Below are 72,089 nucleotides of genomic sequence, written 5' to 3' on the forward strand. Positions count from 1 at the left end.
TCCCCACTGAGCAGAGCTCAACACAGGGCTTGATCCCAGGACTGGGATCATGAGCTAAGTTGAAATCAAGAATCAGACACTTAATCAACTGAGCCACCCAGGCACGCTGGATTTTAAAAATCTTTTAAAAATAATTTACTGTTTTCTCTGCATCTAATGAATCTGCTAAAGATGATAAACACAATTCTAACTAATAAATATTGTATCTTTAACATATGCCAGACTCAGTTCTACCTGGCTCAGTTCTACAAATCATTTAACTTGGTCACACTACTGATTCCCACTTTGCCAATGAAGAAGGAGAATTTTGGCAAGGTTAAGTTTCTTGTCTAAGGTCATGCAACTTGTAACTATGGATTTTGCATAATAACTATACAGAGGACGTTGTTTGCTTGTTAGGCATATACCAAAAAGAAAATCAGAAAACTACCAAATAAAATGATGTGGGATTAGGAGATCTCTTTGCTTTTATTGATCATTGCAGTCACCTATAAAGTCCTCAGTTTAGAAATACAGTTTTTTTTAAGCCTCTCATAATATGACATTTCCACTTTTCTCCCATCTATCCTTTTTTCTTTTAGGTTTATTTTCATTAATTTATTCCATAAACGTATATTGAGTGTCCACTCTACTGCAAATCACATAGGACTGAGATAAATAAAAGATACTTATTCTCTATAGAAAAGTAGGTTCCTTTAACTTTATGGATGGTCACCTTTGGGAATTATAAGTTGTTCTTTATTAAATAAATGTATATAAATACATATTAATATATATTAAATAAATATTATTTATTTTTGTTATTCATATATCAAATATATATACATATATATATATAGAGAGAGACAGACAGACAGAGAGAAAGAGAACTCATGTGCATGTGTGCTTGCATGCTGGTGGGATGAGGGGCAGAGGGAGAGAGAGAATTTTAAGCAGGCTCCAGATCCAGCACAGAGACTGACACAGGGCTTGATCTCACAACCTGAGATCATGACCTGAGTCAAAATCAAGAGTCGGTCACTTAACAGACTGAGCCACCCAGGTGCCCCTCATTAAATATATTTTTAAAAAGTTTTTTGGATGATATCAACAGGGAAGGAAAGGAATAAAAGCAGGCAAAATTTCAACCAGCATTTCACTGGCAAAGTGTTCTGGGGATAGGAATATGTCTTTGGGGGGAGCTTTTTCTTCATCTGCCTTGTACTTTGTTCACTTTGCAGATACTCATAATTTGCTGTCAAAGAAACCTGCTAATGCACTAATAAAGAAAAAGCTGAGGCTGTTATCCAACCATTTCAGAATTATAAAACATTTTTTTCTTAGTGGTATTGCCTTAAAGCTTAAGCTGACTCTCAAAGAGATATTAAGGTGGCCTCTAAAATTTCCAATGCTATCATATACCCTTAGCAAAAATAATTTAGATGAATGTCTTTATTGTTGTTCACTTACCTGTTTTCAAATTTTCCTCTGTTAAAATAATGCCATAGAGAAATTATTCACTATAATAGATGCTGGCCAATACTTACTTCTTGGGATTGCGTACAACAGTATTCAGAAAGACAAAAATGCTCAAAAGTAGATCTAGTTGATAATATAAACTATCTTATTTCTATTACTACTGTGCATTCTTGTTTTTGACTGTTTACACCTCACTTCTGATGGAATTCCTAGTAAAACGAAACAAAATAAAACAAAACATCCCATATCCTTAATAAGATAGTAGAGGAAGCATTTCTCAATTCTTTATGAAGGCACATGGACCTGAAGGCATAAGATGCTTTCTAAGCAGGAAGCTGAGATATTTGGTCCAGGATGTGGTGAACTACAGTTTTTTTTTTTTTAAGATTTTATTTATTTATTCATGAGAGACACAGAGAAAGAGAGGCAGAGACACAGGCAGAGGGAGAAGCAGGGTCCCTGAAGGGAGCCCGACGTGGGACTCGATCCTGAGACCTCAGGGTCATGACCAGAGCTGAAGGCAGACTCTCAACCATTGAGCCACTCGGGTACCCCAGGGTTTGAGTTCTAAGGTGAAAAATGTGAGCCCTGGAAAACGAAGAATCCAATTCTCATGAGAGGATATTATAGTTTAAACTACTACAAGACAAAAGTTTGCTGGTTGTCAATTTCTCTTTTTTTTTTTTTTTTAAGTTATGGTTGTCAATTTCATTTATTACTAGTTTGGGGAAGCTATGTTAAATTTATCCATGTTTTGAAATTTGGAAAGAATAGTCAAACTAAACTACAAGATTGAGAAATCCCCTCTCCTCAAGATAACCCTTAAAATTATATAGTTGACTTTCTTTTTTTTTCCTGTGGGTAGAACATCAAAACCCAACACAGAGTAAACCCAGAATACATTCAATTTAGATTTCATGCTGCTATCTTCATCTTTGACTAGTGGTTAATGATTCTGAACATATTTTTTGGTTATTTAATAAGACTCATGAACTCGGGTATAGTTGTATGATCCCAACTTGAAATATGCAGTTTGGTGTAAACTGCTTGATTGCACTGACAGAGTTGGAATACGTTCCCCTGGCCAAGTTATTAAGAAGGAAACAAGGCATTGCTCCATATAATGTGTGAATATGCTACTTCTCAGGTTTAAGAAGAATGCTTATTGATTAAAAACTGAGGCCGTGTGGGATATGAACAATCAGCTTGTTCACATAAAGGTGCCAGAACTAGCGTGATTTTTGTTTTTTTTTTTTTCTTCTCCCACTATGCCTTCATAGAGTCAGTTCTGGTCAGTAATTTGGGCATCTTCATAATTCAGATTTAGAAATTTCCATTGAGGATCTAGCAGAGAAAACTTTTTTTTTAATCTAGATGTCATCAGATTTTAGCCCAACATATTTGTGCCTCAAATGAGCAGAGGCATTTGAAAGATTTCTTCAAGGTTTTGAGGACAAGAAGACAGAGTGCCTTTTAGCATTAAAGATATCTTTAAGTTTCTCATTTCCTGTCCCTGATGTGTTTACCTTCAATATTTCTTTCGTACCAACAGATTTCTGAACAGCTCTCCAATAGCATTCCATTTGAAATAGAATTGATTTTGTTTTGAGGCAGCTAACATTAGGAGCTAAGTGCATATTTCCTGTTTAATCATTTCAAGTTCATTTCCTAAAAAATGAACAACCTGAATATTTAACCTATTTGATAGTGGGGGAAAAAAGTATAGACCTTTGGCCCAAAGCCTAAAAAAAACCAATAAGAGCTCAAGAGGTAGCAGTCTGGGAAGCAGTTAAGTAAGTTATTAAAAAACAAATCTGGAATCTCCAGATTGCATTGGATGAACTCTCAGGGTTTCTGAAGGGTCAATGTCACAAGATACCTAATCCAATCACTTTGGGTTTGAATCTCATTATATCCATGCCAAGTGGTCACTCTGGTGTATAATGCCTTATCATGTGGGGACAGGTAACCCCAAAGCACATCTCCCTAACTCTGATCACAAGGAAGACTTTCATTACGTGGACTCAGAATCTGTGTCATGGTAATTTTTACTTATTGGTTCTGGAGAAATCAATGGGGGCCACACAGAACAAGTTCCAAATTCTATTCAGCAGATCATTAAACTTCTAAAGACACACTGACACCTCCAATTCTGTCAACAGTTCCTGCATTCCAGGTCTGCTGAACAGACTCCAATTTGTTTATGAGAGTTTGTGACCATGGCACTGAGTCTCAAATCCGTGTTCTAGTTGCAGCCTGAGCAGAACAGAGTCAGTCAGGACTTTCATCAGCCTCATTTCAGCAGAGGGATTCTAATTAAATAAAGCCCTAAATGACATGCACTCCTTTAGTAACTCTGTCCTACAACTGAACTCTATTGAAGTTATATCAACTACTAAACCTTTCTATTTATTAGGTAACGTTGCTACCAGTACGACCCCCCACCCAAGACACTCATAACAACTAATATTTTTTCTGGTACTCTGTGCCAGCAATATTCAGCTACTTTACATATATTAACCCACGTAAGCTACTACGAGTTAGCTGTTAATATTATTCCCTTTTACAGATGCAGGAAGTGAGGGAGTTAAGAAGAGTTGAAGTAGCTTGCTAAAGTTTATACCAGGTAATTGATGGCACAACTAGAGGATGAACTCATGTTCTTTAGTTACATATGTAAAACATTGCATAATTAGTTGGCTTTACTGGACCCAAGCTGGTCACGTATCTCCATTATATCAGTTTATATTGGTTTATCACTCTGATTGATCCAGATCTTTGTGGATCCTGAGCTGGCACCTGATGCATTCATTCTCACCTAGGTTTCAAGTCATCAGCATTAGCTTGTTTTCTAAATCTCATCCAAGACACTCATAAAAACGAATACTGGACAGGCCAAACTAAGACAGATCCCGGGTGCATCATGCAGAGCCACCTCTAGGTTGACATGTATCCATTAATCAACAACTTTGTATAGAAGTGCTCAATCAAAAAAAAAAAAAAAAAAAGTGCTCAATCACGTGTGTGGCTTTATAATTATACTATTTTTCTAGCTGAAGATTTCTCAACTCTAATGTCACAATATACTGGTGTGTTGTACTCAACTGTGAGGTGTTTCATAACTAATTTGTTTATTAAAAATATCAAGTAGATTAAATATTGCCACCAAGTTAAAGCCACTCTCATTCACTGCCATTTTGTCAAACTTTCTTGAGATGATAAATAAGGTAGGGGGTTATAGCTGGCATGAGAATAAGAGTGGATATGTCCTTGGGAGAGTGACAAATAGAAAACTCAACTCTCAAATGTGTAGTGGTGGAAAAAAAAAAGATGATAAATGTTGCTCTGGTCCACATTTTTCCATCTTGGTTACAAGGATTTAATAAGAAACTTTGTCAAATTCATTTTGAGTATTTCCTCTCTCCATTCCCAGGGCCGTGACCTTGTATTGGGTTCTTATCCCCTCTTCCATAGGGTATTAGAATGGATTTTCACCCTTTTATTCTGAAAAATTTCAAACACATAGAAAAATGGAAAGAATAGTTATAATGAACATCCATGTACCAACCCAGATTCAACACTTCATCTTATTAGCTTCATCTGTATTTATATGCATATACTTTGTTCTTTGAACTACTTACAAATAAGCTGCAAGCATCATGACAATTCCCTCCTGGGACCAGTCATTTGTCTGCTTTATCCATTCTTTGCTCTTCCTCTGAATTTTTCAGTATCTCAGAGAACCAGTGCCAGCACACTAGGTTTCCCATACTCTCTGGTGACTGGGTTCTGTTTAGGTTTTGGCCAATGGGAAGCACTGGCTGGAGATAAGATGGTAAGAAGAGAAGAGAAGACAGGATATTTCCACTGTCTTTGCTGTGTTTTGGAAAGTGTCTTTGGCAGTGTCTTTGTCTGTTTCTGTCAAACAGCCCTTCTCTCCATGAATCTAAGCCTCCACTGAGGAGCCCCTGTCAATACCCACTGGACAGCCCTGGCTCCTGGGCTCTGAGGACACCACTTCCTCCCATTGTTCCTCCAACTCAGGAGGTAGCAGTGGCTTTCTGCTTTTGTTAATACCTGGATTGCCCCCCCCCCCTTTTTTTTTTTTTAACTTTGGCCTTTCAACTCTTCCAACACTTTTTTTAGCCAGTCCCCTGTTATTGAATCCCCTCTTGTGAACTCTCTTGGGAATTCTGTTTTCTTCCTTTCTCCTTTTTTCTCTTTCTTTCTTTTCCTTTAAAAAAAAATTATTTATTTATTTATTTATTTATTTATTTATTTATTCATTCATTCATTCACGAGAGAGACACAGAGAGAGAGAGGAGGCAGAGACACAGGCAGAGGGAGAAGCAAGCTCCTCACAAGGAGCCCAATATGGGACTTGAACACCAGACTCTGGGATCACGCCTTGAGGTGAAGGCAGACGTTCAACTGCTGAGCCACTCGGGCATCCCTTTTTCTTTTTCTTTAAAGTGTGCACTTCATTGTACTGGATTCAAGTCAGTGTACAGGTAAGCCCTGGCTGCCTCCATGCCTCAACCCCACTGGTAGGTAGCCCAACATATCAAGTTGGGGGAACAAAACGAAGGCCATGATGGCAGACCATTCAAAATAAGAACAAATATTCAGGCGATGATTTAAAAATTTTTGGATTACATAATTTACAATGCCATCACTCTTTCCTGGGTGGACTTTGGGCAGGACTGGCCCTTTTCTTCAGGGAGAAATGGAGTTGATTTGGGGAAGGCAAGGGACTTCCCATAATAATGCATCTCATGATATTTGGGATGACTTTTTTTTTCTTTTGAAAAGCAATGTACAAAGTCCTCTGCCACATTGTAGAACTTTGGGGACACTTGCTCCAACCAACTGCTGTCACCTTCACCATTCCAATGTTTAAATCCTGAGTCAAGTGCCAAAAAATAAGACAAATAAACAAAACTGCCCCAAATCCAAAAACAAACAACAAATTAAAATAAACAAATAAAGCCACGCCAGTCTCATCTCATTTTCTGTGCAAGTCAGCTTTTGTCAAGAAAGGGTACAAGGCAACTAAGGTAACAGTCCACCTAGAAGCATTTGTGGTGGACGATGGAGGGGGCAGGACTCATACTCCTGCTTGCTTACTGATGCACCTCTGCTGGAAGCTGGAGGGCAAGGCTGGTTGGAGCCCCCCATCCACACAGAGGACTTGTGCTCAGGCAGTGTGGTGATCTTGATATTCATCGTGTTGGGCACCAGGGCAGTGATCTGGTGCATCGTGTCAGCAATGCCAGGGACACAGGATAGTGCCACCAGATGGCCCCGTGTTAAGCCGTGGTCCTCGGCTTGTCGACGTCACACTTCATGATGGAGGTGAAGGTAGTTTCGAGGATGCCACAGGGTTCCAGGTGAGGAAGGAAAGCTGGAAGAGTGCCTCCGGGTAGCAGAACCCCTCGCTGCAGGTGGTGATGGCCTGCCCATCTGCAGCTCACAGCTCTTCACTGGGGAGGAGCTGGAGGCTGCGTGGCCAGCTCCTGCTCCAAGTCCAGGTGATGGAGCGCAGCTTCTCCTCGATGTCACACACAATTTCCTGCTCAGCAGTGGTGGTGAAGCTGTGGCCATTCAGCAGCATGTGGTGCTCCTGGAGGCCACACACAGTTCGGCCTAGAAGGTGTGGTGCCAGTTGGTGACCACACTGTGCTCTATGGGGTCCTTCAGGGTCAGGATGCGCCTGCTGCTCCTGGCCTCACAGTCCATGTAGGAGTCTTTCTGGCTCATGCCCACCATGATGCTCTGGTGCCAGGGCCGCTGCCCCATGGTAGAGGGGAAGACAGCCTGGGCGCGGGTGGGGGGGGGCACATTGTGGCCTGTGAGGTCGGCCTTGCACTTGCCTGAGCTGTGGTCAACTGGGAGCGCAGTGATATCATCATCCACCATAGCCGGGCAGTGGTGTAGACCCGCCAAGCTGTGAGGGCTAAAAGCCTATGCTTACCAGGTGGATGGGGTCTCAGGGGTGCTGAGTTCCATTTTCTTGATTCTAAATAACATAGCCTTTAAATTCGTTGACATTCTTCTAAAAATAAGTATTCTATCAACATCAACTTATCACTTAGAAAAATCAATAACTCCCTAATATCTTATACTCCAGTTCATATTAATATTTCCTCACTTGTCCCCAGAATTCTTTTCATAGTGATTTCTTCAAAGTAATGCAATCAATGTTAAATCATTGCATTTGATTACTTTTTTTTTTTTTTTTCTTTTTTTAGCTTCTCTTAATCTGGAGCAATTTCAGGATTTTTCTTTCCTCTATGACACTGACTTTTTGAGGGTCAAAAGTTGGCTTCTAGATTTTTCCACATTCTAGATTTTTTTTTCTGATTTTTTTCCCTCTTGATGTTGCTGGACAGAAGTCCTAAACTTTATACATTATTTTATAATCTGGAAGTTAAGTATAAAGGCTTGATTAAGTTCAAGTTAAAATTTTTTGGCAAGAATGTGATGAAATATTTAATCACTTAGGTAACGTTATGACTACTAGATCTTATAAGCAGTTGATTATAAGGGTATTTGCCACTTTTGCATTTGTTTTTTGGCATTTTTGTAGCCCTGTCTGAAAATTAACTGAATATTAGTATATTTCTATCACATGTAAGCTTATGTTTTACATGTATAGGTTAGTGACCTATGTACTTTCTATAGAATGCTACCTTGCAGGTTCTACATGTTCTGTGAAATGAATGGCCAGCCATGAGTTTTATAGCAGTGTGAATGCTTGCTCTTACATCCTAGTTCCTCTTTTACTAATCTCTTTCTGTTTTGCTAATCCCCTCTACACTTAGCCTTTATATCCAGTAAAAAAAAAAAAAAAAAAAAAAAAAAAAAAAAAAAAAAAACTAACAAATAACCAATGAAATAGAAATGGGTTAAAACTAAAGTCAACTAGTGTTCGGCCCATTCACATTAGTTGACTCAACATGTCTGAAAATGAGCTCATCATCTTTCCTACCAAACTTGCTCTTCTCCCTTTGTTGCTTAACATGGTGATTAGCATCATTCAATGGCACCAACTGCCAACTGAGGATGCATCTTTGACCCCTGTCACTCACACCCCTTACCCAATTAGTCCCCATGGCATGTCCATTCTGCCTTCCTGGCTGTGTCTTTTTCAATGACTTGAATCTTACCACCATTATTCAAGTTCAATTTTTCACCAGCCCTTATATAGACTATTTCAAAACTGCCCTCCTTGGGGCACCCGGGTGGCTCAGTTGGTTGAGCGTCTGCATTTGGTTCAGGTCGTGATCCCGGGGTCCTGGGATCAAGTTCTGCATCAGGCTCCCCGTGGGGAGCCTGCTTCTCCCTCTGCCTGTGTCTCTGCCTCTCTCTGTGTGTCTCTCAAGAATAAATCAATAATATCTTAAACAAAACAAAACTGCCTTCCTTGCTTCCAGGCTCATACCCTCAAATCTTTCTTCCACCTTACTTTCAGGAAGTTCATTCTGATATACAGATTTCCTTATTTCATTTTCCTGCTTACAATGTTTATTTGTTTATTTTGCTTAAAATGTTTTATTTTTTATTTTTTTGCTTAAAATGTTTTAATTGCCCTCCAGCACCTACAGGACTCAAGGCCCTTCACATCAAGGTGCTGTCCAGCTGCTCTCCAGTCTCTCATCTTGATGCTCTGCTTCTTGTACTTTCATTCTCTACACTAGCCCTGACATGTTACAGTTCTACAACAGGCTATGCTTTCTTATCTACACACTTGTATGCAGGTTGCTCCTCCTCCCTGAGATCTGTCTCCACATTGCACTCATCTGGTCACCTTTGCTGATGCTTCAGTCTCAGCTAAAGAGCTGAAGAGCCGTCTTTACGTGAATCCTTCCCTGATACTCTCAGATGAAGTATGCTGGCACAGTGCTGGTCTAAGGAAGTGAGCAGTACTTTCCTCCAGCCCACTGAAGGGGTTACTCAGCCACACTTCTCCCTACAATCCTCAAAAGGCTTTCCTTGACCCCTCCTTCTAGCTAAATTAGCTTCCGTCCCCACTAATAACTCCCTCAGCAAAATTTTCCTTATTTGCCTAGACCCATGATGGCTAGATGTAAATATAAAGCTATTAAAAATATAAAAACCTATCCCCAAAATAGAGACTCAAGGCTTGAAGCAGAGATCCTCAGGCCAGCATCAAGTTTCTGGCCTAGGCTTATAGAGAAAGGCTGGGGAGGAAGTCTAATGAGGTCACAGAAAGCATCAAGCCAGGGTATGTCATCATCAGGAGTCAAGGGCTAAGATCCAAGTCAGAACATGGGAACCACTGCAGAGCTAAAGCCTGGGAGAAGTAGCCATAAGAATCCCACTGTGTCCTTTTCATCTCATCTTTGGGACTGTGAAGCCAATGATGAATCTAGAAGTTTGTAGCTTGTGAAATAACAAAATAAGGCTGATAATAGTTGTATAAGAAGGAAGACTGGGCATCGGTCTTAAATTGTGGTACATTAAAGAACCATTTCTTTTTCTTGAATGAATCACTCTGTTTTTCTGTATCATTTTCTGCATCATAGGCAAATGAAAAACAGTGACCTAACAAAGAATAAAAATAAGCCAATGATGAATTTTAACAAGGCCAATTCAGAAGAATGCAAATACTACTGCATGAATCTGGATAGGAGAAGAAAAAATGTCTTCAAAAGTGATTATACAAAGAATGATAAAAATAGCAGTATAATATATGGGAAAATGTTACACATGAAAAATAAAAAAACACTATCTCCTAACTTCCTTACTTGCTTAGTATCTGATAATCATGTCACTCTTCTTCCTAAAATCTTCCAACACCTTCCTAATGCATTTGGAACAGAATCCTTAGTATGACCTGCAAAGTCCTGGGGTCGGTCTCCTGGCTGCATCTAACACCTCTTTCGTCTGTCACTGGGTTCTAAGCACACGGGCCTTCTTTCTGGTTTTCAAAGACACAAGTTCCCTTACTTCTTTAGGGCCTTTTGCAGAATTTTCCCCTTTTTCCTGGCATGGTCCTTAATGCCCTGCCTCCTGATTCTCCTGGCTATACTTATCCATAGTCCTCAAAAGCCTTCCCCTGATCCCTCTTTCCATCTAAATTAGCCTCTATCCCCATTAATCTCTCTCAGCAAAATTTTCCTTTATTGCACTAATCAAAATTTGTAATCATAGGTTGATCTGGGTGGCTATTTGTTTGATATTTGAAAGCTTCAGAAGTGTGGAAACCATGCCCATTTTGCTTACTGCTATACAGTAGGAACTCAATAGTTAAGTATTTATTGAATGAAGACAGAAATGAAGAATGAAAAAATGGACTGGGGTGATCATCTTTGAGGTACAGGCTCCCATTTATCCCTCAATCTCTCTCAGTATCATCTTTTCTTCCCTAGTAATAGAACCTCAGTTTTGACTCAAACACATGCGTGACCAGAAAAAGTCTACATTTTTCCATACTCCCTTGCAGCATGGTATAGCTCTGTGACTAAGTTCTGGTTAACGGGATATAAGTGGAAGTAGCATCTTGCAACTAATGAGAAAGATTTGGAAGGGGGTTGTGTGCCTCATTCTTTGACCTCCCATCCTTTCTATTGGCTGGAGTAAAGACATGATAATTGGAATTCAAGCAGCCAAACTGACATAGGTGGCATGCAAAGAGTGACATAGTGCAAAGTAGAAGGACCCTGGATCCCCAAGGATTTTGTGGAACAGAGATTATCAGGTTGGGACTATGGAACTGTTATAGCTGTACCTAATCCTAATAGGTAAGTATATGTAAGGTGCTATGGCATAGGGAATGGAGCTTCAGGAAATCTAAGTGGAATTTTGAGAACACTGGGGTTAAAAAATGAAGGACATTCCATGGCAAATAGCCTCCATTTATATACACACTAAGTAATGAAGTAGCATAGCATATTTAGGTAATGATAATTAAAACTCTAGAATCATCAATATACAAGAGAAAAAGTAAAATTAGGTTACAAATAAAAGGCTTACAAAAACAGATTATAAACACATACAAGATTGAAATTGTGGCAGATACTATGTCTTCTCCCAACATCTATGCTCCCCTTCCTCCTTAAGTGTGGTGTTATTATTCATAATTATAAAACATTTCCATTTCTCCTCCTTTTGTTTTTGTTGTAGTGGTGGCTTTTTAAGAGGGGGGGTTGGGAAGGAGCAAAGGACAGGGAGAGAGAGAATCTTAAGCAGGCTCCATGCCTATTCCAGTGCAGAGCCGGACTCGGGGCTCGATTTTACAATCCTGAGGTCATGACCTGAGTTGAAATCAAGAGTTGGACGCTTAATCCACTGAGCCACCCAGGCGTCCCTCTCCTTTTGATAAATGGTAAAACTACACTTTTCTGTCTCTCTGTAGGTAGATTCACTATGTGATTTGCTTTGGCCAATAAAATGTAAACTTTAAGAACCAGAGTGAGATTCATTCTCTCTCTCTTTCTCCTGTGATCACTGACAATATTTCTTTTTTTTTTTTTATTTTTATTTATTTATTTTTTTTTACTGACAATATTTCTGATAGTGGTTTTGGGTTTCAGAGTGAAGACACCATGGATCAGAGCCCTAACAATCCAGGATGATTATGTAATGTAAGAGGAAAATAAGCCTTTGTTATTTTAAGGCTTTAAGATTTTGATTGTTTGTTACTGCAGTTTTATTTAGAGTGGCAACACACTCAGATGAGATAACTTTTCCCAGACTCTTTTTCAGCTAAGTATTGTCAGATAACTGTTTGCTGTAAGACACAGTACAAGCATTGTGCATGACTTCTGGGAAGTTCCATAACTGGCGAAGACCCATCCTCCTTTCTGTCATCTGGAATTCAGGCAATAATCTCTGACAAAGAACTATCTTGGACCATGAAGCAATGAAATTCTTATAGAACTAAACATTCAACTCCTGTACAACCTACTAATTGTACTCTTGGGCATTTATCCTAAAGAAATGAAAACTTATGTTCATGCAATCACCTGTCCATGAATGCTCATAGTTATTTTATTCATAATAGTAGAAAACTACAAATAACCTAGAATTTCAACTGAAATTGAAATTTGACTGGTGACTGGTTAAACAAATGGTACACACAGGTATGTACCATGGGATACTACTTAGCAATAGAAAGGAAGCAAGCTCTTGATACTGAGACATGCAACAACCTGGGTGAATCTCCAGAAAATTCTTGCGAGTAATTAACCCCAAATGTAATATACTGTATGATTCTGTTTATACAACATTCTCAAAGTGACAAAATTACATACACAGAGAACAGATTAGTGGTTGCAACTTGTGCTGATGAAAATGTTCTGTGTCTCGACTATTATCACTGTCAAAATCCTAGTGTGACATTGTTCTATAGATTTGCAAGATGTCACCGTTGGTGAGAACTAGGAAAAGAGCACATAAGATCTGTCTGTATTAGTTTTTACAATGGTGTGTGTCTCTAAAATAATTTCAAAACATTTCTAATAAAAAAGACCAAAAAGTTAAGAAAGAAAAAAAAACCCCACAGAAGTCAGATTTCTCCCATACCAATTGGAAAAAAAAAAAAAAAAAAAAAAAAGGCCCCTAGGGCTCGGACTTAGGACATAGATATTTTGTTCAAAGTGCCCCAAATGACTGTAATGTTCAGCTACACTTGAACTCTAAAGAGAGCTGGTAAAAAATGGTACCATATTCTGTCCCAGGGTTTCTTCTAAAGCCATGGGAACAGTCTTATCCTCAACCCCAAATCAGATACATATACAGAATACTGTGGGGGAGAGAGGAGAATGGGAACAGAAGTTATCAGGGTCTCAGTGTTCATCACCTGAGGTTATTTGCCGCCACCACCCAAAGAGAGCTATTTGTGCTTCCTACCCGACCCCTGCCCAGCCCAGAGCGGAAGTGGGCCTCTAATTCTGTGTAGTTCCACAATCTTGTTGGAAGAACCCAGTTGGATGTCCGCTTAGGCGGAGGACCTGTTGATTTACCTGCTGTCTGCCCACGCAGAGAAAAGGGGAGGGACAAGGGTGGCAGGGCGAAGGTAGAGGATGCAGGGAAGGAGCCCGAGCTGCCACATTTTGGCCTGAGTTCCCCACGCACCTGGACTATCACACAAGTATCGTTAGGCTGGAGTCATCGGGCTACTGCTCCATGCAAGAGAGGAAGGTCGGTTGAGGGAATTTTAACAGGAAGGGGGGTGAAATGTTGGTGATGAGAGCTGAGGAGGGGTGAGGAGGGTCAGCAGGAGTGGGTCCTCAGAGCAAGGCAGTGAGGAAGCATTTACAGTCTTTTGAGGAACTCCCAAGGATGCTCTAAAAGAAAGCCAGAGGATGTTGAGGTTAGTTCAACTAGAAAAGAGGTAAACAGCAGACAGAGGACCTCAAGAGCAACTAGTTGTGGGAGGTCCTCATCCCTTGTCGCTTCCCTCTGGGCTCCAGCACCACAGAAGAGCTGGTGTAAGGTTCTCACCTGGCTGCTCATTAGCATCACCTGCAAACTCTTAAATTCATTGCTACCCAGACCTCACCCTCAGACACCTCACCTTGAGTCTGACTGAATCTAAAATCTGTGCTACATTAGCGCCCAAAGACATGGCACAGGGCATCTCCCTTAGAGAGCCCCTCTCCCATTTGAGGTACCAGTCACCCATCAAAGGTGAGTTAGAACCCAAGGCCTGCCTTCCAGACCAAGCCACCATCCATGGGGTCCTGTGGCTTCTCCGTGCTGAGTGGAAACATATGACAGCACAGACAGAGGCAAGCAGGAGGGATTACAAAGTAAATTTAAGAGAGTGCAAGAAAAACATGACAAATGAAAGTTATACAGTGGGAGAATGGGAGCATCGCCTGGAGGCTTGTAGGGCTTATTTTGCATGTGCACAAGGAATGAGTTATCAGAGATAGCGACAATAGGGCTTTCTCAGAAATGGAAGATGCTTTTTACTAAAAGAGAAAGTAAACATTACTTAGAACAAATCTCATATCATACCTTAATGTTTACAAAGGAGACAGAGGGAGAGAGGGCAGGAAAGAACAGATTTCCCAGGGGAGGAAATTGCAATGAGAACAAGTAATCTGGATCAAGCCAGAGCATGTTTGAACAGAAAGAATACCCGAGGACAGAGGAAACTCTAAGGATAAGATAGGATTTTACATAGCAGGAACCCCTACTAGATTGATTTTAGACTGTTTTAAAGTGGCGACTATCGTCAAATGCCAGAGCAAGAAGTTCTATAAATGAACACTATTTCCTACAGATTTTGATGCTTGAAAGCTTTTCCCAAGTTCGGAATAAGTATCTTTAAAATTAAAGACAGGTTGAACTTCCAACAATAGAGGAGTGATTAAATAAATCACAGTGCACAGCATGAGATGGAATAGTATGCTATCTTTAAAAATGATGCAGAGGACACGAACTCAGCATAACCCAGACAGATAAGGTTAAAGAAAGCAAGACACTAACTGTGGTGCTTACAGCTATGTGAAAAACGTGTATTTTCTTTTATACGTCTTTGCTGTACATTTCTAAATTTCCATCGATGAGTATATATTATTTTAATAATCAGAATCAAAAGATAAATGTTATTTACAATCCTATAGTCCTCTTTAATGTTTTACCTTCTTTTTCCCCCCACCTATGTGCTCACAGAAGCTACTTTTGACACCACCACTGGGGTCCTAGCAATCGATGAGTCCCTTGGCTCCAGACACTGCTATATATTATTTAGGCTTCCTTCTCACAGTACTAACACTTGCCGAGCATTTTATTCCTCCAGTGGCTTTTTTTTTCTGAGGATACTATATCAACTTCAGGGAAGTCTCTTAGAATACCCCAACTGGTAGGCAGGCGTCCTCCAATATTTAGCACACACTCTTTTTCATACAGTTTGTATTGGTTTTCTATTGCTGAGTAACAAATTAGTGCCAACTTGGTGGTTGAGAACAATTCTTTTATCTCCTGGTTTCTGTGGTTCAGGAATCCAGGTGTGGATCAATTGAGTCTTGCTCATGGTTCTTTTCAAGATCAATTTTGTTGTTGTTTTCGTCATTTGTTTGCTTGATTGTTTTGCCGAAATTCAGTCTTTTTAGATTTCGGTACTTTTTTTTTTTTTTTTAAGATTGTATTTATTTATTCATGAGAGACACAGAGAGAGAGGGGCAGAGACATAGGCAGAGGAAGAAGCAGGCTCCATGCAGGGAGCCTGATGTGGGATTGATCCTGGGACTCCAGGATCACACCCTGGGCCGAAGGCAGGTGCTAAACCCTGAGCCACCCAGGCTTCCCTAGATTTTGGTACTGACCCACATTCTCCTGCTGTTTATTGGCTAGGGGTCACTCTTAGTTCCTAGAGGCCACCTCCATGTGGCCCTCTCACAGCTTACTTCTTCAAGGCCAATGGAGTGTAGTTCTCGCTACTGCTTTGTGTCTGTTTCAGGGGATCACATGATTAGGTAAGGCCCACCCAAGGTAACCATTAGATTAGCTCAAAGTTGACTGAATAAAGTCCTTGTTTACAGCTACAAAACCCCATCACTTTTGCCATATCATTTAACCTAATTATGAGAGTGCTGTTCTATCATAACTGCAGGTCCTTCCCACTCAAGGGGAGGAGGTTACATATAGTGGGCATACCAGAGGATGAAAGTCTTGGGGTCTTAGAATGTTAGAATTTTACCTGCCACAAGATTACAGAAGTAAATTAAGGGTACTGCAAACATTGGATTAAAATTATTTTAAAGTATCTTTTAGCTGAAATTCATAATAAAAATAACACCTTCATATACCGTTTTTGTGCGTATTTCAACACTGTCTTGAATTTGTGTTTGTTTAGGGAATTTTCCAAGAACGTAAAGTTAGCTCCTTAAAAAAAAAAGAACCATATTCAGTAGTTATCTCTGGTAATCTGGATCCTCTTGAGACTATAAAACCAATGAATGAATAAAAGAATCAACCAAATAACCAATCATGGTCTGGAAATAAATCAGAGGCTGAGGAGAATAAAGAATATTTATCATTTTTCAATGGGGGGGGGATGCATTTCAGATTTCCTTTGAAACAGAAAAGTCCTGCTGTTAGAAAATTGAAAAATTTTCAGAACTAAGTACTGAGGTAGGGCGGGGGTGTGTGATGTGTACTGAGGCAGGAAGCGGGGGGGGGGGGGGGGGGGGGGGGGGGGGGGCAGGGGAAAGATGTCGCTGGCCCTGTCTGGGGTTAAGAGACAGGCTGCCCTCTTACCTCATGGCCAAGCAGCACTCTCGTATTTCCAACCCGGCGGGGACGATAACAGTATGCCTTCCTTCCTTCCTTCCTTCCTTCCTTCCTTCCTTCCTTCCTTCCTTCCTTCCTTCCTTCCTTCCTTCCTTCCTTCCTTCCTTCCTTCCTTCCTTCCTTCCTTCCTTCCTTCCTTCCTTCCTTCCTTCCTTCCTTCCTTCCTTCCTTCCTTCCTTCCTTCCTTCCTTCCTTCCTTCCTTCCTTCCTTCCTTCCTTCCTTCCTTCCTTCCTTCCTTCCTTCCTTCCTTCCTTCCTTCCTTCCTTCCTTCCTTCCTTCCTTCCTTCCTTCCTTCCTTCCTTCCTTCCTTCCTTCCTTCCTTCCTTCCTTCCTTCCTTCCTTCCTTCCTTCCTTCCTTCCTTCCTTCCTTCCTTCCTTCCTTCCTTCCTTCCTTCCTTCCTTCCTTCCTTCCTTCCTTCCTTCCTTCCTTCCTTCCTTCCTTCCTTCCTTCCTTCCTTCCTTCCTTCCTTCCTTCCTTCCTTCCTTCCTTCCTTCCTTCCTTCCTTCCTTCCTTCCTTCCTTCATTTTTGGTTGCAAGTGGCTGAAATTCAAATCAACTGATCTTTTTTTTTTTTTTTAAGATTTTATTTATTTATTCATGAGAGACACAGAGAGAGAGGCAGAGATGCAGGCAGAGGGAGAAGCAGGCTCCATGCAGGGAGCCTGATGTGGGACTGGATCCTGGGACCCTAGGATCACAGCCTGGGCTGAAGGCAGACACTAAACCACTGAGCCACCCAGGGATCCCATGTCAACTGATCTTAAGCATAAAATGATATATGGCTTCTCATAGGTTGTAAGGGTACTGAAGGTGAAGGGTACTGAAGGTTGTAAGGGTACTGAAGGTGAAGGTACAGAGGTGAGCTCATGAAGATACAGTAGCTCATAGAACTTTAGGTACCAGAGTCTCAGAGACAAGAACTATGGACTCATTTCTTGACTCTTGCCTCTGCTTGGCCTCATTTCACCGCTTGGCCTTCCTTCCTTCCTTCCTTCCTTCCTTCCTTCCTTCCTTCCTTCCTTCCTTCCTTCCTTCCTTCCTTCCTTCCTTCCTTCCTTCCTTCCTTCCTTCCTTCCTTCCTTCCTTCCTTCCTTCCTTCCTTCCTTCCTTCCTTCCTTCCTTCCTTCCTTCCTTCCTTCCTTCCTTCCTTCCTTCCTTCCTTCCTTCCTTCCTTCCTTCCTTCCTTCCTTCCTTCCTTCCTTCCTTCCTTCCTTCCTTCCTTCCTTCCTTCCTTCCTTCCTTCCTTCCTTCCTTCCTTCCTTCCTTCCTTCCTTCCTTCCTTCCTTCCTTCCTTCCTTCCTTCCTTCCTTCCTTCCTTCCTTCCTTCCTTCCTTCCTTCCTTCCTTCCTTCCTTCCTTCCTTCCTTCCTTCCTTCCTTCCTTCCTTCCTTCCTTCCTTCCTTCCTTCCTTCCTTCCTTCCTTCCTTCCTTCCTTCCTTCCTTCCTTCCTTCCTTCCTTCCTTCCTTCCTTCCTTCCTTCCTTCCTTCCTTCCTTCCTTCCTTCCTTCCTTCCTTCCTTCCTTCCTTCCTTCCTTCCTTCCTTCCTTCCTTCCTTCCTTCCTTCCTTCCTTCCTTCCTTCCTTCCTTCCTTCCTTCCTTCCTTCCTTCCTTCCTTCCTTCCTTCCTTCCTTCCTTCCTTCCTTCCTTCCTTCCTTCCTTCCTTCCTTCCTTCCTTCCTTCCTTCCTTCCTTCCTTCCTTCCTTCCTTCCTTCCTTCCTTCCTTCCTTCCTTCCTTCCTTCCTTCCTTCCTTCCTTCCTTCCTTCCTTCCTTCCTTCCTTCCTTCCTTCCTTCCTTCCTTCCTTCCTTCCTTCCTTCCTTCCTTCCTTCCTTCCTTCCTTCCTTCCTTCCTTCCTTCCTTCCTTCCTTCCTTCCTTCCTTCCTTCCTTCCTTCCTTCCTTCCTTCCTTCCTTCCTTCCTTCCTTCCTTCCTTCCTTCCTTCCTTCCTTCCTTCCTTCCTTCCTTCCTTCCTTCCTTCCTTCCTTCCTTCCTTCCTTCCTTCCTTCCTTCCTTCCTTCCTTCCTTCCTTCCTTCCTTCCTTCCTTCCTTCCTTCCTTCCTTCCTTCCTTCCTTCCTTCCTTCCTTCCTTCCTTCCTTCCTTCCTTCCTTCCTTCCTTCCTTCCTTCCTTCCTTCCTTCCTTCCTTCCTTCCTTCCTTCCTTCCTTCCTTCCTTCCTTCCTTCCTTCCTTCCTTCCTTCCTTCCTTCCTTCCTTCCTTCCTTCCTTCCTTCCTTCCTTCCTTCCTTCCTTCCTTCCTTCCTTCCTTCCTTCCTTCCTTCCTTCCTTCCTTCCTTCCTTCCTTCCTTCCTTCCTTCCTTCCTTCCTTCCTTCCTTCCTTCCTTCCTTCCTTCCTTCCTTCCTTCCTTCCTTCCTTCCTTCCTTCCTTCCTTCCTTCCTTCCTTCCTTCCTTCCTTCCTTCCTTCCTTCCTTCCTTCCTTCCTTCCTTCCTTCCTTCCTTCCTTCCTTCCTTCCTTCCTTCCTTCCCTTCCTTCCTCCCTTCTTTTCTCCCTCCCTTCCTCCCTTCCTCCCTTCCTCCTGCCCTTCCTTCCTTCCTTCCTTCCTTCCTTCCTTCCTTCCTTCCTTCCTTCCTGGTAAACTCTAGCTGATGGTAATTCAGAACCACACTTTGTGTTATTTAGGGGTTTTTTTATGCAGAAATGCAATGCTTGGACATGTCAGGAACTTAGCAAAGAAAAAGAATGTGCCTTTTAAAAAATTTAGTACCCCAAATTTGGAACCCAGAAAATTGGAATCTATGAAGAATGCACATCTAAATCTTTAACTTGGCACCTCTAGGGGGTTGTGGGCGGGAGCAGGGTGGTGGTGGGGGGATGTAATTCAAATACCAGCCTGGAGGAATCATTTCGATTACGATGTAAGAAATGGAAGAAGTTATTGTAATGAGGTCAGTTCTGGTCCTTATGTTATTAGCCGACCAGTGAGGACGCAGACGGGGTGGAACAGAAATTAATTAGAGTATTATGGGGGCTTTACAATCTAAGGTATTCAGAAACTTAGCAAAACTAGGTCTGTGTTCTTCAAAAAAAGATTATAGAGAGACCTTATTAAAGCACAGAAGGCTCAGCTATTTAAGATGGTGACATACATAGAGGCAGGAATGTGCAAAGAGAAGCTGAAAGGCAGCCAGGCCCTGAAGGAATTTCAGTGGAATTTCTTCACCGGAGGAGTAGTTAATAAATAGAGCAGATTTCTAAGGGCAGAAACTAGAGCAGCTACTACAAATAGTTTTTTTTTTTTTTTTTTTCTGTTAAAGGAAGGGAGTGATAGGAAGTTGGAGAGGAAAATGTTGAAACAAAGAAAACAAGCCTTTTAGCTGGCAATCCCGGCCACCTCTCATGCAAAACTGTCTGCTCCCACCACTGAGAACGGTGTATCACTTAATAATCATAAAAGCCCCGGTGGAGCTGGCCTGGGTGGTAGTGCTAGAGCCACGCTACCTATCATCAAGAGACGCATGTAATATGATACTTTTCAAAAGTCTGAGAGGCCATTTGCTCCGTCTTGCTGCCAACGTGTCTGCTATTTTGCATGGCACAGAAGGACAGAAAGGAAGGCTAGAAAATCCTTTTGTGCTCGGGGATGGCCTCCTCCTGCTTTGATGCTAGGCTGTTCCCCCTGGTCTGAGGCACGAGGCCTTCTCTGGGGCAGTGTTGTATACTGAGCGCTGATGAATCCAGGCCTCGGATTTTTTTTTATTCCTACTCTCCTCAATCAGGTAGGTTGGGATGGCTACCAGCTCATTGTGCACAAGGGTTTTTATTCTTCAGATCGTCAAATGGTGGCGAAAAGAGAATGGAGGTAAGTGTGTGTATCTTTGGGCCAACATATCTGCAGCTTCATCAATATGCAGATTCCCTCCGCCTCACCAGTCAAAACCATTTTTTTTTTTTAAACCAAGACTCAACTTGGCAAAAGTGAACTCAAATTTGCCAATTGACTTGTGGGGTTGGAGCTGTTATCTGTTATTGCTGTTAGCAGTTCTCGATGTGGGTCCCTCTCACTATCCATGAAAACTCCAAGAAATATTTACCGAAAGCCTGGAGATTTCATGGCAGAAGGATTCATTCAGGGCACCAGCCCCTGGGGATGGCAAGGCTGCAAGGCGTGTGAGAGGACTGGCGGTGCCACACAGCAGCACTTCCCACATCGTGGGCCTCATGATCGCCTGGGCTGTTTGTAGAGCATCAGGCTCCCGGGCTCTGTGCTCAGACCTACTGAAATAGAATTCCTGAGTTTGGGACCTGTGGATCTGCATTTTTTGTTTCTCTAGTCACACAGATGATTCTGAGACACATGGGCCTGAAAGACTGGGCTGTGTAATTTGAAGGGGAAGCCATGGCAGGGGCTAGGAAGGAAAACCTAAAGATATTTGCTTTCATTTCAGCCAAAAGCGTGCCGGGAAGGGCATGGCAGGAGCCACAGTGGGTCCTGAGCAGCAGCAGGAGGACCAGGCAGGCAGGGCACATAGGAAACTGCAAGAGTCTGTGCAGAAGTAGACTGGGGCCAAGACAGGCGAGCATTGGGGGGGTTTAGTAGGGAATATAAAATAGGTGATGAACAGAACATTCTGATATCGTGTGTGTATTGCAGATCATCGTTTACAAATCTGGCGGACTCCTACTCAAAACAATCCACTTGCACACTGAAGGAAAGCCTAGAGAGTGAGCTAGACCCCGAGGAATTGAAGCTTTGGCTGGGAATCCCTCCTGCAGTTCCGTTGGCTGGCAGAGGGCACGGTGCCCTGGTCAACAATGCCCTAGTCTGTATCAGTGGAAGAGAGGGATTCCCGTCAAGGAGCCCAGGATGCACTTACTAAAAGTAAGGTTATAGAATGGCATAGATGGGAGGCAGCCAAAATAAACCCTGCCCTCAACCAAAAAGCATGCAAACTAAAGAGAGGCAGCCTCACTAAGTGAATAGCCAGCAATCAGAGGCCCTCCAGTAAGCAGGATGGGGGCCAGAGAAAAGTCCAGAACTTCATAGGAACGGGGCAGAAAGAGACAGAGTTAGCTGGAGGGCAGGTACTCTGCAGTGAAAGGGAGACCTGTCATGTTATGCTGCTTATGAAAGATCCGGGGGCTGGCCTCTGCTCCCCTGCTACTGGCCCCTTCCCAGTCTGTGATGTTCCATTCTGTGAGCCCCCTCCGGGCAGGGGTGCCCTCTGCTCTGCAACCTCCACTTCTGCTTTGCTGCCCGCTGAGACATACTGTTCGACCCCCTTCTTCCCTCCTCTGCCACTGGATTTCTCCCCCCGCCCCCGCCCCAAGTTTCCATGGGAACTGTTAAATTGTCAAGGGTTCCACTCTCTTGTCTATTCCCCTCTGGGTCAACCTCGCTAGACTTAGGGGCCCCCATGGCTTAGGACAGCTACGCCAGCAGCACGGTTGGTTAAATAGGCCTTTGTGGATTGGCCTGGGAACCATACCACTATGTATAATAATTTTTTTCTATGGGGAAATTCTTTGAGTTCCAAACACCCCATTGACTGGTGACCTTTTAGAACACAACAGTCCTATCTGGGCTCCACAGTGGGGTGAGATCACTCGGAGTTGTCAGAGCCAAGCTGGGAACAGCAAACCGAGTCCAGGCCAGGCTGGGGTTAGATAGTGAGTTCAGAGTGGAGGGATTTCAAAGACAAGTAGAGATTTGAACTTCGAAGTATAGGGATGACTCTCAGATCAATCTTGCTGGGTTAGGGGTCGGGCGGGGAGAGGGTAGATGAGGTGACAAGCAAGCCAGGTGAGGGAAACCAGCATGAGTAAAATGTGCCATGGGGCTAGAGATGGAAGGTGGCCGTGCCTCTGTTATCACGCCCCCCCCTCATGGGGCCTGAATGCTTTGAAGTGGGGAGCTTGGCTGCTGTTCCTTCACTGAGCAAATAAAGTACAGTCCCAAGGGATCTGGGGGCAGAGAGGGCTTATCAAGAGCAATGGTCTTGGGTTGTTGCTAGTTTCTGTCGGTACCATTTCCTCCCCCCCCATCCCTCAGGCTCATCACCCAGATTCCCGGGGGCTGCCCTTTTCTATCCCGGATCCTCTCTCTGTCTTCCCCTTCACAAATCTCCTCAGTGCAACAGCACCACCCTTCCAGCCTCTGCCACCAGACTCCGTGCGGGCCCCATGGTGCTGCTGGGCTGAGCTGCAAGGTTGCACTTTGACTTCAGACCAACTCCTTTACTTCTGCAACGGATCTCATCACCTCCTGCCTATTTGCAAGTGGTCTCTCCCTCTCCACCATCGCCACCCACTGGAACATTAATTAAAATAGAAACATGTAGTGTCTTCCACTTAGAAACTAGCCATACCTTGACTCCACGTTTCTCCCCAGCTTCCACCCCATTTCTCTGCCCTATTATAGCAAACTCTGCAAAAGAGTTGGTCTTCTCAGTTGTTTTCTAATTCTCCTCTCATTTTCTCTCACCTCCTTTCAGGTACAGCTTCATCGAGATATAATTCCTATACTATAAAATTCCCTCACTTAAAGCAAAAATCACTCAGTAATTTTTAGTGTATTCACAGAGTTGTCAACCATCACCACAATCAATTTGAGAATATTTTCATCACTCCAAGAAGAAATTCTATATCCATCCGTTTCTACCTATTTTCCTCAATTCACTTCCAGGCCGTAAGCAATCCCTAACCTACTTTCTATCCCTATAGTTTTGTGTATTGTAGACATTTCATATAACTAGAATCACATGATTTGTGGTCTTTCGGAAAAGGCCTCTTTCACTTAGCATATTTTTATTTATTTATTTATTTATTTATTTATTTATTTATTTATTTTTTCACTTAGCATTTTTTTAAAGCTCATCTATATTGAAGCATATATCGGTACTTCATTTCTTCTTATGGCTGAATAATATTCCATTGTATAGATACACCACATTTTCTTTATCCATTTGCCAGTTAATAAACATGTGGTTTGTTTCTGCTTTGTGGCTTTTATGAATAATGTCGCTATGAACACTCCTAACCAGGTTTTTGTGTGAGCATAAGTTTTAATTTCTTTTTCACTTCTCAAGGTTTTGTGTGGATGAATAATTTACATACCTAGCAATGGAATTGCTGGGTCAGATGATAAATCTATATGTTTAAGATTTTGAGTAACTGCCAGACTGTTTTCCAAAGTGGCTGCACCATTTTACATTCCCATGAACAATGCACAAGGTTCCAGTTTCAACGGTTCTAGTCAAAACTTGTTTGTAATCTGTTTTTTCATTATTGCTCTCCTAGTGAGTAGGAAGTGGTGTTGATTTACATTTCCCTGATGGCTAATGATTTTGAGCATCCATCCATGTGTTTATTGGTCATTTGTATATTTAATTTCGGGAAGTGTTTATTCATATGCTTTGCCCAGTTTTTAATTGGGCTGTCTTTTTCTTATCAAGACTTCTCTATATATCCTAGAGACAAATTCTTTTTTTTTTTTTTTTGACACAAATTCTTCATCAGATACATGATTGCCAAGTATTTGCTTCCATACTGTGAGTTGTCTTTTCACTCTCTTAAATGATGTTTTCTGGAGCAAAAAAGTTTTTAATTTTGATGAAATCCAATTTATCTCTATTTTCTTTTGTTGTATACTTTTGGTGTCACATCCAAAAAAAGCTATTCCTTGATGCAATGCAATCAGATTTATTCCTATGCTTCTTCTAAGAATTTTATAATCTTTGATCCATTTAGTTTTTCACTTATTTTGAATTAATTTTTGTATATGGGGTGAGGCAGGGGCCCAACTTTATTCTTTTGCATAAAGATCCTATATATAGTGGAGAAAACTATAATGTTGAATAAAAGTGGTGAGATCAAGACATCCTTATACTGTTCCTGATCCTAGGGAAAGAGCTTTCAGCCTTTCACCACTATGTATCATATTAACTGTGGGCTTTTTGTAAATGTCTTTCATTTGATTGAGGAATTTCCCTCTATGCCGTTTGTTGAGTGTTTTTAATATGAAGGGGATATTGAATTTTGTCAAGTGCTTTTTCTGCATCTATTGAGATAATCATATGGTTTTTATTTTTTATCTACTGCTATAGTATTGTGCAACATTAATTGATTATCAAATGTTAAACTAAACTTACATTGATGAGATAAATCTCATTTGGTCATGGTGTACAGTCATTTTTATGTGTTGCTGGACTCAGTTTGCTAGTATGGTTTTTGAGGATTTTTGTGTCTATATTTATAAGAGGTCTGTATTTTTCTTTTTCTGTGTTATCTTTGATTTTGAAAAAAAGTCTCATGGAATGAGTTAGGAAGTGTATATTCTTCGATTTCTTGGCAGAGTTTGTGAAAGATTCACATTCATTCTTTTTTAAGTGTTTGGTATAGTTTGGGCCTGGACTTAATTATTTGTGTTTTTTGACTACTAAAATCAATTTTTTTACTTGTTAGAGGTCTGTTCGGATTTTCTTCTTCTTGAGTTTTATTCATTTATGTCTCATTAGGAATTTGACTTATTTATCTAATTCATTGGCATATAGTTGTTCATAGTAATTCCCATAGTTCTTTTTATTTCTATAAGACTGGTAGTACTAATCATTCTTTTGTCCCTGATTATACTAATTTGAACCTTTTCTCTTTTTGCTTGGTCAGTCTAGAGAATGTGCCAGTTTTGTCCTTTTTAAGGAACCAACTTTTGCTATAATTGATTCATTTCCTGTCTTTATTTCACTCTGCTCTAATTCTTATTATTTCTTTCTTATTGCTTGGTTGGGGTTTAGTTTGCTCTTGCTTTCTACCCCCACACTGTTTAAAAGTAGAAGGTTAGGTTATTGCTTTGAAATCTTTCTTCTTTTAAAAGGTAGGCACTTACATGGGTGCCTGGGTGGTTCAGTCAGTTAAGCTTCTGACTCTTGATTTCAGTTCAGGTCATGATCTCAGGGTGGTGAGATCAAGCTTAGAATTGGGCTCCACCCTCACTGGGAGTCTGTCTTTCTCCTTCTCCCTCTTCCTCCACCCCTACCTCTCTACTTTCCCACTCCCCCCACCCTACCCGTACTGCTCATTCTCTCTCTCAAATAAACAAATATGTCTAAAAAAAAAAAAGTAGGCACTTTACATGGATAGATTTCCTCTAAGCTCTGTTTTATCTGCATCTCATAAGTTTTGGTATGTAATATTTTCATTCAGCTCAGAGTATTTTCTATGTGATTCCCTATGGAATTTCCTTTGTGATTTTTTCCCTTTGACCTATCGATTATTTAGCACTGGATTGTTTAATTTCCACATATTTGGGAATTTTCCAAATTTGTTATTGATTTTTAATTTCATTCCAGAGTGCTCTGAGAAAAAGCATTAAAGCATTAAAAAGGATTAAAATATTATAAAGGAATTTTAATCTTTTTAAATTTTGATGCTGCTTTATAGCCTACCATAGAAAGTTCTACGTGCACTTGAGAAAGTATATATCACTATTGTTGGATATAGTGTATTACAGATACCTATTGAATTTAGTTGGTTTACAGTGCTATTCAAGTGTTCTGTTTCCTTGTTGATCTTATGTCTAGTTGTTCTACCCATTACTTAAATAGGGACATTGAAATCTCCAGCTATTATTGTTGAATTATCTATTTCTACCTTTAGTTGTGTCAATTCTTGCCTCATATATTTTGGATGCTCTCTTTGGTGTGTATGTTTGTAATTGTATCTTTCAAATGATTTGACCTTTTTTAAAAATTAAAATATTCCTCTTTATATATAGCAATGCTGTTTTGTTTTTTGTTTTTAGATTTTATTTATTTATTTATGAGAGACACACAGAGAGAGAGAGAGGAGAGAGAGGCAGAAACACAAGCAGAGGGAGAAGAAGGCTCCATGCAAAGAGCCCGATGCGGGACTCGATCCCAGGTCCCCAGGATCAGACCCCAGGCTGAAGGCGGCACTAAACCGCTGAGCCACCCCGGCTGCCCAGCAATACTGATTTTTAAGTCCATCTTTTCCTGATATTAATTGTCAGCTTCCTTTCTTTTTTTTAAAGTAAACTCTGTACCCAATGTGGGGTTTAAATTCATAACCCCAAGATCAAGAGTCACATGCTCTACTCACTGAGCCAGCCAGGCACCCCTAATATTGCCAGCTTTCTAATGATTGTTGTGTGCATGTTATATCTATTTCTGTCCTTTTACTTTCAACCCACTTATGTTTATTTTTTTATTTGAAAATATTTATTTTTTTCCAAAATTTTTATTTAAATTCTAGTTAGTTAACATATAGGATAATATTGGTTTCAGGAGCACAATTTAGTGATTCATTACTTACATATATCACAAGTGTTTATCACAAGTGCCCTCCTTAATACCCATCATTGATTGAGCCCATTCCCCACCCACCTCCCTTCATCATCTATCAGTTTGTTCTCTATCCCTAAGAGTCTCCTCTAGTTTGCTTCTCTCTCTCTTTTCCCCCCCTTCCCATACGTTCATCTGTTTTATTTCCTAAATTCCACCTTTGGGTGAAATCCAGTGGTAATTGTCTTTCTCTGACTGACTTATTTTGCTTATTAGAATATATTCTTGTTCTATCCATATCATTGTAAATGGCAAAATTTCATTTTTTTTAAGATTTTATTTATTTATTCATGAGAGACACAGAAAGAGGCAGAGGCACAGACACAAGCAGAGGAAGAAGCAGGCCCCATGCAGGGAGCCCCATGTGGGACTCAATCCTGGGTCTCTAGGATCACGCCCTGGGCTGAAGGTGGCGCTAAACCACTGAGCCCACCCGGGCTGCCCAAAATTTCATTCTTTTTGATGGCTGAGTAATATTCCATTGATTATATATACCACATCTTCTTTATCCATTCATCAGTTGATGGACACTTGGGCTCTTTGCATACTTTGGCTATCTAATGTGTGCCTCTGGAAGATAGCATATACTGGATAGATAGCATATACTTTTTTTGTCTTATTCTTCCTTTTCTACCTTCTCTTGTATTAAGTAAATAGTTTCCAGTGTAGCATTTTAATTCTTTTAGCTATTTCTCATATATATATATTTAGTTATAATATTTAGCTATTTTCTCAGTGGTTGTTCTAAAGTTTACCATATGTATCTTAACACTCCCATTCTCTCTTTAACCTACTCTAAGAGGTTTTGCATACCCATTCTATCACTGAAAATGCTCATCAAAGAAACATATTTTTAAAACCTATAATAAATTTTCATCTTACTCAACTAGCATCTGATCCAGTTGAAACTTAAATACCTCTCCACTTTCTGCATTGTAACTGCTCTAATATAAGCCAAAATATTCCTTTATCTGGAATCCTGTAATCATTTCCTTCCACTATTTCCTCCCACAGCATATTCACAGAGCAGCTAGGGTGATGTTTTTTAAAAAGTCAGGTAATGTACCTTCTATATTGAACACTAACTGGCATGGCAGGCTAGTTCTTGGTGGGAGGCCTCTGATACTCCCCATGTATGCTTCTTTGTAAGTTGCTTGAGTGTCTTTATAACATGGCATATAGTTTTCTCCAGAATGATTGACTCAAGAGAGAGGGGAAACACAAGCTGTCTTTTTTATGACCTAGTCTCAGAAGTCACGTAGCATCCTTTTATCACATTCTATTTATTAAAATCAAGTCCCTAAATCTGGCCTGCATTTGACAGGAGAAGAATTAGACTTCTCTTTTTGAAGGGAGAGGTATTACAGAATTTACAGACAACTATAAAATCACCACAATTTGTTCCTCATATTCTTTTCTCATCTCCTTTCTTTACCCTCTTCCTTGTGTACTCAACCACAGCCATGTTTGTGTTTACTATTCTTAAAACAGGACAGGGATGTTGCTACTTCAGGACATGCACATTTGCTGGTCATTCCACCTTAAAGAGTTTCCCTCCAGACTGCCATATGACTCATTTACTCACCCTTTATATCCCTGCTCATCATGGAGGGCTTTCCTGACCATTGTAGCTAAAATAGCATTTTTTCTCCTTCTACCTCTCTCTCTATCTGTTTTATTTTGCCTCGGTTTTTTTCAGAGTTCATATACATTCGTACATACCTACTCTTCCCGCTCTTAAATATAAACTCCCTGAAAGTCCGGATTTGGTGTTTTTTATTCATTCCTCTAAACTCATTGCCTTGAACATTTGCCAGACACATTGTAGATACTTGATACATATTTTTTCATTGAATGAACACATTGAATTACTCTGTTCATAATTATCTTGGTGGACATATTTACCACATGATAGGTACATGTGGGAATATTTGGGGGAATCACATTTTCAGTAAAGTAATTGAGAAGAAAAGATTGTATAGGTGGCTTTGCTAACAACTTTTTTCTTGAGTCTGGTCAGTATCTCTTTTTATATACTTACATGGCATTTTATCCAAAATTATAGCCATAGGCCTTCAAATAACTTATCAGAAAGTTAATTCTCAAATTTCCAAAAGGCTTTTGGGATTGATATTAAATTGTAGTGTTTCACCAAAGCATATATTATATAATCATTAAAAGCATCATACTTAAAAATTTTTTCTTTCCACAAGCTCCCTTAATGAGCATTCGACAATGAATGATGCTTTGATAGATAAGATAAAGTGAATTAGCTCCCAAATTTTAAAAATGTACAGATGTATGCTCAGTTAGAAACATTTTCATCTCAGTTAGAAACATTTTCATCTCATTCCAATTTCTGGGATCAAATCAAATCAATAACTTTTTGGTATTATTTTGTTTTTTCATCTAAATTAGGTATTGAGTAAAAAAATGTAAATTTGATATCCTTGGTATTTGCCTCTCTGGAAGCATTACCATTCTGCTTCTTTTAGGAAAAGTAAAACTTTGTGCTTAGCCTCAATGACTACTCCTTAGACATTAGTATTCTCTAACCATTTTAAAGAAGTTTTAAAAATCACTCTATGATATTAAGCACTAACATTTTTTGGTCCTTCTTAGGGCTTGAGTGAGATCTTGTATCTTAGAACAGCTTTCTATATCTTGGCCTTTTTCTATTTCAAATGAATTATATTTTTGGTCAATAAAAATTTGTGTCAATTTGAACATTCTTTTGAAATAAACGTATTAGCCTATATGGTCTTCATTTTCTTACTCTTTGCTAGCCAAAACTGAAAGAAAATGTGATAGTCCTCTTAACAGAGTTGTAAAGAACACTGTAATGCTAACCATGCATTATCAAGTTAGAGGATGAAATGTATGTATGGTGTGTGTGTGTACATAAATATAAATAGGTATCTCCCCAATGGTTTCAAGGACATTTGCTGCTGTATTGGGTTACAAGTAACAAGAAGCATAAAACAAAAAGGGTGTATTATTGTGTGGATATTCAGGGACATCTCACAGACCCCGAAGTGTAAGAAGAGATAAAAAACAAAATAATTGGAAATGGATTGGAAAATTAGGAAGTCTTCTTCATCTCTAATCTTTGCTTCTCTCAGGAGATGTGTCTTATTCTTCTCTTTCCGTAGAATAGTTTTAGCTGTTACTCTAACATGGTGGATGGAATATGGGTGACCCAGAGTTCCTGAGTTACAGCATCTCCATCCATCAGACCGGCCTGGAATTCCTTACTCTCAATTCCACGTCCTCAAGAGAACGAATCTGATTGGTTAGGAGTCTGCTTTTTAGCCAATCAGCTCTGCCCAGGTGTGTGCAGTGAAGACAGGCCTTCTGGGGAACCCCCAGTCAGTGAACTGGAACCCCAGTCAGTGAACAGGGCAGGCATTTTCTAGAGAAAAGGGGGTAGGCAGCAATCCATCTACTCCTGCTTTTCTTTAAGTTTTCTTTTTAAAACTTGAGAAGTGGCCCTATATATAATGATACCATGAGATTAATTTTAAAATTAAGCACTTGCCCTAAGCAAGCAGATTATTACGCAGGCTAATATTGATTGAAGGCTCTCTTTCTGCCCATTCAATCATCAAATGTCACTGATTTAAAATCAAACTCAGTTTACTGTATACTCCCCTGTGTGACTGCTTCCTAGTGCTAGCTGATGTTTGTGGAGTTTGGCCCATGTGCTGAGCATATAGCTCTCTGCAAGACACTTAACATCACATTTAGTCTTCATAATTTCTTATGAATGTAAAACTGGGGCTCGAAGCAGTTAAATATCTTATCTAAAGATACAATCCTAGGTCATGGGTTGGAATTCTAACTCTTGTTACTATCTTTGATCTCTTATTTACAATTAGTAAGGGATAAAACAATAAGCTAAATGGTACCATGAGGCACATCCAGAAGATGGGACATTATATAGGACAGCTAGTCTAGTCTCTTTAACAAAAGGATGTCATTTAAAAAAAGAAAAAAAAGAGAGTGCTACATTAAAAGGATCTGATGAGACATAGGGAAAAAAAAAATGCAGTATGTTGTCCTGGATTGAATATTTATTTAAGTAAATCAACTTTAAAAAAATTGTAAAACACATTGTTGGGTCATTGGGGAAATTTGAGTATGTTTCCAGAATTAGACAAGAAAAAATTTACTGAAATACTTGTCTGAAAAAGCAGACTTTAGAGCTAGGTATGATCTTATTTTGATGAAAATAAATATGTGCATTTAGAATGGGATCTGGAAGTATTTACTTTAAGGAGTTATAGTGCTGATTTCTAAGCAGTAGAAATATGATATTTGAATTTTTTCATATGTGCTTCTCTGTATTTGAATTTTTTTCACATCACACACGTACTACTTATGCATTAATAAAATGTGATTTAAAAAAAAAAAAGAGAGTGCAAGCACTGGATTTAGAATGTCTTGGTTCTGGTCCTGGCGCTGGTACTGATTTAATACTGTGACCTTGGGCACATTATTTACTTCTGTAAGCCTTGCTTTTCTTTTCTTTTTTTTTTTAATAATAAATTTATTTTTTATTGGTGTTCAATTTGCCAACATACAGAATAACACTCAGTGCTCATCCCATCAAGTGCCCCCCTCAGTGCCCGTCACCCATTCACCCCCAACCCCCGCCCTCCTCCCCTTCCACCAGCCCTAGTTCGTTTCCCAGAGTTAGGAGTCTTTATGTTCTGTCTCCCTTTCTGATATTTCCCACACATTTCTTCTCCCTTCCCTTATATTCCCTTTCACATTATTTATATTCCCCTAATGAATGAGAACATATAATGTTTGTCCTTCTCCGATTGACTTACTTCACTCAGCATAATACCCTCCAGTTCCATCCACGTTGAAGCAAATGGTGGGTATTTGTCATTTCTAATGGCTGAGGAATATTCCATTGTATACATAAACCACATCTTCTTTACCCATTCATCTTTTGATGGACACCGAGGCTCCTTCCACAGTTTGGCTATTGTGGCCATGCATCGGGGTGCAGGTGTCCCGGCGTTTCACTGTATCTGTATCTTTGGGGTAAATCCCCAGCAGTGCAATTGCTGGGTCGTAGGGCAGGTCTATTTTTAACTCTTTGAGGAACCTCCACACAGTTTTCCAGAGTGGCTGCACCAGTTCACATTCCCACCAACAGTGTAAGAGGGTTCCCTTTTCTCCGTATCCTCTCAAACATTTGTTGTTTCCTGCCTTGTTAATTTTTCCCACTCTCACTGGTGTGAGGTGGTATCTCATTGTGGTTTTGATTTGTATTTCCCTGATGGCCAGTGATGCAGAGCATTTTCTCATGTGCATGTTGGCCATGTCCGTGTCTTCCTCTGTGAGATTTCTCTTCATGTCTTTTGCCCATTTCATGACTGGATTGTTTGTTTCTTTGGTGTTGAGTTTAATAAGTTCTTTATAGATCTTGGAAACTAGCCCTTTATCTGATATGTCATTTGCAAATATCTTCTCCCATTCTGTAGGTTGTCTTTTAGTTTTGTTGACTGTATCCTTTGCTGTGCAAAAGCTTCTTACCTTGATGAAGTCCCAATAGTTCATTTTTGCTTTTGTTTCTTTTGCCTTTGTGGATGTATCTTGCAAGAAGTTACTGTGGCCGAGTTCAAAAAGGGTGTTGCCTGTGTTCTCCTCTAGGATTTTGACGGAATCTTGTCTCACATTTAGATCTCTCATCCATTTTGAGTTTATCTTTGTGTATGGTGAAAGAGAGTGGTCCAGTTTCATTCTTCTGCATGTGGATGTCCAATTTTCCCAGCACCATTTATTGAAGAGACTGTCTTTCTTCCAGTGAATAGTCTTTCCTCCTTTATCGAATATTAGTTGAGCATAAAGTTCAGGGTCCACTTCTGGGTTCTCTATTCTGTTCCATTGATCTATGTGTCTGTTTTTGTGCCAGTACCACACTGTCTTGATGACCACAGCTTTGTAGTACAACCTGAAATCTGGCATTGTGATGCCCCCAGCTATGGTTTTCTTTTTTAAAATTCCCCTGGCTATTCGGGGTCTTTTCTGATTCCACACAAATCTTAAAATAATTTGTTCTAACTCTCTGAAGAAAGTCCATGGTATCTTGATAGGGATTGCATTAAACGTGTTAAATTGCCCCAGGTAACATTGACATTTTCACAATATTAATTCTGCCAATCCATGAGCATGGAATATTTTTCCATCTCTTTGTGTCTTCCTCAATTTCTTTCAGAAGTATTCTATAGTTTTTAGGGTATAGATCCTTTACCTCTTTGGTTAGGTTTATTCCTAGGTATCTTATGCTTTTGGGTGCAATTGTAAATGGGATTGACTCCTTAATTTCTCTTTCTTCAGTCTCATTGTTAGTGTACAGAAATGCCACTGATTTCTGGGCATTGATTTTGTATCCTGCCACGCTACCAAATTGCTGTATGAGGTCTAGCAATCTTGGGGTGGAGGCTTTTGGGTTTTCTATCTAGAGTATCATGTCATTGGCGAAGAGGGAGAGTTTGACTTCTTCTTTGCCAATTTGAATGCCTTTAATGTCTTTTTGTTGTCTGATTGCTGAGGCGAGGACTTCCAGTACTATGTTGAACAGCAGTGGTGAGAGTGGACATCCCTGTCTTGTTCTTGATCTTAGGGGAAAGGCTCCCAGTGCTTCCCCATTGAGAATGATATTTGCTGTGAAGCCTTGCTTTTCTTAAGCCCGAATGGGCACTGATCTTGGGATACCTTCATACAGTTACTGTGAGGATCAGAGAGATGACAAATGGAAAGTGAATAACACAAAGTCCATTACCTAGTCATGGCCTAAAAAATGTTAATTGTTATACTATGTGCAAGTGTCACCAACAAACATTTAAATATAACCTTTATCTAAGAAAATAAGAGATCAAGACCAGAGTCTGGCTCTGTGCTGGGTGCAGAGCCTGCTTAAGATTTGGTTTCTCTCTCTCTCTCTCTCTCTCTCCCTTTCCCTCTGCCCTTCCACCCTTTTCCCTGCTCACATGTGCACACACACTCTCTCGGTCTAAAAAAAGAAGGGAAGAAAGAAAGAAAAGAGAAAGAAAGAAATCATGGCTTTGGGGCATATCGAAGCATATTATAGAGTGAGACGTCCATGAATGGGTCTCAGCTTAATATGCTAAGGGCCTTTCTTTATGGCCTAACTGCATATCATATAAGTGGCCTGAACCAAAGCACACTCTGTTCCTAATGGTCTGTGGGATTCAGACACATGCCAATGCATGTAAAGCATCTGATGAACTCGGGGGTTTATCCAAAGCATGCTTCTCTTCAGTACCCTTAATCATGCTTCTAAGGTTTAAATTTCACAAAAAAGGAATTTAACCATGACAAGGGCACTACTACTTACTATTTATATTACAGAGCTGCACCATCTGTCTTAAAACCACAATTTTGTAAATTGTTTTTGATGACATATCGTAGGATTGCCCTGTATATGTAGTTCATGATGAAACCCTTCAGTGAGTCCTCTTTGGTTGAATCGAAATCAACATATTAATGACTTAAAGCAGAAAGGCAGCATCCACACTCTGCTTGATGAATTAGGGATGCAGATTGCAAATTTCATGAGGTGAAGGTTTGTTTCCATTAGACTGACATCCAGAATCTGCGTTATTATTTTAGATCACCTTGAGTCAGGTAATCTTAATTGTCCACATGCCAGTGAAGGCCTTCAGGAGTCAAATCAAGTTCAGAGGAATTATTATTAGTTCCACATCTTACCATTCACTCTCTTCACTTCTCTTCATCTCTTACCAAGATGTCCTGGTAAACATCAACAAAATATAATTCAATAATATGTAGAAATAAATGTAAGATGGATCTACTAATGGTTAAAAAATGGTGGTGAAGAAATTTTGTCTGTCAATCAATTAATCATATCAATATCTTAACAAGACAACAAAAGACTAGAAGAAGCGGGGATACTTCAACCTTAAAGAAGAAATGGGGCAGTGGTCTTCTGTATTTGTTTAATTAACACCAGTTGCCCTAACATTTAAACCCTGAAATCCCAATAATTTAACCCAATACAAACTTACTTCTTGCTCCTGTCACAGTCCATTGAAGGATTCCCTGGTCAGCAACCTTCCATAGGTTTAATCAAGGATCCAGGCTCCTTCTATGTTACATGGTCCTCACAATGATTTAATATCTACTTTGGGGGGATCCCTGGGTGGCGCAGCGGTTTGGCACCTGCCTTTGGCCCAGGGCACGATCCTGGAGACCCGGGATCGAATCCCACATCAGGCTCCCGGTGCATGGAGCCTGCTTCTCCCTCGGCCTGTGTCTCTGCCTCTCTCTCTCTCTGTGACTATCATAAGTAAAAAAAAAATTAAAAAAAAAATATCTACTTTGGTCTGGAGGAAGCTTCTATCATGTTCTGTGGGGAAGAAATAGACATGAACTATATGAAGGCGGATGGGAAATATGGCCTGTGGATGGGAAGGCATTGAACAGCCACACTATAGAAAGGGAACACAAATGTGGGAGGTCAGTTAAACTTCTTTGCTTCCTTTTCCTTCTCTGCTACCTTTTAGGAGCAGATGCCTCCCATGTGGAGGTGGTAGTGATGGTAAAGCCTTTTGTGGCACGTCAGTAGTACAGTTTCAGAAGGCCCAGTTAACGATATGGTTATTGACATCACCAAGCATTACCCAATAAACATTTGTTAAGAATCTAGTATGTGCCAGATTCTACTGGGTACTAAGGAAGAGAAAGATGAATGGACTTGGTCTGAAAGAAAAGTGAGGAGACAAATACACGCATAATTAACATTAATTGAAAGTGAGATAAAAGTACCACAACTTGAAGTATAAATCAAAAGGGTTAGTAAATGCCAACCAGGAAGACATTAAATCTTGAATAGTGAGCAGAGAAACCTGATCTCCATGCAAGATGCTGTTTTACTTAAGACCTACTCCCAACTCAGGTAGAGATTGTTGAAATAATATGACGATCACAAAAAATGAAAACACACTCCAGGCTCAGGAGGAAGGGGGCCTTCAGCAGTTGAATGATGGCAGAGGCCCTCTGATTCCTTTTCTTTCTGCTTTTCTTCATCCCTCTCTGTTTCTGCTAGCTTCCACTTTCACTTGGCCTTGTAGAGTTGCCGGCCTTAGCCTGATAGAACTTTTTGGGTCTAGTGTTCAGTATCATTCTATGCAGACCCTATATTTTGTAAAGAACCTGATGGGCAGCTAATCAGCGATAGGCTGGCCTTGGGTCACCCATTGTTTTGTTGAGGAAGCATGAGTGTGCAAAAAGGTGGGATCGCATGGCCGTTGAGCTGCTCCTTGCAGGAATTGTGATAGGGGCAAGCATATTAACTGCCTAATATAGGAGGAAATGTGTAATTCAACATTAAAAGACATACTGAATTTCAAATGGAGGGTGAAGGCTAGAGGACATTTTTGACTTGGGCAGGGTATGAACAAAGGCAAGAAAGAAGTCTAGTCCAAGTATATTTGGGGAAGAATTAGGTGGTGTCTGGAGTGATAGAGGTATAGCCAAAAGGTAAAAAGCATAATGCTCTCACGGGTGATATGAGTTGAGTATTAAGCAGGATTTCTTCATGGGTAACTTGTCATCTAGCATCTTAATGGTCACAAAAAGCCTCTTGGTATGGTACGGTTCACTGTAAGAGAAGGAAGTGTAGTAGAGTAAAAAGAAAAGTATCTCAAGCTTTCAAATCAGGCAGATCTGGGTTCAAGTCCTGACTCTGCCATTTTCTAGCTGTATGTCTTGGGCAGGTTACTTAGGTACTCTAAACCTCAGTTTTCTGGGCAATGTGATTTACTGTTGGCTAGTACTCCGAGGTATGGCATAATGACTGGAGGGGGTGTGGATAGGCTATGTGTCCATTAATCTGTCAGGACAGTGGCATAGTCACTACGGAGTTATCGGAATGTCATCCTATTCTTAGGTTTGTGGTAAGAATTAAATGGCGTAACACTTGTAAAATGCTTAGCAAAGTGCTTGGCACATAGCATATAGTCATTACACATTAGTTTTTGTAGTTTTTTTCTTTCTTCTATTTCTCTCTGAAAATTTTTTTTTTAATTTTTTATTTATTTATGATAGGCACACAGTGAGAGAGAGAGGCAGAGACACAGGCAGAGGGAGAAGCAGGCTCCATGCACCGGGAGCCCGACGTGGGATTCGATCCCGGGTCTCCAGGATCACGCCCTGGGCCAAAGGCAGGCGCCAAACCACTGCGCCACCCAGGGATCCCTCTCTCTGAAAATTTTAAATCTTCAATATGATGATGATAGCTTGAATTGGAGAGTCTTTGAACTGGCTAGTTGTATGAAGACTATCTAAGACACCTCAGCAGCATCCCCTTTCCTTTCCTCCCCCTTCCTACCCCCTCTAACCCAGCACATATAGGTAAGGAAACTCCTCACTGCTGTATCAGAGGGATTAATCTTTTCAATAATGACTCTTGCCCAAGGTTATGGATGTAAATTCTACAGTTGCCCAGTCATCACTCCTGAATCTTTTAATACCTCAACTACATACTGAGTTTTTAGAACTTGGTTGTATTATCTTATTTTAGTGATTCCTTACTTTTGCAGTTGACAGAGGACAAACTCATGGATAGACTTTAGATAGGCTCACATCATTATGATAATAAGCTGTCAAGGGGGAAAAGATGTCATCAGGAACATCTGGTGTTACCTTCAGAAGAAGCTACTAATAATTAATTTCAGTCAAGAAAGAGAAAATGGAATCTGTGATAGGCCCAGCCTACAAATAAAGCAAGAATGTGGTCCTAGATTTACTCAATTTTGTAGATTAAAAGGAATCCAGTAATTTTGAATTTCTGAGCATGAGTATACTATCTGGAGTGTAAAACAAAACAAAAAAATTCATAGGCTTTTGAATTCTGTGGTTGTAACCCTCACGGTTTGCAGTGAGAAGTGATCCTGGTAATTCCTGGTGCCCCTATTATTGTGGGGGGATGATTAACAGTATTACATAGAAAGTATCATATTGCCTCCTTTTTTAAAACCCAAGAGGGGGATCCCTGGGTGGCGCAGCGGTTTGGCGCCTGCCTTTGGCCCAGGGCGCGATCCTGGAGACCCGGAATCGAATCCCACATCAGGCTCCCGGTGCATGGAGCCTGCTTCTCCCTCCGCCTGTGTCTCTGCCTCTCTCTCTCTCTCTCTGTGACTATCATAAAAAAAAAAAAAAAAAAAAAAAAAAAAAAAAACCCAAGAGGTTTGAATATTCTTATTGCTACAGCTTGAAGAAGAATGCTGCTCTTATACAGAGAATACTGATTCACAGCAGTCTTTAGCAAGAACAAGATATAAAATTTGAAAGATAATGCAAAAAACATAAGTCCCCTTTCTTGCACTTGGGACCCTCTCTACTGCCTTTGAGCAGAGATGAGTGGAGTAAGAGAACCAAGTTCAAGGTCAGTAAGCTGCAGGCCTGTGGACTCCTTGGTGTTCTACGAGAACCCAGCTTCTTCCCACTCCCTCTTTCTGTTCCACCTACATTTTGATAAGTCTCTATTGAAGTGAGAGCACTTATTATGCTCCTTGCCCCAGGCACAGAGCTCTTAGGGTGACAAGGAGCTGCAACATTACTTTGTCATTCTCAAGAACTGACTAGACCATCAGACTAGTACATGTCAGAAAATGTAGAATGAGGGCAACGCAGAGGTCTAACAGGGATGCCAACTGGACCAGAACTTAAACTCTCTGGTTAAGATTATCATGAGTTCCATAGTGAGGCAGAACTGGAGACTGATTCCAGAATCACTCTTTCTTACAGTGTAGTGTATACAAGTGTGTGAAGTAAATGGAATGGAATTCTCATTACTGACTGTGGTTTCGTCGTTTTTAGTAAGTCCTTCAGTTTTCTTCATCCCAAGATAAGATTTAAAACCCTAATTGTTTACTTGTGATTCCTGAGTTGTTGTATGTACCTGACCTTGTAATTCAATGTTTGGATGCCCCGAGTGAGCCAAACCAAGCGAGACATCGACAGACTGACGAATTTACGGGACTTATTTCAACACTAGTATGTGACTAGTACATTAAGAAGATCAATAATCACTATTTTCTTGTTTTTGACACTTCATCTCACGATGTTGGGGTTGGGCATAGTCAGGTGCAAGTGCAAGAAAGTGGAGCCACTAACTGCCTAATATTTAAGAACTGTGTCGTCCATAAAGCACAACTACACAAAAATTGATTGCAAAGCCCTTGCTCTTGAGAAGTGCCATGATTACCACTAAAGGTGCCTCTAAAATTTGTGCTGATTGTAATTCTCTTTTAGCTTCTCTTCTAGAAAGGAACCAAACCCTATAATTATGTCCCTCTAAAGAAGTTTATTACTAATCTATTTTCTGATCTTTATTACTGCAAACTTGTCTGTAAATCTGCAAGGAATATCGTCAAATATCTTTACCCTCAGGCCTTTTTCTCCAAAGATTCCAAATCTTGTTATGCCACCTCCACTGGAAATTTTAGTGTTAGAAGACTTCCCTGATCCATGTGCTCATGCAGATCAAACTGTGATTAACTGTGTGGAATCCCACGTAGCAAATCTTAAAATAGACATGGAGGAGATAGAAAACCATCCCGGGGAATTCAAGTCAGTCAACATGATTTATCATTCATAAACGATCCCTTTTATGGTAACCTGAGAGTTATTCTGGAAAATAATTATTATCTTCTTTTTTAAGCCCCAATACTCACAACACATTCAGGAATTATTTGTGTGGAGGCAGAAGCTTTAGCTCTTGATGGTGAATTCTGATTTTTATATCACTCATTGTAAGGAAGAATGGGATAAATTGATTGGCAGATATGCCAAAGGCATTTGTTTTTCAACACAAAAGTGAGCATGAACTCCTGATATTTGATTGATTATTGATCATCGCATAACAGGAATTTGAATGATCATTCAAATTTGGGGGAGTTTGATGATGGTATCCTGTGTTTCGAAACAGCTAGCATTTTGAATTATGTAATCCCAGGCCTCTGCATGAAAAAAAACCAGTGTTATTTGCAACATACAGATGACAAAACTATCTGGTAAAATCTTTGCACTTACTTCAGGAGGCCCTACGGAGTGATAAATGTAGGATCCCTACTAGGGTTTTGGTAGTCGTTGGTGGGGACTGGGAAGGACAGCCCTGCCCATTGTGGAGCAGTGTTGCTCGACCCTAAGTGAAGGACCAGGATCTCTGCTGTAAGTAGTAGCAGGAGCAGCGGCCATAAGAACCATTGTGAAATTAAGAGAGAGACAGGCCTTTCCCTGTTCTGAAGCGTTACATAAGCACCTTGGATTCCATGACGCTCAAAGGAGAGGCTTCTAAAATATGCCACCCCACCCTGATGAGGGAAACTTGGTGTTAGAATTAATTTAATTTAAAGATCAACACATTTTTGGAATGCTTCTTGTTCCCAAGTATTATCGGGTGAATCCTATACTCTTTACACAAGATAACAATTTCTTTTTTAGAGAAGTTACACAATCTCTCTTTGTAGGCTCTGTATCAGAGCATTCTCTTATTTTTAGTTGTAGGATTTGTGCTGCAGAGTTATTTATGGATAAAAACATCATTATTTCGTAGACTTCTATTTTTACAATTCACAAACACACTTCCATTAATTCTTACTTCAGTTTTCCAACTTTGTTGGCTTTTTCTTTAGACTTCCTTTTCAAAGCTGGCTTTAAACAGACCAAATTTTTGTGTTAATCTCTGTCTATTGTTCAGTAACAGGGGTCATTAATTCACTAATAGCATTGGAGAGGTGCTAAAGTTTTTCAAAACTGCAGATTGACCTAATTAATGTCTTTTCTGAATTGTGCTAATTCCCCCATTAACCACTCTGGGGCCTCTTAAAACTCCCCAGTCTCTGCTGCCATCTATTCAGAAGTGTTACGCGCTTAGAACAGGTTGTGATTGCCTTGATTATTTGTAAAATAGCAGTGTTTTTAAAATGTTTGCAAAAGTGTTTTCCTTCTTGTCATTTATTGCTTGGGTTATTCACTTATAACTCTCACTTTTACTTTGCCAACTTTTAATTGTCTTCCATTATGCTTTCCTGTACTCACCGAGGTCTGCCTACCACCGCCACCCAGCAGCTACTATTACTCAGTGATTGACAGTGAAGAGGATTAAGCATAGGTCTAGATCAGAAATATTCTCAGAACGACACTGATTAAAGATAATTATTTTGCAGAAAGAAGAGACTAGAGATTAGTGCCAGAATCATTGTATAGCTTTCATTGTTCATTATCGGGGACCATGTGTAGTAAGCCGTATGTACCGACAAGTTGTTTTGTCATTTCTGTGCCATATGTTCCTGGAACTATAGCTACCTGTGGATCTTGAGATGGGGGTGCTGATATTAATACTTGAGTGATGAGGATGTGAGCATTAAGTAAGCAGCCTTTTGGCAGAATGAGGACTTAAAGCCCATTGTTGTCCGTGTGGCTTCTGTGCTACACAAGTACATAGATAACACAAACCGCTCTTTCTTATTTTATTTTCTAACGTCGTGCTTAGTCACAAAATGTGATTTCATTTTCACATGCCAGACTTTCTCACCTGCGTGTCAATCAATTCTGTATTGGCAGCTAAGGACTGAATAAAAAAGCGGAAGGAAACATAAACCTCGTCTAAGAAAAATGCACATGTCCATTTGATGATTTGTTTGATAAATAGTCTAGATTTGGAGATGACTGTTGGTTCCTCAACATTGTTTCTCATCTCTGTCCTCTTTGTTTTACAGAGTGCTGTATTAACCGTGTTTCTGATGTTTTGACATCTGGTGCCTTGCTGACCCTGGAGAGACCATGCCTCCGGGGCCAGCCAGTTCCTGCAGACAGTGAACAGCTGGCCTGTAAGTGAGCTTTTCATACACAAACCAAGTCCGGCGCCCACAGGCCCAGCTACCCACCTGGGATGGTATTCCTCTATCTTAGTCATCCCAGGACCAGGTACTGAAATCCCAGAACCTGCTGAAATTATTCAAACTAGCCAATCCTAAACCTGCTTAACCTGTCTTGCCGGTTGCTTCCTATAGAAACAACAATAAAGGCTCTTGTCCACATTTCCCCCTTGCTTCCTCTGCCTCCTGATAGGCCTGTGCTTCCCTGTGTGCCCCCTGAGGTATAGCAGGGCCTGTAAGTATAGTAAGTATCTTTTTTTTGAAGATTTTATTTATTTATTTTAGAGAAAGAAAGAGAGTGCAAGTGGGGGGGGGGAGGGGCAGAGGGAGGAGAGAGAGACTCTGTGCTGTGCGCGGAGCCCAATGCAGGCTCGATCCCAAGATCCTGAGATCATAACCTGAGCTGAAATCAATAGTTGGACACTTAACTGACTGAGCCACTTACATGCTCCAAAGACTGTCTTTTTAATGGTGGCATCCTCTGATCTGCTGGCCTCATTAGAGCTGAATACGGATAAAACTTCCATTTTACAACAGGTACCTATTATCTTAAAAAATAATAGAGGATTTAATCACATTAATCTTCATGATCTAATTCCTTCCCTTTCTACCCTCTACCTGCTAGCATGCGTTGGAGGACAGACATTTTGTTTCTTTGGTGTACTGATGGATTCTAAGGGTGTCGAATGGTGACTGGAGTAGAGTACATGCTCAGTAAATGTTAAATTGAACTAACTACTTACTTGATTTCTTTTTTTTTAAAGATTTTTTAAAATTTATTCATGAGAGACAGAGACAGGGAAAGAGAGAGAAAGAGAGAGAGAGAGAGAGAGGCAGAGACATAGGCAGAGGTAGAAGCAGGCTCCTTGCAGGAGCCCCATGTGGAACTCAATCCCAGGACCCCAGGATCACAATCTGAACTGAAGGCAGATGCTCAACCACTGAGCCACTCAGGTGTCCCTTGATTTCTTTTGTCATCTTTTCTCCAGAGCTGCTTTGCAGAGACTAGCCAAGTTGTGCCTATTGCAAGGATCGAGCAAAGAAGAAATTCTGGAGATCTGAGTGGCTCAGCAGTTTAGTGCCTGCCTTCGGCCCAGAGCATGATCCTGGAGTCCGGGATCAAGTCCCACATCCCGCTGCCTGCATGGAGCCTGCTTCTCCCTCTGCCTGTGTCTCCTCCTCTCTGTGTGTGTGTGGTTCTCATAAATAAATAAATAAATAAATAAATAAATAAATAAATAAAATCTTAAAAAAAAAGAAGAAATTCTGTATTGTATTGTGTTTTTTACATACACAGAGGAAGCAGACATAAAATCCCAAAGGGTGTCTTCCATTCAGTTTCAGTTCGCAGTACAGTAGCTGCCCTTGCCTGTGTGTACTGTCTCTGCACACAAGCCTGAATTTTGGCCCTGACGACAGGCTGGCTGAGGGATCCTGAATAAGACCCATCACTTCTCAGGCTCTTTGGTGTACTTGTAAACTGAGGGGATGGACTAGATAAGCAAACGTTTACCATGATAAATAACTTTTTTTTTTAAGATTTTATTTATTTATTCATAAGAGAGATAGAGGCAGAGACAAAGGCAGAGGGAGAAGCAGGCTCCATGCAGGGAGCCCAACATGGGACTCCATCCCAGGACCCCAGGCTCACAATCTGAGCCAAAGGCAGACACTCAACCACTGAGCCACCAGGTGCCTGCTAAATAATTTTTTTATGAATTTTTCCCTTTAGCAATAGAAAGTCAGTAAGTATCGTCCTCTTTATTTTAAAGATGAAAACTTGGGGCTGAGAGAAATGACATAAATTTCCCAATGCCAGACGGTTCATAAACGAGAAATAAAGATTTAAATCCTTTAGAGTTAGTCTGTGCCCCTAGCCTTATGTTCTTTCCCTCTCAAATTTTTAAAAAGTATGATATGCTTAGAAAAGTATGCAGATTGCATATGGATAGCAATAAATGATCACAAAATGATGTGTGAAACTATAACTCTTGTCAAGAAATAGAAAAATCCCAGAAGTGCTCCCTCTGTTGCAGTTCCAGTCAATCGCTATTCCTTCCACCTTCCCCAAAGGTACACCACATCCCGAATTCTAAAATCACAGTTTAGTTTTGCCTGCTTTTGAGGCAAATATAAATGTAAAGGATTTCCTAGTTACATTTGTTTGTCTGGCTCTTTGGCCCAACATAATGTTTATAAAATTTACTAGTTGTATTGTATGTAAGTGCAGTTTGTCATCTGACATCCTCTTATACAAATATTCTGTAAAATATTTATTCATTGTACTATTGATGAACATTTGGGTTGTTTGTAGTTTGGAGCTATTACGACTAATACCACTCTGAACTTCTCGCACGTAATTTTGGTGTACACGTGCATGCAATTCATTTGAGTACATACCTAGGAGTGAAATTTCTATATCCGAACATATCCTCATCTTTCCTACCAACAGTATTCACCTCTTTACCACATTGATACCATCAGCATTTTTCCATTTTTGTCTTCTACTGGACAGTTGTTTTTAATTAGGCCTGAGTTTGTGTTTTCCTGATGACTAATGAGATGAAGTACTTTTTCTTATATTTCTTAGTCATTGAATATCTTCTTTTTGAAGTATGTCAAGTCTCTTCCCCATTTTTCTGTTGAGTTGTCTATGTTTTTCTTATTGACTTGTAGAATTCTTTGTAAACTTTGGATATATTTGGTTTTGTGTATTTTGAGTCTGTTTTCCCACTGCAATCACGTTGCTCTATCACTTGGTTGGTAACATCAATACTGGAACTAATTTCGGTGCTCCAGTGTTGGGTAGACATAAGTTGGCTCAGTATTTATCTTTTTTGGTGTCATTGCTAGGCATATTAAACTTCCCAGAGTAAATGTGGGTTGATTTCCTCAGCATTTTTTTTTTTCTTGGTAAAGTTCTCTTCACACAGATGCGGGCTTTACAGAGGCTAAAAACCACTTTTTGGGATTCAAATTTTGGTAGGAGGAGTGAAGAGAAAGTGTGTGGATTCAGTGACCTTGAAATAAAAAGTCCTTAGCTAAAAACATCAAGTTTTCCCTGCTTCCCCTCCCACCTGATCCTCATCTTCATCCTGACCCTCCCTTTATCTTGATCTCCTCTTATCCTCGCCTATGATAGGTGGTGGGGCCCTTTACCTACGGGTAAATTGAAGGTCAGGATTATAGTATCAAGGATCAAGGGAGTGTCAGGGATGAGCATGAGAATTTTAAAGTATATAATATGAAAATTTTAAAAGCTAAGAGATTAATTATGTTTAGGTGTAATTCAAAGGTTTAAGTTTCAAAATGGTGGTAGCATGAACTCCACAGCATAGACCTGCACAGACACTAGGTGGAAGTGCGAGTCGGTGCAGTGAGATACCAGCCTACTACATGTAGAGCCTCTAGACATGTCTCCGTAGGCCCTGGTTGAATGGAGCCTGCCTGTACTTACACATTGTTGGAAGTTCCAACCTATTCACATATTAGCTGTCTCTTATTTCCTCATGGTATGACTTGGCATTTGATGTATTTAATATGCCTAAATTGAATGTCTATAATTTACTATCTCCATATGGAAGCTGCTCAAGAAACCAAAATCACAGGCTTTGAAGCTCAAATTACCTTAGATTATCGGGTTCAGGGGGTCTTATTTTAATTTTTTTTTTAAGATTTTATTTATTTATTCATGAGAAACACAGAAAGAGAGGCAGAGACACAGGCAGAGGGAGAAGCAGGCTCCCTGCAGGGAGCTCAATGCGGGAGGGCTGGGGGATCCTGGGACTCAGGGATCATTCCCTGAGCTGAAGGCAGATGCTCAACTGCTGAGCCTCCCAGGCATCCCATGGTTCAGGGGATTTAAACCAGGATTCTTGAATAGGCTTCTGTTGATTGATTCCTGCCATCATATGTGTGTGGATTCCTGCCTCTGCATGTGTGTATGTGAATTTTTCTGGGAAGGGTTGCATAGCTTTTGTAAGATATTCATAGGGGTCTGTGATTCCCTATCTATGCCTTGAACTAGTCTAGTTCAACACCTTCTTTTGGTGAGAAAACTGATGTACTTAAGGTGTGACATCTAATGAGTAACCAGAGCCAGGCATCACTGTTCCTGACTTGGATGGACACTTCGGAACTAGAGATAGGGATATACCTCCCAGTTCCCATGAATGGGATTAGACTTTTTTTTTTTTTCTATCAAAACTCACCTTCAATTTTAAGAGGATTCAGTGGAAATAGAGGATTTAATATACAAAACATCGCTTTATTGCCATGCCATCCATTTATTTTGTAACTTGGGGGAAGGAAGCCTGTAATTAGAGTTAACAGTAGTTCTTCTGATTAATAAGTCCTATCTGCTCTCACACTGGGCTAGGGTTCCCTCGAGTGCTGGGACATGTTTTATTACCCTGGAAGGGCTGTTGCCGCTCACCTCTTGTCACTTGAATCAGTTGCCTGCTGGCCTGGCACTCCGTTCTGTGTGGCAGAGCCTTACTGAGTCTGCATGATAATGGGCCTTTTAAATCCTAAACAATAAACATCCATTTTACCACTCCACCCAGCACAGAAATGCTCTCTAACCTCAAATCAGCCACAAATAAGACTTGGAAATCAATTCATTGTGCATCGGCTTCCTGCCTGGCTCACGCTTTGCAGCAAATAATTTTAGTAAAATATCTGCAGAGCATGTGTGTTTTGAATATGCACAAGTTGAGGTATTGTGTGTAATGGGGTTTTCAACCCTTTTGCGACATTCCTGTTTTTATCCATAGAACACATTCTGTTGAGCAAAGTGGATTATTTATGCATTGATACCTAGGATAAGCCCTGAGGTGGGCTTTAGGGGTGAGAAAAAGCCTTTAGTGATTTGTCCTAAATTTGAGAAGAATTTTCAGCACCCCAAAGTCCTCTGGTTGAGAAATTATGTTTCATGGAAAAGCAATTTATGATCTTTGTGCTGCTCAGATTCATTAGAATATTCTCCTGCATAAGGTGTCAGTTGTTGGCGGAGCCTGTATGAGTGCATTTGGGCCTGCAAAGGAATATCTTGTCAGGTTGAGACAGAAGATCAAATGGTTATGTCTCAAATTCCCTTCTGCTGGGGTTTGAAGTTTGAGCCAGGCTTTCTTCTTCATATCTCCTAGGCCAGGGTTCCATTATTTCAACACGCTCTGATGCTCCTGGGAGCTTCCAATTTCTTAAAATTCATGAGAACTCGAGGCTAGGAGGGGAAAGCCTCAAATGTTTTCACTTAGAGGACCACTCTGGGAGGCAAAGAGCCTTGTCCCAACTGTTGCTGTTGTGATGACTCTCCCTCTCCCTCCACTGCCTTGACGGTGCTGCAATTAAGGGCAAAACTGATGCTGCTTTGGGGAATTTCAAGGAGCTGATGTGTGTTTTTCATTAGCATAAGAAAATTAGTAACTTATGCCAGAAACTGCAGCATTGGCTCTGTTAAACTATAATATAAACCTTAATATGCAGGAGACCAACCCGAAACAACATGGGGGTCCTCTTGGCCCACACCAAGATGGATGTTTTAGAGCAGGGATTGGTGGCACAGCCACAGAAGATCAACTAACCTTTTAATGATATTCATCCATTCTCTCTCTCTCTCCCTCCCTCCCTCTCTCTCTCTCTCTCTCTCTCTCCACACGTTTACTTTCAAACAGAGCTTTTTCCTAGTTTTAATCATACATTCTAATTAAAAACGGGAGCCTCTCCAAGTTTATTGTATGCCTTTTATTTTATGTTTCAAGAGCTCATCTTGAAAAGAGAAACAGAGAGGGCACGTACCAAGGCTATTGTAAGCTACCAAATCTATTCTGAAGTCACGGCAGTGTATTTGAGATAGAGGCATGATATGATGATCTCCCTTATTGCAGTTATGATTAAACATAATGAGTCGGATCAGTCTGCAAGCTTATGACTATTCTGTGTTGTAAAATTGCCCAAGAGTAAAATGCAAATACAAACAAGGAGTTTTAATGAGCCAGGGTAATAAAAGATCCAGGCAACAGGAAGCTGGTGGCTGTGCTTTGGTCCCTTCCCGATGGGTGGCTTGAACCGGACTCTTTCAGAGCAGGTCTGAGTTAGAGTGAATCACTTTCCAAACATCAAAATTAAAGTACAGAAGGCTAGTTCCAAACTATATTATTCACTTAAAAAGAAATTTATTTCATGTTCATTCACGTGAGAAGCTCCATTGTACTAACTTGCGAGATACAAAAAGAAGTGAAGCTGATTTTCTTACAATATTTTTTCTTTTGTCAGTTGCTATAAATGTTTTGGCCATTTTAATTGATTACAACTGATAATACTGGGTTAGCAAAAAGGTCTTTTGGGAGCACCAGAACTAGAACTCTTTCCTTTTTCCACAATCATGTTCTAATTGAAGTTTATACTAAGTTATCATCATGGGCTAAAATGTTTTTTTCTTTTTGTGATGAAAACACTTAAGATTTACCTTATTAGCAAATTTTAAGTATACAATACAGTATTGTTAACTGTAGTCACCATGCTGTACATTAGATCTCCAGAAGGCATTCATCTTATATAACTGAAACTTTGTTCCCTTTGACCAACATCTCCCCACTTCCCCTCCACCCCTCCACCAACCACTCTGTCCCTGGCAACCACCATTCTACTCTTTGCTTCTATGAAACCAAAGTTTTCATACAATATAAATAATATTCTAATGGTCAGACTGAAATGAATTTCCGTCACCTTTTTGTAGAACAGCAAAAGCCCTTTAGCTATCTTCTCCTTGAATACACATACTTTTGCCTGCATATAAATGTTCTAAAAGTGCCAAAGATGGACGGGCATAAATGGAACACTCAGGTTAATTCAACATGTGGTCAGTTTTTCTTTTTAATTTTTTGTATAAGAACTGGTTGGATTTTAGACTTAGGCAAAATGGAAGAAGCAGGTGATATGAGTCTGTTCACCTTGTGTTGTATCACCAAGGATCTGTGTTGCTGGTGAAGGTTCTGTGATGGGTAAGGATAAACGTTAATCTCCTGACCTGGGAATATGTTTGTGTGGCTCAGGGCCATTCTGGGTATTATATGTTTGTGAGGACGTTGGTGTGAAGCATTGAACATTTGCAAGAATGGGGGAGACACTTGACTTTTTCCTGGGCTAATCAAAGAATGCCTATATATCAGACATTTGGATTCTGATGGGAAACTCTCAGGGAAACCAGGATATAAACTGTCTTGCTTCATTATGATGCATAAACTTTTGGAAAAGAAGGAGCTTTCTAGAATTGTTGGTGATTTATTTATTTATTTTTTACCTGAGGTGCACACCTTAGAGCTTTGGGATTTAATTATATAGTCTCTTTTGTCTAAACTTCCTCTAGTCAGAAACATTTGATTCAGTAAAATGCATTAATCAAAAATAGATTCCAAAATGTGAAAGCAGTAAATGTAGTCACCATTTTAGGAGATGCGACTCATCTCGCTTTCACACTTGGGGAACAAATATATTGTTAAGCAGGATTTTCTTCTTGTTTTGAAGCCAAAAATATAATTATCACTTGATAATTTATGGGGTGCCAACTCTTGAATGGCGTCTAGTAAGCACTGAATTGCTTTAGGGGACAGAAACATTGTATCACCTGCAATTCATTAAAAGGTCACAGGCCATTGTCAAAAACAGCATGTTTGAGTTCCTTGCTGTCATTTGATAACATTGTGTTCTGTCTATGAAGATTCCAGAGTCTGTTTCTCTGGAATCCCCACTTCCTGGGAGCATGATGCTAAAGATCTACTATGAATTGGGATGTTTTAATGGAACCAAAGAGTGGCTTTTATTTCAGAGAGATGCCCTTTAAAGCTCCAGAGGACCCAAACCCACTGGCTTTCAATACATGTTGATCTGAAACATACAACATCTGATCAAACAACAATAAGAGACCTCATTGCTCACACAATTCCAGTGAGCAATTTCTTATTTTATGACTCTTGATTTAAAAAAAAAATTATTTTGCGCTATGATCTTTCAACCTTATGAATATACTAGAAACTTCAGAATAAATGAATATTTCCCCTGCTGAAGGAAAACCATACTTTTGTGGGGTTAAAGTATATCTACAGGAAAAAATCTTGGGGATCCTACAAACATCAAGAATCAGTCCAAAAAAACTCGCCTAAACTTAGATTGGAATATATTTTCATGGGGCTTAGGTAGAAATGTAAAGGTGTTGGAGAAAATTTGAAAAACCCATAAAAGTGGCAGCTGTTACTCTTTTAGCTTATTTCACCTTCTCTTTTGAGTCAGATTTCCCTGATGGCCTGTCTATCCTCCAAGAACCTCTCAGTTGTTCCCTCAAAATGCACTACGGAGCATTGTAAGGTACACACATACACAGATAACATATGTAAAGAGTCACACATTTCCTAAAATGTTGACAGGTGTCTGCAATACTCATCATTGGAGATACTTACTGCTAAAGTTAAAGTACAATATTGAGATTGATAAAGATCAAAAGAGATGGGGGAAAAGAGACTTAGCTTGTTCATGTAACAGCTGCAACCATTCCCAAATGTTTTTCTGCATAATCATGCAAGAAATTCATCATGCATTTCCTATTAAATATTCATGCAACTTGCTCCATAGGAGGGCTGTGGTATTTATTAATTCCCTGGTGTTGGTACATTTTGGTACATCTACTGCCAGCAATAAATGTGTCATGCCTAGCAAATTCAATTCTTGGCAGAAAATATTAGAATATAATGCTTACTTACAGGATATTGCAAACTTTAATTATGCCTAGATGATTTTCAAGACCACCTTGAAAAAAGCAATTCCCTTTGCTTTTAGATGAAAGGAAGGGTCAATGGGGTGGGAAATGGATGGGTAGAGAGCATTTCATTTTAAGTGCCCCATCTTTGTGAGAGGTGATCCGTTTCTACACAAACTAGTAATTTCTGTAGAAAGAGTTGGGTCTAATGATTATCAGCAAGTGAAGTCATCTGCTCTTCTACACAATTGAAAGTTCCTTATCCTAAGATTTTATTAACTGAAGGGATGGAATAGAAAAAGCTAATTATAAAAAACTGTCCCCCAAATTTGTCAGCATATAACATTACGAATCTCTAAGCTGGGATATACCAATAAAGATTGATAAAAATCAAAATAAAGCTTATAGCTTGCACTTCAGAATGCTTTAACATGGATAGACACAGGGTAAGTTGACACTTGTTTCAGTAACACATTTAAAGAATGTCTATTTGTGAATTACACAAGACCTGAAAAATGGAAAAAATGAAAAATGGAAGTAGAAGGCACAGATTCTGTCCTTAGAGTGTTTATAGTCTAGTTGGGGGAGGAAAATATTCATCCAATGACCAGCTAGAGAAACCGACAAAATATTTGATCATGTAGAACTAACTAGCCATACTCATAATGTGCATCATATTTACCTTTCTAAAACACTTAAATACTTTTCTTATGACAACTACATCAAGGAGGAAGAGCAGATAATGTCCTCATTTATTAAGTGGGGAAAGTTGAATGGCTAGCCTGTGTTTATTCAGCCAGCTATTAAAGGGTTGTGGTTACAGCCAGTTATTTTGCCTTTTGGATACAGTGAGGTAAAACATCCCCAAAAGATCCTCAGGGGAGGTATTTCCCAGTAGCTCTTCTTTTATTCCGTAAAAGAAGAAGCAAGAAAAGAAAATGTGTCTCAGAACCCATTTTAAAAAGAATATGGATATTTGCTTCTGGTTACAATGAAGTAGTTTGTAACTAGCCACTCTCTAGCCAAAAACAACTAGAAACACTAGATAAAACAAAACAACTAGTTTCAAGGCATAGGAGAGCTGCTGAAACAACCAGGACTTGGTAAGGAGGGAATATTCCAAAAAGGGGGAAATCTCAGAGATTTCAATCAATAGTCTGCATCAGTTTCTTCCCTGGGGGCATTTGTTAGCTATGGGCATGGGGAAAGAGAATGAGAATCTGGGGTGGAAAACTGAGATTGACATAAGGCTTTGATATCTCTGTAATACATTTATTAAAAATATAAAACCGTGGTTCAGAAAGCTAAGAAGCTAAGCAGAAAGGCTTCAAAGAGCAGGGGAAAGTTCCTAGCAGTCTTCCCATGCTGAAACATAAGAATTAGAGTTCAGGACTCATAGAGAAAAGGACTATGTCTTAGGAACTGAAATAAACCCAAGGTCGACTGAGTCATAGCAAAACTGCCACCAACCTGAGTCAGTTCATGTCTTGATTAAATTAAGTTGATGAGTTCTCACCCTCATTGTCTAACAGAGTAAAGTAAAACTCTCTGGATGCAGTTAACAGTATATGGAGCTTCTACTACCATATCTCTATATCTGTCTACCTATTTATTCTAGTATTTCGTAAAAAAAAAAAAAATTCTGAGTGTACTAGAGATGGAATCATATGACCAAAGATAAGAGGAAGAAAAAGATAACAGAAACAGAACTACAGATGATGTAGATATTGATGTTAGCATACAAGGATCTTAACTATGATTAGGATGCTAAAGCAAATAGATAAAAGGTAAAGAAAATAGAAAACAAGATGAAAAATTTTACCAAAGTGTTTGAATCTATTTTTTTAAAAAGAAGTAAATGGAAATTCCAGAACTGAAAAACAATGAACTCTATAAGGGTTTCATAGCAGAATAGATTCAGCAGAAGACATGATTAATATACTGGAAGATATGTCGCTATAAAAATATCTAATTGCAGCACAGAGAGAAATAAAATAGAAAATATAAAAAAGAGCATGAGGGACACATGGAAGAAAAATTCTACCATGTATGTCAAATGAATACATAAAGAAAGGTGAGAACACACACAATATTTCATGATTAATTGGTCAAAAATTTTTCTAGACTGATAACCTACAGATTAAAGAAGTGCCTGAAACTCAAACAAGATAAATAAAAGAAAAACAAACCAAGTTACACCACAGTAAAAACTGATGAAAACCAAAGATGGTAAGAAAAAAATTAAAGTATCAAAAATAGATCCATTATCTTTAAAGAAATAACAAAAAGAATCACACCTGGCTTTTCACAGAAATGATGGAAGCCAGAAGAAAACAGAATGCTATCTTTAAAATCATCAAAAAAATGTATCTGTCAACCTAGAAATTTATGCTCAGAATAAATATTCCTTAAAAATAAGCCAAAATGAAGGTATTTTTCAGGAAACACAAATGAAGAGAAATTTCTGGTAGCAGAACTCCACTGGGAGAAGGAGAAGAAGGAGAAGGAGAAGAAGAAGGAGGAAGAGGAGGAGGAGGAGGAGGAGGAGAAGAAAAAGATGAAAAAGAAAAAGCAGCAGCAGCAGCAGCAGAACCAGAGTAGTAAAAAGAAACTAACAGGAGATTTTTTTCTTTATTCAGAAGAAAAATCACTATAGATGCAAAAACAGAAATATAAGGAGAAATGAAGAACACCAGAAAAGGTAAAACATAAATAAATCTTGACTAGAAAACCATTAATATTTGCTTGGCTTATAATATAGAGTGAAATACAATGCATGATAACAATAACTTAAAAGTGGGAGAACTATATGGACTTAAAGTGTTCTAAGGTCAAGCATTTTCAAGGAGATAATAAGAGAAAAATTTGATCTCATTGTGATGTCAGTGATACATGATGTAATCTTTAGAATAACCACTGAAAGACTATTTAAAAAGTATAAATACAAGATGCCATAAAGAAAAATGAAAGAACAACAAATAGATTTGTTTAATTAAAAAGAAAACAATATGGTTAAGCACCTGCCTTCAGCTCCGGTTATAATTTTGGGTCAAGCTCTGAGTTTGGCTCCCTGTTCAGCAGGGTGTCTGCTTCTCCCTCTCCTGCTGCTCCTTCCCCCTACTCATGTGCACATGCACACACACACACACACACACACACATACACTCTCTCTCTCTCTCTCTCCCACTCTCCTCTTTCTCTCTCTCTTTCTCTCAAATAAATAAATAAATAAAATCTTAAAAAGAGAGAAGACAACAAAGGAGAGAAAAAAAGAAGATAAAATAGTTTGGATAAAAAAAATAAAAATTGTAACTATAAACCCAAATTTATTATAATTACACTAAATAAAAGTGGGTTAAATATTATCACAAAACATTCAAGAATTTCAAACTTGATTTAAAAGCACAACTCAACAATATTCTAACTAAAAAGACATACTTTAACTGTAAGGACAGTAAGGTTATAATCAAAAGAACAGAAAGAGATATGCCATGTAACACTAACCAAATGAAATGTACAAATTTCAGGCAAACTACTCTTTAATAAGTGTTAAAACATAGTGAAAGAGATACTTTATAATGAAAATGGGGAAAACACATCAGGAAAGTGCCATAATTCTAAATTTGTAGCCACCCAGTATAAAGCAAAAATTGATATAAGTAAATGAAGAAACAGATAAATCTGCAATCATAGGAGTGGACTTTCACTCACCTTTCTTAATAGGTAATTGGATAGACAAAATGGTAAAGTTATAGAAGGTCTGAACAATAAAATTAGTGAACTTGAGCTAATTCATATTTATAGAATAATGTACCAATGTCAGAATACTCATTTTTTCAAGTGCAATTCATGAAAGAGATTGATTGGCTTGCAATTTTCTATTCATGTAATCTCCTTTCCAGGCCTTAGTAACAAGTTTATAGTGGATTCATGAAACAAGTTGGGAAATGCTCCCTTTTTCCTTATGTTCTGGAAGAATTTATGTAAGATTGATATTATTTCTTCTTAAATGTTTACAATAATTCATCCCTGAAGTGACATATGCCTAGTTTTCTTTGTGGAAAGGCTTTTAATAACAGACTTGATTTTTAAATAAAATTAAAAGGTCCTCAGTAACAGACTTAATTGTTAAATTTGTTTGAAAATTTGTTGATTTTCTCTAAATCATCAAGTTTATGACACAAAGTTTTATGCCAGTTGAATGTAAAATTATCCATGTTTTATTACTCTAGTGTCTGGATAATCTGTAGTGATGCCTGCTTTTAATTCCTAATATTTGCAATTTGTACCATTTTTTTGTGAAGAGTCTTGCTAGGAGTTAATTGATTTTATCAGTCTTTTCAAATAAACTTTAGTATTGTTGAAATTGTTTCCTATTGTAAGTTTGTTTTCTATGCCATTGATCATTTGTTTTATCTTTCTTATTTTCTTCTATTTTGTTGGTGATTACTGTTTTTTTTCTAGTTTCATGAAATGAGAGCTTAGATCATTCCTTTTCTGCCTTTTACTGTGTGTCTTCAAGTACTTTGGGTACATCACACAAGTTTTGGTGAATTGTTTTGATCTTCCTTATCATTCAGTATACAATATTTTATAATTTTTTCTGTGTGACTTAATGTAGAAATGCAATGTTTAATTTTTTAAAAGGTGAGAATTTTCTAGTTAGTTGATTTCTAGCTTCATTCCACCGTGGTCAGAGAATATATTCTAAATGACTAAATCTTTAAAATTTATTAACCTTTGCTTTATGTTGCAGCACATAAAAAATTTGGCGAGTATTCCACTTGCACTTAGAATTTAGAAGTAAAAATCCTAAACGTGTTATTGTGTGCAATTCAAAATGGTTCCAGATTAGAAATAAACCAAATGTTCATCAAGAGTAGACTGGAAAAATACACTGTGGTGCATTTATAAAATGGCCTGACATATGCCAATTGAATAATGCAAATGAACAAACTATTGCCACACAAGCAACACGAATTAATCACACAAACACAATGTTGAGCTAAAGAAGAGTACATAGTACAAGAAATCATTTATATAAATTTCAAAAACAAGCAAGGCGTTAGAAGTGAAGAGAGTGGTTTTCTTTCAGTTAATGACTAAAGTGGACGTAACGGATGATTCTAGAGTGGTAGTTATGTTCTATTTCTTGATCTGGTGCTGAATATAGTGTGCCCTTTTTTGCCTTTGTTGTACTTTGACACAAAGTTTACTTTAAAAGATATAAGGAAGCTCTTAGATAAGACGTTGAATGTTTTTGAATGAGAAAGAACAATTCTCTCAGTTGACTCAAGACACTCTTTTCCAATAAGGAGGAAAAGGGAAGATGGGTAATAAAAGCTCTCCTTTTATCCACAGATCCTATGCACGAAGAGGTATAAGAGGATAAGGTAGTGTGAAGCAGGAGAGAAAGAGAATTACAGATAAATTGGAAGATTGGTCTTATTGGAAAAGAAAGGTTTGAGGTAGAGTCTTTCTGGGTGAAGTGAGGCCTCTGTTTGCAGCAATTTATATGTTCACCGTTTGGAGCTTTGTGACAGTTGAAGAGAGATGCTGCTGAGATGTGGGGCATGGGAATGGTTCCTCAAAGCAGTCAAGAAGTTGGTTGAAATCATCCATCATAGAGGATGGAAGATGGTCAAATAATCTTAACTCAGATTTTAACCTAGATTATCTCTTTATTTCCTATCTACCTTACATTAGGAAGACTGTGTCTTCCCCAGGAGAGGAGGAGCTAGTTTACTTGTTCTATTATTTTGACTTTCCAAGTACTCTTGTGTTTTAGCCATAACATAAAGTGCTAACAGACTATAAAAGAAAACCCAAATTCTGCCTTGGAAAATAATAAGCTTTTGTAACTTTTAACATCAGTCAAGTTTTCACCATCAGTTTCTTTTTCCCCCTAATTAGAGTACCGTGTGTGTGTGTGTGTGTGTGTGTGTGTGTGTGTGTGTGTGTACATGCACTAACAGAGGGGGATATTAATTTTCTCCTTCCTTCTTTGATAATAAAAAAAAGTTCTTGATGTACAAAATCTGAGTTTTCTTGATCTCTTGGTCAATTTAAGTCTTGCTTCTACTTGTGTAAGTAGTGAAAAAACTTGTTTTACTGGGGCACAAATAAAAGCTTATCTGGGTCTAATACTGATGTTTATATGTTGCTAATACACGCTTAAATGACCTGAATGGCTATTTTAGAAGAACCAATTTAAAAATATAACTAAAGATGAAAGGCAAACCCACTCAAGATAGTTTATGATTTTAGCTCTCAGAAAATTGTAAATGCTCAGATGGGTTAGATGTAAAAAAAAAAAAAAATCCCTTCCATAATATTAGCTGAGAAAATAGTACATTGTAACAATGCATATACCAATTTACCACTCAGAAGTCTTAAGTAAGTAAAATAGTAAGTAGAGCCCAACAATATACAACCTAAAAGCCTTCCAGAAAGGTCCACTGCAATGACAGTACGTTATTTTCAAGAGCTATTAAATGCTGTCCCCATGCTGGTTTATTAATCCTCACAGTCTTCTGAAAGGAAGCAGGTAACAAAGGAAATCCCCATGGATATTCGTGAGCTTTTTGTGCCAAGAGCACCAGCAGGCAGCTGAGCCCAGGCTTCCAGGTCCTGAGCACAGGGCACATGGATACGGGGCAAGATACAGGGTGGTGGGCGGCTAAACTGGCAGAGATCTCCAAGCAGGGCATCTCAAAGCGTGGTCTGTGCCTGCACTGGCATCAGCTGGGCTACTGGAAACAAAGCCACAGTGACAACAGCAGGATCCTGACACCCATCTGAGTGCGATTTGGACTTTAATCTAGAATCTCTGGGTGTGCGGTTTGGGAATCTGCACTTTAATTTTATTTTTGACCAGACTTCCTCCAGGGACACTGATAGTGATAGCTCACTGAGGTTTGAAACGTATTCCCTCAGAGGTCATCTAGTCCACTTCCTCATTTTCAGATCAGGAAGTTGAGGCCCAGAGAGGGGAAATGACCTGCAGAAGGTCACCCAGACATTCAGTGGCAGAGCTTGAGTAGATCCAGGTTTGTTACTATTCCCAGGCCCTCTCCTTTTTACACCTTGTTGCTTCTGAGAGAATTCATGTTCTTCTTCGGTAAACGTTATGAGCATCCTAAGAACCGGGGCTATAAACTCAGAATCCGGCGCCAGATAGTTCTGAAGTTCTCTAACCTCACATTTTATTTGATCTTTAAAGAATACTGTTGAAGTCCAACGAATAGGGAATAATTAAAAGTAGCTCTTTTCAGCTCTTGAAAAAGTGGTAAGGCTGGGAAACCAGGAAATCCTCCCTTCCACCACTCATGCAAGTGTGATCATTTCCATCCAGTGATAAAAGATAATCCCAAGGGTTACAGTTTGTTATCCGGTAGGACATTAGCCAGTTTTGCCTATAACTGCGCAATCTTATGCTAACATTCCTTTATTAAATTTTTTTTTTTAATTTATTTACGATAGTCCCACACAGAGAGAGAGAGAGAGAGAGAGGCAGAGACACAGGCAGAAGGAGAAGCAGGCTCCATGCACCGGGAGCCTGATGTGGGATTCGATCCCGGGTCTCCAGGATCGCGCCCTGGGCCAAAAGCAGGCGCCAAACCGCTGCGCCACCAAGGGATCCCACATTCCTTTATTAAATTGCCTATAAACACTTGCTCCTCTAATTCTCATTTGAGCCAGGTTTAATATCTCATTGGTTCCTTCATTAATGAGCCAAATGTAATCTTTGACCTATTCATTATGTAGTTGAAGGAATGTTGTCTAAACTTTAAAAAAATTGTACTTTAACATGATAAATAAACCATTATAAATGCCATGAAGGAGTGAGCAGCAACGCTATGAGGTCTTCCCTGACGGCCCTAGAGTCCCTGGCACTTCCTCTTCTCAGTTCCCATAACACACCCCACATTGCAGAACACGCCTCTCCTATGCATTTATTGCATTGCTGCAAACACCTGCTTGGGGCAGGGATCATTGCTGGGCTTTGCGTTTCATTTTCTGTTATTTGCCCCTGGTGGACACTTAATACATTTTTGTTTCAAGAATCACTGACTGGCTTTCCTAGTGAATGAAGATCCATCACAGAAGTGAAAGCTGAAAGAGGGTCAGGACATACACATCTTTGCACTTTTCACAGTTCCACTGTGCTGAATGAAATAGGGCTAACGTGAACAAAATTGTGAAGAAGTTGCTCAGTTTTTGGAGACCTTCTTGGTGGAAATAGTAATAACAGTACAAATTAGTACTAAGTGCACACGTGTTACATATCATGCAAAGATAAGCGCCTCTAGTCACATAAATATATATCACATCTATATTGTGACTAACTATAATCACGTATTTGTCACACATAAACATATATCACATATATCCATATAAAAGATTTCAACCTCACAGTACCCTAGAAGCTAAATAAGTCTTCCTACCTCAATTTTCCAGAAGAGGAAAAGAAGCACAGAGAGGGAACTTACTTGACAATGTTACACATCCAGTATGAGAGAGAGGATTTGAACTCTAATTCCAAAGCCCAGGAGTCAATCCAGATTTCATCAATTGCTGGCTACAGAAGCTGAGGCAAGTCAGCTAGCCTCCCTGAGCTTCCATTTCCTTGTGCTATCCGCCTTGTGGGGTTGTTATGAAGAGCAGAACAATGCATGAAAAAGCCTGACCAGAGTGCCTGCATTGTCGGTGTGTACCTAAAGCTAGCGATCACCACCACTGTCACTGTCACCCTCTTGGTAGCTTCTTCCCTCTCTTGGGCATACCTGTCACATCCACCCAAATTTTCCCTCACTTGCAGCGATTACAGGGCCCCCACAAGTCAGGGCTCCAAGCATATGAGCAAATACCAGGGTTTCTTTTCTGAAGGCACTGCCTGGTGGGCTAGAGCAGTGCTTCCTGAGATTTAAACCTGTGCAGGAATTCCCTGAGGGTCTTGCTACGATGCAAGTCCTGACTCAGTGGGTCTGGGCTGGAGCCCACGCTTCTGAATGTGTAACGAGCTCCGGGGCTGGGGCCCATAGCTCCACACCAGGAGGAGGTCCCATCTTTCTACCACTTGCCCTCTCTACCTTCTTCCGTCCCCCAACCTAGTCTCATTCTCTCAAAGGCTTGTTTTTGGCTACTGTGGGAATAGAAAAACTGTAGATATTCATGATTTTCTCAGGAGACAGATTTGCATTTTAATCATTTCCTGTAGTTTATCGTTTCCCTCTCTTTGCCACTTCTGTGCATATGAAGAAGAGTCACTTATAATTTTAAACTGTAAAGAGGGACTAATATTTGTAAGTAAGAAGAGATAAGGGGTTGGGGAGTGAAGAGGAAGTTTTTTGGTCAAGTCACATATCCTAATGGCCATTGACTTGTATGGTTGTCGAGCAAATAAAATAATTCACTGTAGTTTCAAAATTCCTAAAGCAGGCTAATGAATGCTCATCTCTTATGAACCTATCTTTCATATAAAAAGTGGGTTTTGGGTGCCAGCATGATATTCCTGTTGAAAATGTTGATTAACTTTTTGTGCAATTGAGCTGTTAATAGGCAGTACTGTCGCTCTGGGAAATCTAACAAATATTGACAGAGCCCAGTGAAATGGTGTGGTGATTATCATGCCCTTTCTCCCAAAGACTAACTGGGGGGCTTCCTACAGCAGCCCTCAGGCAAACTCTGCCCTTGGGGAGAGATTCAATAACTGACTTAATCAATCCTTTATCCAAGTTTATAAATAAACAATTCTTAAAACACTATCATCTATCTATCTATCTATCTATCTATCTATCTATCTATCTACTTCTCCAAGAGCTATTCATGCCATACCCATTTTTTTTCAGATTAGGACATTGATTCATAGAGTTTATTTATCTGAAGAAATTAATTGATATCTAAGGGAAAAAGCAGCCATTCAGAAATACCCAGTTTTATTGACCATTACTTAGAAATATACTTTGCAAATGCCAGTATGTCTCGCATTTATCATCAGCAGCAGCATCTGGAATGTGGTAACGCTCCTCTCATGTGTTACCTAAGTGTGCGAACACAGCAGTGCATGCTGGTAAGGGATGCTGGATGTAAGTACAAGGGAGCATACTTTAAATGTTTATATTTAAAAGGAGCTGCCCTTGAAAGCAGTTAACTTCCTGCTGTGAGACTGGCTGTCCACCCAGCTGCATCCCATAGCTGCTCCTGCTGCCTCCCCAGCCTCCACTTGTATCTCGCTGTCAGACCTTGACAGGCAAGAATCAAAGACAAGGAGATGACCAATATTGCTTTTTACCCTTCCAGCTAGGACTTGAACATGCACCCAAGTCAGCCAGAAGTCATTGAACAAGAGGCTTCTGAAAAGGGACTTCCTCCGAGATAAAAAGAGATGCATGGAAAATCTGTCTTTCTTCTACATTTTGGGTTGATTACGTGAAGATAGCATACACTGGAACCGAGGCGGCCATTTTGTAGTCACTAGAGAAAAAGAATTTGGACAAAAGTAAAACTCTGAGTAAGGAGAACAGAAAGATGAAAAGAACCGGGGTCCTCAGTGACATGACAAGAGTTCTCGCTCCAGTTGTGGAGCTGCCCCTGCTGCCTCACAGCTTGTTCTGTGAAATGTTAAAACTCTTTGGTTTCAGCCCCACTTAGTGTTCCTTGTGGCCCAGAACACCCTAACTGGTGTCCCAGTCTTCTAGAAAAGAGCTCCTGGGGCTGTGACCGACTACCTCAGGCAGAGTAAGCCGTGCTCTTGGAGCTCTTCCGGAGGTGGCGGAGAGCAGAGCTGTGGCCAGCTGCACTTGGAAGCAGGTCTTTCTGATGGTGGAAGCTGTAAAAATTGGCACTGCCATCCCTGATCAAGCAGCCTGACCCTGCTTCCTTCCTGTGCCAAATTCCTGGTGTCATTTGTAATAAAGTCTCAGGTTTGGGACCAGTGGTGGTTTTTTAGAGCTTTTGGTTTCATGGATAGATAGGTGTTTGGGGAAGTTTATTTCTCTGAATATGACCTGTGCAAACTATAGCCTCTTCAGTCATATGAGTGGAATAGAATTTAAAAGCAAACTATTAACAGAGCCATTCATGTCCTTTGCAAGTGATGTCACATATAAAGGTCTTTTCCTTTATATAAACTGTTTTCACCGTCACAAGAATTATCTAAAATTGAGCTCATATCCTTAGACTATACTGTGATGAAAGAGGATTTGTGTTTATGAACAAGGTGGTAACTATGAAGTGATGCAATTCTATTTTTGGAAACTCACAGGAGTCATTTGTAAAACATAAATTAGAGGGTATGTGGATCTCGCCTGTCCACTTTTCTTTTGATTTTTATTATAGCAAAAATTGCTTTTTGATTTAGTCTAATCCCCCTTTATACAGATAACTTTTGGCTCTCTGTAATCATGAATTATTGCAGTTGCAGTTACAGTTTGTGTGTAGGACATTTAACATTCAAACAAAAGTGGAGATTTTGGAATTAGTAACTCCTTGCTGTTTTGAACTTACAGCGTCAAGATTTTAAATGCTGACATTATGAAAATAGTGGTTAACCTCTTTCATTTCCTTCATTTTATCATGATACTGTTCTAAATCTATTTTTATGTGCCAGTGAAGGTTGCAAGCAAAATGTCTTTCATCTACGGGCATACAAAAGAAAAGAAAATAAATCAGCATAAGAAAATCACACTGATAGGTACTCATTAAATTTAGAAAGTATAAGAGCTAAGTCATCAAAACAAACAGAAACAAACAAAAAACAAGGTAGTATCACAGAGGACATTGTATGACAAAACCTACAAAGGTGTCATCACATCAGTTGTGGCTCCTTGACTCTGTGTTCATTCTTCCAAATACCGAGGGAAAAAAAAGATGCTAAGGGATGGGAAGGCAGAGGAAGATGAGGGCTGGGAAGCCTGTGGTTTCTGCTCTACTTTCTGCTCTACTTCTCTCTACCTCCCATCCATCATCTCCATTGTCAATGACATCTTTGTGCTGCAGAAATTTTTGTATTATTTTTATACTGTGAAATAAGAAAATACCTAATTGAGCCCTACAGTAGAACTTCATATATAAAAATACAAATAGGAATCTTGATTCTTCCAGCAATAGGGAGCCATTGAAAGAATTTTTTTTTCAGGAGAATAGCATGCTCAAAGCTGTACGTTAGGGAGATTAAGCAGGCAACAGTGTGTAGGGCAGATTGAAAGGAATGGAGGGGTCTAACTGGGGAAGCTGGTTAGAGAACACTACATTGGTTTAGATCAAGTTCAGAGGCTTTGGTGGGTTGAAGGAAGGTGGTGTCCAAGAGAAAGGAAAGGAGATAGATGCAGACACTCAATATATCTTAGGTCTTGTATTCCCCTCTGTCTCATCTACATTTGACACCAGCATCCAGGTCTGCTTGAATATCTGGGGTCACTTCCACTCAGATGCCAGAGATGCTTACCCAACCCCAACCATGGGGTCTGATGGCTACACCCGTAACCACCCTTGCTGTCAACGCGATGTACATTGCACTTTTCTAGGCACTCATCTTCAGCACCTTTGCTATGTTCTCTGTTCGAAGTTCTCTCTCCACATTGCCAGGGCTTAATTGTACTGCTTGAGCACCGTTTCCCCTGTGTAGCCTTGCACAACACTTCCAGGTGGTACAGGACCATCCTCCCCTTTGGATTCTTCTGAACCTTGTTTGAATCTGGATTTGGCACTTATCATCCTGAATCACACATACATTTAAACTCTTTTCCAACGTCCATTGTGATGGTCCATAGTAGGTGGAAAATATTTACTGAACAGTTAAATTCTGATAATCGAAGATTCCTGATTCTTGTTCAACTTTATTCTTCAGTCCTCCTTCCTTCATAACACAGTTCTTACAACTGAATTCCTGCCTTATAAGGCCCCCGTTTCTGAGTTTCTCTTGTGCTAATGGTTTAGGAACACGGTCCATATGTAAGGGCTATTCATCTGTGTTCTCTTACTGTCCCTTTCCCCTGTTATCCAGACCTGCCTGAAATCTGCCAGAGTTAGCCGTCCCACTTGTTGACAGACCAACTATGAATCATGTGACCGGCCATGTGACAACTTCCAAGTATCACCTTCTTTAGACACCTGATGACTCAACTCCTAGTTGTTGAGTACCCCCCCCCACACACACACCTTTGCATACTACCTGGTTTATAGTTGGAGAACTTTGCACACTTGATCTCACACTTGTTCACTAGGCTGAACACCCTAGTGTTCAGCAAATAACACCCCTAACCTGTGTTCTTCTCTCAACCACGCACCAGTGGTCATGAGTGATGCTGAGTCTGATCTTCCTGTCCATCTAGTAAACAACTGGTGGTACCCTGCCGAATCTCAAGAAAGATTTTGCATTTGAAAACTTCTTGGATTTGAAGGAGAGGCAGACAGATGTGGTGCAGGAGTCAAAAGCTAACTGAAGCTGACTGGGTGATTAGGACTGTGGAGGTGGCACGAGGGAAAGAAAGCACACAAGAAACAACAATTTGAGGAAGGGAGGCAAGCAGGTTAGCTTTTAAGAGGAGATGATGAGTCTAATTTTGGATATACCCAGGGGTAACTGTAAAATATTTCATGAGGAATGAGATGGCATCGGCCAACCAGCATAGATGCCAGTGGTGCCTATATGGGTACCGACCAGCCTAGGATATATTGTGTAGGGTGGAGTGAGCAAGTGAACAACTTACTGGAGACTGGAGGAGTTACAGACTTGGGCCAGCAAGTTTATCCCGTATAAACTTCCCATCTGAACTTCAACCTTATTTTTTCTCTCCCTTCCTCTAAGGGTTAGACTGTGCCTATATACCAGTGGGTGGTAGTCAGCCTTTTTTTATCCTCTTATCAACCCGTAGGAAGTTTGTCTTAAAATTACCCCTAGGGTCCCAGTTAAAGGGACTCCATCGCACCTACCCTCATACCATTTTTCATGACTTTGTAACCGCGTAGCCAGCCCTCCCCTTCAGCATGTGAAGACCTCTTTTATTCTTACAAACAAGAGAGGGCTGCTATGGATTTATGCAAATTCAGTTTTTAACCTGCCAGCTGAAGAATAAGGCATAGAGATTAATTCCTAAGATGTTTTTTGGCTTTTGAATTTTGTGTTTTCACGGAGGGTGTTTTTGATTTTTCCTTTGGCAGATTTGATGTAGACATAAAGATGGAAAGTTAATTGTTAGCTCTGGGCAATCAAAAAAGGTGAGGAGTTTTACCACCCTGCCCAGAAAGGACAAACCTATTGCCTAAGGATTTAACTCTGGATTAGTAGCTTCTGATTCAAATTGAAAATACAATATATGTCAAACAACCAAAATGGTTGCATTGGGGGTCACTCAGAGAGAGAGCAGAGAGTTAGCATAGCTAATGAGAACATTTCTAACAAGGGGAACAAGAACGCTGGATTCTTGTCTAACTTCTGCTAGTGTCATACTAGGAACTCCGGGGCATGAGACTAAGATTTTTCCAAATTCTTTCAAAGAGAAATGTGCATTTGTTTCCCCTTTTACCTTCCAGGTATGTAGGGGGTTTAGGTATCTGGAAGGCAAGAACTTGTGTGTCTACTGGCACCTTAGGCTGACTACAAGCTTTTGCCCTTCTATTTCAACTGGTTTAATGGGTCTAAGGGGCATTGATAGCAGGGCTGTTTGTCATGCGAGGCAGTTGCTGGCCTATTCAGTGGAGACAGACTGCCACTTGGGTCTTGACTCTGCTATGAGCTTTGCCAAGTGATGACATGAACACCCACTCAAACGTCTGCGAAATGTCTGCCTCTTGAGTGTTCCGTTTGATCCATTCCCCACCCCACCCCGACACTTGTTTCCTCACTGACCTTGCTCCAGTCCCAGGAGTGAGCTTCTTGGCTTTGATCCTCTGCTGGCAGAATCAGCTACCTCCTCTGAATGTTCAAAAGGCCCCTTTTGGCAAGCATTTCTCTCCCGGTGGAGTCGCAGGGCGTTGGAGGCACATCACTTCTCAGTGAGTTTCTTAAGATTGCACTTTACCTGGCTCCAGGCCCAGGGTTATCTGGAAGGAATGATATGTTGGCTGACTACTGCATTTGCAAAGATAAGTTTAATGGATTTCTCAGTGTTTTCAGGTGTATTCTTTAGAGTTAAGACTGACTTCATGGAAAAAACCTGTATGTATTCCCTGCCTTTATGCTTTTATGCCTTTATGCCTTGGATATAGAGCTGAGCTTTACCTCGTTGCCTTCTGAGAGAATCACCTTTCACTGACCAATTCCTGAATAGGTGGTATAGATTTATTGATTGCGTTAATTTCTTCATCGCCTATTCTCATGAATCCTTGGCAATCTGGTTTCCATTCCTAGTGAACAACTGATGTGGTTTTGCATCTGTGCTTTTCTACCAGCCCTTTATCACCCTCTCGGTTATTATCCCCATTAAATCTCTCAGGGGCCTTTGGCTTGCTTGATTATCTTCTTTCCTTAAACATGTGTTCAAGGCTCTGACTGTTACATGGGATCCTTTCCTCATCTCTTCAATTCCTCCTTTTCTCCTTTTGGCCACTGGCTCGAGGCTTTGTTCTTATCCCTGTGCTCATCCATTTTCATAATTAGTACTTTTATCAGACTGGTACTGACTCCCTCCTAATGTCTTAAACTCTAATTTCTCACATAAAATTTCTTTCCATACTTCTATCTACCTACTAGTCATTTCCACTTGGATATCCAATCTGCCTTCCCAAATTCACCATTCCAGGAAACAGACTGATGGTTTGAAGTCTTGGATCTTATCACCTATTGGTTGTGGGACTCGGGGCAAGTTACTTTATATTATCTCAGTTTCCCCAACTGGAATATGGAAAAGGCTTAGCCCAGCAACCAGGCACCATAGTAAATGCTTAAGAAAAATGATAATTATATTACTAGTCATTATCTACAATACTGTCTTCTCCTTAGTTCTTACAACTAGTAATCCACCAGATTCTTTTCTGCCTTGATAATCTATTTCCTATCTCTGCTTCATTTCCACTATGCATTGAATGAATGTTTTCATAAATAGAATTTAAGAACCTCTTTGTTGTGTGGTCATCACTTACCCGGCTGCTTTCCAGTTCAAAAAGGTTTCCACTCTCAATGAATCCCATTCAAATTCTTCAACTATCACTAAATCTTAGCATCCTGTTCCTGCCGTGGTGATGAGTTTTATTTTCCATTACTTAATGTGTAAGCTTCAGCTCCAGACAAGACAGTCAATTTCCCTGTCCTTGAATATGCCATGCCATTTCTACTACTTGAGGAAATAGCATGTCCTTTTATTTTTATTTTTTAAATTTAAATTTAAATATTTAAATTTTAATTTTTAAAAAGATTTATTTATTTATTTATTTATTTATTTATTTATTTATTTGAGAGAGAAAGAGAGCTACCACAAGCAGGGGGAGTGGCAGGGAGAGGGAAAGGGAGCCCCATGTTGAACTTGATCCCAGAGCCCTGGGATCATGACCTGAGCGGAAGGCAGATGCTTATGCAACTGAATCACCAGGCGTCCCATAGAGCATGTCCTTTAGATGGCAATACCTTCCTTGGGAAGGAGCAGAGGTGATATGAGCCCCATGTATTTGCCATCTTTCATAACTTCTTAACAAATGCATCTCAAATAAATTGATTTTGAAGGAAAAAGAAAATCCTTTTGAAAGTCTTAGAAACAGGATACAAAGTTCTAGAGAGCATGAAAAGTGAAAAAAATAGAAGTACCTGGTTTTTATTATTGATTCTCTAAGTTAGACTGTAATACAAAGTATTGGTTAATTGACTGAGCACTTTATGGTTTGCCAGATGTTGTACGGTAAGTAAGATCAGCTCTGTTTTCCTCTACTTGCATTTAACTTCTCTTTCCAATATTGAGACCAAGGTCTATACAGCGCATTTTGACCTCTAGATCCTTTTTATAAAGAGAAAATTAGGTTCCAGATTATATCCTACAGGATCCACTGCCAAAATCCACCGAATTAGCATCTGAGTGATCATTATTAAACAGTATATACTTATTGAGCTCTTAATGTATTCAAGGCACTGTTTAGTGCTGTGAGGAAACCTCAAAGAAGAATAAAATATGTCACTTCACTGTACATGTTCTTGGCTTGGCAGTATTTTCAGTGCTTGAGTATATTTTTTTCAAATATTAGTTTTTATGAAAAAATACATTGGGGATCCCTGGGTGGCTCAGCGGTTTGGCGCCTGCCTTTGGCCCAGGGCGAGATCCTGGAGTCCCGGGATCGAGTCCCACATCGGGCTCCTGGCATGGAGCCTGCTTCTCCCTCTGCCTGTGTCTCTGCCTCTCTCTCTCTCCCTATGTATATCATGAATAAAAATTAATTAATTAATTAATTAATTAATTAAAAAAAGAAAAATACATCAATAAAGTTGAAAATATCAAATACTATTATAAGACTTATAGATAAAAAAAAAATAATAGTCTTCTGCTCCATCCTTCCCTGAGTTTCATTACCCAGAGGTAATCCTATTCAGGTCTTATAGCTTTGTGTCGAGCTACTTAATGCAATAAAGAGTATTACTTGATTTTTTAATTCTTGCAGGTTGAGAATTTATTTCTCTTATTATCTTTAACCTCTGCTATTTCTCACCTTCTTTTTAAGATAATTATAATTTTTGGAAAACTAAATATTCAGGGTTTTTATTACTATATTTATATAAACATTCACCATTCACTAAGTAGTATATTATGATCACACTTTTTTTCTTACACAACTTTTTTCTTATAGTTAATAATAGCTCATTTTGTCACTTAAAAAATTGTTGTTGTAGCTCTAATTGAAAAAAAAAAAAAAACAACCATAAAATCCTTCCCAATATGGTCAAACACATGAAATAAACTGTCAATTTCATCCCTGACCACATCACTCCCAGAAACTCTCTCTTGGAATCCTTAATTTCATATTTCTCTCTGGACTGGCTGTTCTTTTAGTTTCCTGAACAGTTATCATAATGGAAAATCTCCTGATCTTTCTCTTGGGTTGGATCTCATGTTTTTCCTTTCCCTTGCTTCATTCTCTCTCTCTCTCTTTTTTTTTTTTTTTAGGCCATCCTTCACTAGCTTCCTGGGAGTGGTTTATGAGAATACATTTTTTAGATCTTTTTTTCTAGCTTCAAACTTGAATGATAGCATGGCTGGGTATAGAACTTTAACTTGGAAATCACTGTTTCACAGAATTTTGAAAGCATTGTCCCCCTTGTCTTCCATCTTTAGTGTTGCTGCTGTTAAGTCCAACATTGTGCTCATGTTATTCCTTCATTATTATCATTCCATGTCAGGGGGATCCCTGGGTGGCGCAGCGGTTTGGCACCTGCCTTTGGCCCAGGGCGCTATCCTGGAGACCTGAGATCGAATCCCACATCGGGCTCCTGGTGCATGGAGCCTGCTTCTCCCTCTGCCTGTGTCTCTGCCTCTCTCTCTCTCTCTCTTTCTCTGTGACTATCATAAATAAATAAAAATTAAAAAAAAAAAGAATTATCATTCCATGTCCTTTTTTTTCAACTTCATGACTTTTTAACCTTTTAAAACATATTAAAGTTTTTGTGATGCTTGGAGATAATTTTATGGGTTCAATCCTCTGTCCTTACTTGGGAGTGTTCAGTGTCATATTAGTTCTGAAACACTAAATTGCTAAATTATATCACAGAGTAGAATTTATTTTTGAGTTACCATACACAGATTATTCAGTGACTATCAATCTCGCACATTTGAAATTAATTGCCCCTTTCCCAATGCATCCTACTTTTTTCATTATTTGTAACTTAGAGAGAATAGTACCTTTTATACCTTTTTAAGTGTGTCTGTCTCAACTGATGTTTATAAACACTTATTGGGATATAATTTGAATACTATAAAATTTACCTATTAAATTTAAATACTATAAAATTGACTTTGTAAAGTCACAGAGTTTTATAACCATCACTACAATGCACACCATCAACACCCCCCAAAAATCTTCTATCCATTAGCAGAAAGCCTCCATTTTCCATTCCCTCCTATCCTTATAATCAGTAATCTAATTTCTATTTGTAAAGATTTGTCTATTTTGAACATTTCATATAAATAGAATCATATAATTTGTGGACTTTTATGATTGGTTTCTTTCACTTAGTATGTTTTCAATGTCTGTCCATGTTATAGTAGGTATTAGTACTTCATTCCTTTTATTGCCAAATTCTACTAAACATCAAGTATTCTGAAGACAGATTTCATCTTTGTATGCCCAACACCTAGCATAGTATTTGGAAGTTATTAGCATCTAACATATTTATTAAATAGATAGATGGCTGATGTTAAGACCATTTTCAAATCTGCCCTCACAGTTCTACTTTCAAAAATTTTATCTGATTATGGTCCTCCCCTCTCCAAAGTTTTTTTTATCTCAAAAAAAGTTTGAAGATTTAGATAAAAATTATTTTTTTTGATTTCCAAGTTAAAGCGTATTCTAAATATAGATTATTCTTAATTTCTCTTCACAGTGGGAATAGTATGGTAGCCAGAACTGTCTCCTTTATATGAGAACTTCATTAGGGTTTTTGTTTTTTGTTTTTTGTTTTTTTTTTTTTTTTTGCAACTCAGGCATTTAATCAAGGCCATAGTCATGACCAAACAAGATTGAGGCAAATAGTTTTTTGCTTGGTTCTAGTGTGGTTTTTTTTTTTTTTTTTTTTTTTTTTTTCTGAAAGGGATGGCCTTGGTCATCAAACTGATATTATAATTGGATTCTTGAGGAATTCTGCTCTGGTTTAGCACTACAATTTTTTTTCTTGATAGCACTGTTTTCTTTCTTAATCCTTTTCATTTCTTTAAGCCATATAGAATTAGGTCAAGGCTGAGGCAGTAGCATTTCTTCTAGTGTTCTGTCAAGAACAGATTAAATTGTGTGGGTTCCTCGCCTATCTCCTTGTCCAATCAACATTGGGAGGCAAAGAATTTGCTAAGACTTCTAAAACTATACTTTCATGGTTTCCCCCAAACATTGCACTCTCAAAAGAAAATACCATACACAATGATTTAGGAAGACTTCCTGCCTCAATATCTAAGGATAATCTAAGACTTTAGCTTGAAAAAATAGGGATGAATAAATGACTTTTCAAACTTACCTTTCTGTGATTCTAAAGTATTTTAAATCCTAACATCATAATACTAAAACATGTGGAAGGTAGTGGTAGGATGGATATGATTGAGCAGATACCAAAAATTAAACTCACATATATTTGTGGGCTAGACTTTCCATCTATATTTATGACTTCAAAAACAAGGATTTAATTTTTTAAACTAGTTTAATGGCCTTGAATTGTTTTTGAACAGCTGGAAATCTTTTACAGTAACATCAAAGGTGATTACTCCTTCATGGCAAGAGATCAGGGGGTTTGTGTCTCTTGGATTGATGTTAACTCAAACATTTTTTTTTTCTGAACACACACACAGTATTTTTTTAAAATAAGTCTTTTATTCTGAATTCAGGGGCTATGAAAAAGCTTTAAATGCCCTCTGTAGGGGAGCTCAAGCCCAACAATGCAAACATCTGACTTTATTCTTATGTTTCTTCCTCAAAAAGATGAGAAGGACACAGGGGAAAGTTTGCCTATTTTTATCCATGAAACAAGGTCACTAAATATGTTATGTCAGTTAAATCAAAATCTTATCTTTTAAAAATGTTTCTATATAATATATTGGGCCTTTTTTGCTATAATTCAAGAGTGACATGGGTTCTGTAACTATTATTTTCCTAGTTGGTTATTAGAGTCTAAATTTTTGGTTGACATTTCTGAAATAAATATAGCTACTGGAGCACTAGCATTCTGATGTAAAAATCTGACTACATTAGAAGAAAATTAACCTTTTCAAAAAGCCACTGTTCTAAGGAATGATTTTAATCAAATGAGCTTTAAATGTTGTACCTGCATTTAGAATTTTTAGAGGGATTGCAACTCCCCAGCAATCCACTTTTTGAAGGAGAAAGAAAATTAAAGAAATTGTGGATAAAGTAACTATAAAAATTATAAAGAAGATCCTTGATGAAACCCGTTTTTTTAAAAAACTGAAATGCTTATTCAAGTAACATCAGGTTCAGAAATTAAAGTAGAAACTGACTTTATTATAAGTAGTTTTGATATCTTCAAAGAAAAATATCAGGTTGTATTAATATGTGGTAAATAGTATATTCTTTGTTGAATCCTCTGTGATATATTTATGTATTCATTTATTTCATATTTGATGGGTAATTACACTGTACAAAACACTGAGGGTGGGGTTAGGGAACTCTTGCAGAGTAGTCTCAGATCTATTGTACACAACAGATTGTTAAGAT

At 39.5% G+C, this 72,089-nt stretch overlaps 1 long non-coding RNA gene and 1 pseudogene across 2 annotated transcripts; one reads left to right on the plus strand and one right to left on the minus strand.

Moving 5' to 3' along the window:
• Positions 1-6,510: 6,510 nt before the first annotated feature.
• Positions 6,511-7,377, minus strand: LOC121471690 (annotated as a pseudogene).
• A 12,801-nt stretch (positions 7,378-20,178) lies between these two features.
• Positions 20,179-43,139, plus strand: LOC121471427. 2 transcript variants are annotated; one of them, XR_005982685.1, is made up of 3 exons: positions 20,179-20,462; positions 41,825-42,032; positions 42,973-43,139. It is a non-coding gene; the product is annotated as an uncharacterized LOC121471427 (long non-coding RNA). The 2 variants fall into 2 exon arrangements; XR_005982686.1 differs by having other exon boundaries at positions 41,825-41,935.
• Positions 43,140-72,089: the final 28,950 nt, after the last annotated feature.

The sequence above is a fragment of the Vulpes lagopus genome, chromosome 11 (assembly GCF_018345385.1).
Source record: "Vulpes lagopus strain Blue_001 chromosome 11, ASM1834538v1, whole genome shotgun sequence".
Taxonomy (NCBI): Eukaryota; Metazoa; Chordata; class Mammalia; order Carnivora; family Canidae; genus Vulpes; species Vulpes lagopus.